This window comes from Thamnophis sirtalis, unplaced genomic scaffold, assembly GCF_051295495.1.
Source record: "Thamnophis sirtalis isolate CommonGarterSnake01/CBP01778 unplaced genomic scaffold, rThaSir2_p1.2 scaffold_2, whole genome shotgun sequence".
Lineage (NCBI taxonomy): Eukaryota > Metazoa > Chordata > Lepidosauria > Squamata > Natricidae > Thamnophis > Thamnophis sirtalis.
Window position 1 is genome coordinate 126,093,998 of NW_028261382.1, and position 72,089 is coordinate 126,166,086.

Here is a 72,089-nt window from a genome sequence, read left to right on the forward strand (position 1 = left end):
TTCAGGAGATCAGCAAAACTACCAGCTAAACTAACCAAGTTCCAGAATCTTTTGTTGACATATGAAGCAAAACAGAAATAACATCATACTTGTTTGATTGTAACCAGGGACACTATAGCTTTTCCCTTTTTCAAGTTTTTTTTCTGTTTAAATATACTAAATATTCAGTACCCTTGCACTCTCAGGTTCGTACCTTCCAATATTTTCTGCCAAAACACTCCAGTTATTTATTTAATTAATATCCCATTTAACATAGTAAAATCATAAAAAAGTTTATAGAAATTGACAAAATTACAGAAACATTAAAAATGGTATTTAAATACTTTACGTATTCTAAATCAACTACTTCATAAGTCTGTAAAATTATAAACCCATAAAGGTTATTTAAACCATATGCAAATATGTTCAGAATAACCACCATGGAGAAATATTTCAGTAACAAATCTGAGTTTGTATAAAATTACAAAATTAATGCATGAATTTTATTTTGGAATATCGACAATAGGATTTTATAGTATTTTATTGATGCTTTAGGGCATGGTATTCATTATGAACTACTACAAATACCAAAGTATTTAATTCATACAAAAATAGATTTTCCAGTATACCACATAAGAAAAGTAGGATACATTAATATTTAAATAATACTGCAAACAGATTCTTCTTTTGTGGAACATTTTTTCAGAGCAACATAGTGTTCAATAAAGTAGTTTTGTCCCCATTTATATCAGGAATCGTTCATCCACTAGTGTCTTAGATGCTAAATTCTTCTCCCCAACTGTATTACGAATGAACCTGAAAATCTTAAGAACAAAAATCAGATTCAGATGTTATGTTACAAATTGAACCAAATATTCTTTGTGTAGCAACAAATGTCCATGAGCTGTTCTGTTAACTTACATACTGTTCAATCTCATATAGATTATTGTCTTAGTTTGTGACAAATTGATATTGCACTGTGTGATAAAAAGAGGGACATCCACTAATGTGTATTCATACTACTTTGGAGTTCTAAGAAGTACATCAAAAGTAAAGCATTATGATCACTTTATAGGATATATCACCGATGGCAAACCTTTTTTGTCTTGTGTGCCAAAAGCGGGGGGAGTGCAGGGGGATCGTGCGCGGGCGTGCCACACCCATAATGCAATGCGTGACCCCCAATGCGCATGCGTGCATGACAAGCTCAATCCCCCATTTTTTGCTTTTTTCACCCTCCCCAAGTTCCAGAAGCTTTATAGGAGCCTGGGGAGGGCAAAAATAGGGGCATTTTTTTGTCCGTAGGGCCGTTTTTAGTCCTCCAGAGCCTTCAGGGACCTTCAGGAGGCTTCCCTGAAGGCTCCGGAGGGCTTAAACCGGCCATACGAGCAAACTGGAATTCTGTTCCCGAACTTCCAGTTTGCCCATAGGGCCGTTTTTTTGCGCTCTGGAGGCTTCAGGAAAGCTCCTAAAGCCTCCGGAGGGCCTCCGGGGAGGCTATTTACACCCTCCCCAGACTCTTATAAAGCCTCTGGAGCCTGGGGAGGGCGAAAATAGCCTCAAAAAACAAACAAACAAACAAACAAAAAAGGCTAAAGTCAGCTGTCAGGGCAACGCCTCACGTGCCCTGACAAATGGCTCCGTGTGCCCCCTGTGGCATGCCTGCCATAGGTTCGCCATCCCGGGGATATATCAATTTACAGTGACCAGTCTTAAATACGCTATTTCAGGCTTTCAGAGAGTAGCGAGTTATAATTTCTTTGGCAATTCTAGAGGTATTCTAACAACCAAACAAATGAAACCATGTCACTTTGCTGTTTGAACAGTCAGGTGTTATTAACAAATGGGAGATTACCAGAGGATTATGCACTGAATTCAGAGTATTTCCTGAAAATGCCACACGAGATTAAGTTTGCTTAATAGTAAACATAGTTATGAAATAACAATAGGTTATATATTGCCAGGTATAATTGCACAATGTTTCTCTGGGAGGATAAAAGAACCCACGAAAAAGTTTAAATATAAATCTTTAAAACATTATTTTTATGGGATCCCAATGAAACCAATGTTCAATATTCCCCTTTGGTCTCTGTTCCAGTGTGATTTGCCTTTTCCTTTAACTGGAAAAGATGGATTATTTTAATTTTTTATACACAGTATATAGCAATTTGTAGATATTAATAATTGTAATAATGTACATTTCCCACAGGATAACTATAAGATGTAAATAAATGACAGATTGGAACCTTGAAGCATTTTCCATGTTATTTGAATCGTGAGATTTACCTCTTGTTGTAAATATGTAAGAACAGCTGCTAAAACAAAATTCTGAGTAGCCATATCCACAATGGCAAAAAACAGCATGTCAAAGATGAGAAGGGTAGTTTCATTGCCATAATAAAGAATATCGCTGAAAGAATGACCTTCATCTGTGAAAATGAAAAATAAATAAAAGGTAAAAATTAAAAATAAATCTGCTTAATAACTTCCCTTTAAAAAAAAGTTTATTTTATAAAATTTAACTACTATTAGAATGTTTTTTTTTTCAAACTAAGTTCCATCTTTTATTATCCAAAGGAATGCTAAATGAAACACGAACTATCTGTACCGATTTGGGTGAAAAAAAAGGTATATAGATCTCTTCAATTAATACAACTCAAGTTATATTCGATTAATATAACTCAAGTTATATTTTGTTGCAAGCAATCTAATGTGTTTAATGTATCTTTTTTTTTTTTTTTTAGATTTTATTAACATTTATAGGCCGCCCTTTTCCCTGAGGGGACTCAGGGCGGCTTACATAAAATAGGGAGGGGGGGGTACAAAACAATAAACATAAAACAATACATGAGAGTAAAATAGTACACAACATTCATTCATCATCCGGGTGGGGACAGATTGTGGTCTTTATCCCCAGGCCTGACGGGATAGCCAGGTCTTAAGGGCTGTGCGGAAGGTCTGGACGGTGGTGAGGGTACGAATCTCCACGGGGAGATCGTTCCAAAGGGTCGGAGCTACTACTGAAAAGGCTCTCCTCCGTGTGGTTGCCAGTCGACACTGACTGGCAGATGGAACTCGGAGGAGGCCTAATCTATGCGATCTTATTGGTCGCAAGGAGGTAATTGGCAGGAGGCGGTCTCTTCAATTCTACCAGAGCATAATACAGTTTAAAAGCCCTTCTTAAAAGCAAAATACAATTGAAAATACAACTAGAAGCATTTGATTTCTGAAGTTTTAAAGATTATTGTCTAGAACTTGGATGGGAGACCATCAGGAAATATCAGAATTGCAAAATATATTGGGAGGTTGAAAAGAGAATCTGGAAGAAGACAATGCCAAACCATTTTCAGATTGTTGCCACAAAAATCACATGTTGCTAGGACATGTGATTGTCCTGATAGTCAAACTTGACCTGACTAGCCTTCTAGTAAAAAATTAAACTGCATTGAACAATAGGCTATTTGTGACCAAATTGCTAAAATTCCAAGACTCCTCAGAATGAAAAAGTGATCACACTTCTAATCTTCTGCCAGTATGAACAGAACGGAAAGCTGCTTGGTTTCTCTATAAAGCAAACTCCATTCTCAAAATTAGTGCTGAAGTTAAGCAAAGTGATAGATGAAGGATTCTTAATTTCAGTGGTGGAGATTAAGAGATGAACCGCTTAATTTCATCTCTGCCTTTTCTTTTGGTAAAGAGAGTATGTTTTTACCAGCATTAAAAAAAAACATTTATCTACCTGTTTGTAGAGATGGAGGATTATTACCCCAACAGGTTGTAACACATTTGCAAGTTAACATCTTTGGGACATAATTAGGCTAATTTATGACTTAGTTAGAAACTATGTTAGTTTTAGTTGCAGCAATTCTGTTAGGGATGTTGGTCTGATACATGCATTACATAACTAAAAACTCAAATTGATTAGTTTTGTCTGGACAAATACTACAGGATGGAACTGTTCCTCTTTAACTATTAAGAGTATTTTGTCTGACATCAGATTAAGAGAGAAAAAAGGGTGTGAAATGTGTGCCCATCTAAGGAACCTCTATTTAGAATTGCAAATTCTGTAAATTGTAAACAGAAGATGTAGCAGAGGCAACACTACTGAAAGGACCATATTTTTGGGAGTATAAGAGACACCTTTTCCCCTCAAAAAAGAGGGTGAACATCTGGGTGCATCTTATACACTGAATACAGTATTTTTGGCCTACTGAAACCCCGCCCCTTTGTAAAAATGAACATGCAGAGAGTTTGGGATGCTTGCAAAGTGCTCCTGACGGCTGAGGAGAGCAAAAAAGAGCTAAAAATAGGCCGTTTTTTGCCCACCCAGCACCGAGGAGCATTCTGCATGTCCCCCAAAACCTCTGCATTACCACCTTTTTTTTTTTCTTCAAAAAAGGGCCATTTTTGCAAAAAATGGGCCGGTTTTTGCTTGTTTTGGGTCTCCCCAGGCCCCAGGAGCACTCTTAAGAGCCCCCCCAAAGCTCTGCATGCCCCTCCCTTTTTGCAAAAAATGAGGCCTGCAGAGGGTTTGGGAGGCCTGCAAAATGCAAAACTTTTTTTAAAAAATTGCCTCTTCAAAATCATGGTGTGCCTTACACTCTGGTGCGTCTTATAGTTCGGAAAATACAGTATAAGTTTTGAGGAGCAATAAAGCAAGGAGAACTGCGACAGTAGAGCTTGGCTTATCCTAATATGCAAATATGGCCATTCACTTACAGCCTGATGTATTTAACTGCTGACAGATTTAATCGTCATAAATACATGCATATAGAAAGTAGAAACTATAAGCTATATGTTATATAGTTAAGTTTGGCATTTTTCTGAAACTCTAAATGCTGTGCAAGAAAAAAAAATGCATATTGAAATAAGTTGCTAGGTTTCCTTTGCCATCATAAATTAAATATCTGAGGCAATACCATTGTAAAAGATGCTCTTTTCTATTGGTTCCATAAATTCCATTCCAAGAATTTTTTCTAATAGTAATTTGTCCTTTATGATGTAGTCCATTTCCTTATGAACCTATTAAAAAAGGAAAATATAACAACTCAGAAGAAGTAAAAGAAACTCTTCATTATGAAATTCCTTTCAAACAAACAGTAACAGCAAAACTAAATAATGTGTTCATTGTAAGACGATGTTTGCAAACTAAGCATAACAGAATAAACAGTACAAAATAATTGTGTGAACGATGATGATTATACAGATGAACAACAACAAAAACAAAGATGAAGCCAAAAAACAAAAACACAACTAAAATAATAATAATGCCCCATCGGCTAGCAGAATATTGTTAGAGCTGATAACATGTTCTGGGTATTATAGCTAAAAATATTCACAAATTATATTAAAAAGCATGTTAGAAATTTCAATAATATTAAATGAACAACTACGAGCCATTTTTGGGACAAAACATATATTACAGCTAATCGAAAGACTTAGATGAAAGTAACACAAGCTAAAAAAGCTACCTCAGAATCACATGAAAACCAATATTTCACATGTTAAATCAATACATACATGATCAATAAATGAGCTTAGAAACTTATTCATAGTGTGGTATGCTTTTGTGCTTTGCTCAAATGTGGTTGCAGAAGAATTCAGAAGCCTAACAGGACCACGTTTCTGAAAGAAAAATGGGAGAATAAAAATTAATCTGAAGCATATATATTTGCAGGTCCATTTTGACCTTTGACTAGTCACTTTCTCTGAGCCCAGGAAGAAGGCAATTATTGCAATATTGTTTACTGCTTGGTTGTTTATCTGGTGTTTGTCCATAATTATCCGGATGTTGATTGCTGGTCAGGAGATGTTCTAGTCTTTCTGTTTCCTTTCTAACTTTTTTTATTGTCTCGAATGGTTTGTAAATGTTGTTTACCTTTTATGTGAATGTGATGGCTGATTTGTCTAAATGCCAAGCGTTCAGGAATTTCCTAGAATGTTTGGATTTAGTTTGGTCTAGGATCCTCACAGTTTCCCCAATTGACACTATGATTAAGTTGTCCATGTGTTATGAAATTAAGGAGTTTTCACTGTGTCTCCTGATTGTTAGTTGTGCTCTGCTACTGCTTTGCTAATCTTCTGCCGGTCTGTTCTGTATAGTGGCTGCTAAAGTCTTCATGCTGTATGTCAGGTCCTGCTGGTTCCTGCTATCAAAGGCTGAAGGGGTGTGGTGGTAGAGGACAAATGGACAATATGATTGTTTGTATGTGGTGGAGAATAGGGAAGAGGTAATGACAGGTGATGGAGACCAGAGAAGCCTGGAATCGGTTTGTACCAGAAGCACCAAGGCCATGGATCCTGAGAAAAGAATGTGAATTGCCCACAACATTTCAATGTTTTCATAACATCTTGGTGAATCCTGATTGGTGAGGGGGTCGCTGGGGTGATGGGAGAAGGAAACCTTTTCTGTATCTTTTTCGCATGGGAAAATCTTAGAACTATCCTGACTTTACTGCAACCAACGTCCTATAGTAAAAAAACCTTTTGCTTCAAGCTAATGGAGTTGAGGGTATTTCTTTTCTAAGGGATCAGTTTGGGGCAGCCTGACACTGTATGATGTAGATGACTCCTGTTTTTTTCTTCCCTTGGGCTACTGGATCTTTTAGTTTACTTAAGATCTTTTGGAGGGCTTTAATTGGTTTGTGGTCTATGGTGATAATTTAAAAAACTAAAAAAGAAACAAAAAGACTAGAAAAGTTCCTTGACAGCAGTCGACACTCAGGTAAGTAGGGATGAACATCAGACAATCAAGCAGTAAACATCTAGGAACTACCCAGAAGAAAACAACACTGCCACCAAATACTGACAAGCTACTTTATATAAGAAGTGCAAACGATCACTCCCTTTTAGCACTGAAGATGTTATCTAGTTGGGTAACAAAACGTCTACAACAAACAACCAAGCTTGGAGAGCACCAAGAATTTCACAGTACAACCTTGGCCTACATTTATTCTCTTCTAAGAGTATACAGTATTCTGCACTAACACTGCTATCTAAAAGAACCTCGTTAACCATTTAAACATACACATATAAAATAAGAAATTCCAGTCAAACTGTAGGAGTATGAATGTAGGGTAATGATCCACCTATATAGCACACAAATGAGAAATGAATCCTTAGCTATACAAAGATACACAAAAGTGAGAAAAGTAATCGTATCAAATACCATATTTTCACAGGAATTGGATCCCATATATTCCTGCAAAAACTATATTTGAAATATTTGATAGCAAATAATCTTAACAATAAAAAGATATATACCCTTGTCAATGATTCATGAATCTTGTTATATTGCTGCCTCATGTTGCTTGAAATGGAAATCTGAAACGTCTGGCCATCTGTATTTGGTAACAAGCCTCTTTGGCTACACAGATTTTCCTGAGGATTGATGAAATAACACGTACAAAGATTGAAACTTAACAATGTATTATGTAGGTTGGCGCTTTTCCACCTTGGCAATTTTTAAGATGTATGGACTTTAACACCACAAATTTTAGACAACAAAATCTGGAAGTTAAAGTACACACATTTTAAAGTTGTCAAGGTTTAGTAACACTAATGCAAGATGATCAGATAAGCTGCAAAAAAATCTGGATGAACATTGGATTGGAATACAAATTTTCTCTTTGCCACCATCTGGAATTTTCTAGCTAAGGTCTGGGAGCCCCATATTATCACAACAGAATGTGTACAATATGTGATTTAGAACTGTGAAGAATCTAAAATTTTGATATAAAATATAGTTCACAATGGTAAGAACAGTCACCACCAAAAAGTGGCGAAAGATAATATTGATATTCTAATAGTTCTGTTGAATAGTTTCTCTTCAGGGAGATCTATGGAGATCAGGGAAAAAAAGTCAAGATGGCAGCCACAACTTTACCTGTCTCTTTATGCACATTACAAAGCAGATTAAAAGGGGATGGGGCTTTGGTTGTGCCTTTCTGGTTGTCATCTTAACTTTTGGAATACTATTCTAGAGATGCCCTCTCTGTGACCAAAATTCATTAGGATACTCGTATAAGTTTTAATAATTTAATTATTACTTTTTTTCTGGATGTCTTAAAATTAAAACATGAACAATACAAAAAAGGTCAAAATAAATAAATAAAGCAACCATACAAATAATACAAACATTAAAAACTACTTTGGAATAGACAATGGATTGTTCTTTGTATTAGCAGAAATTCTGAACATCTTCCAATTAAATATTGTTCATTGCGGTGTTAAGTTCATGTGAAAGAATTTATTTGGACTTGTCTCTGGTAAATTTCATAAGCTGTGACAGAATTGGCATATTTTGAAATATCAAATAGCAATAGCAATAGCAGTGGACTTATATACCGCTTCATAGGCCTTTCAGGCCTCTCTAAGCGGTTTTACAGAGAGTCAGCATATTGCCCCCAACAATCTGGGTCCTCATTTCACCCACCTCGGAAGGATGGAAGGCTGAGTCAACCCTGAGCCGGTGAGATTTGAACCGCTGACCTGCTAATCTAGCAGTAGCCTGCAGTGCTGCATTTAACCACTGCGCCACCTTGGCTCTTATGCAGGGAAGGTAGAAGAGAATAAACTCTTAGCTCTGTATTAATGAATGAAATGAACTTAATTAAGGTGGTAGCAGGTTCCTTAAACAATTAAAATTGTTAGAATGAAACCATTTTAGATTTCCATTCTTCTGGTTTCTTCACTTACTGCTTCCCTTTTTAGGTTCATATTCATCTCTTCCATATTTGTATCTGAGTGGCCATGCACAGATCGCCCATGAATATAATATCCAAAACATCTCTCTGACAATAAGAAAACTGAAATCTGCAATATGAGAAAAGGAAAATGAAGAGTTTTAGTACACATTCAGATAACAAGAATAATTCTGCTGACCGCTGTATTTTCTAAATGCATTATGTCATCACTACAGAGCATAAGCAACTGTATATTTGGAAACCAAAATATGTTTAATTTTGAAGCATTTTGAAATTGTATGTGTGATCATGAGACCCTAACTTACATGAGGCTATCAGTAGGCACAAGTTCTTTATTGGACTGGAATGCAGCACAAATAGTTAGCAACAACTGGAAGTTTTGCTAAATATTTAAATGACATTACACTAGGGATTAAAATAAGAAAAGTGAAAATCAATCTTTTTGCCTGTGGCTCGCCTCTGAATTCATCACTTGAAAAATGGAATTCTGAATTTATCTCAGAATATCATCAGAAGCTTTCCTATGGATGGGACTTTTTAAAATGTTTACATCAGTAAAAGTATAAAGAAATGAAACCCATATGGGTTTTAGTAAAAAAAAAGTTTCAATAAAGTAATTTGGGATTTAAATTATTAGTATACTAACTGTAGATATATTGACAAAGCACATCATTTCAAATATAATTTTGAAATGTCTGAATATGAACAGCCTTTTTGAAGGAAGGCACTATTTGGAAGTATAAAATACTTACATTGCTCATGCAGCATAAATCAACAAACTGTCTGATCTTATCTTCAACAAATCTTTCATAAATGACAGAAAAATATACCACCTGTGAAAAATTAGATTTATTAATAAGTTTAAAAAAGGAAGTGTTTGTTTTTCTATTTTAGCCACTGATTAAGATGTCAGACCAGGCTGGGGCAACCAAGGTTCAAATTGAAAGCTCACTGGTGACTGGCCCAGCTACTTCCTCTCAATTCTATCTGCCCTACAGGTTTGTTATTTTGGAGGGGGAAAAAATGGAAATTAGAGTACTATATATTGTTTCACTTCCAGAAGGAAAGGCAAAACACAAATCTAACAACAATTAAATAGGCATTGCCATGCGACTGGTTTGCAGAACTGAAGATATTTTCAACTCTGCCAATTCCATAATAACCAACCAACAAAGCAAACAAAAACGTTCCAGAATGAAGGAGGAACCAGCATGGAATTTTCTGATTCCCAATGATTTTTGGTTGGAATGCCCAGGTAGATGCAGATTGTCTTCACTCCAGCCCAGTTTGGGTGAAATGAGCTACAAGCAAACAGTCAATATGAACATTTACAAATGTTGTCTTTCTCTCTCTGAGGCTTCTAGATAGGCCCTTTGACCTCCAGTGATGTTCCTTTCTGTATACAAAATATGATAGAATGAATGTCATAGACCTCAGCTTAAAACATATTAGAATTTTTCAATTTTATTTCCATAAAATTTCAATACCAGTAAATGTTTTATTTCCAATAAAATCAAGTAAGTTATATATAATACTTATTAATGACTTTTCCAAGAGGAGGCTCTTAATTCATGCATACTTGGGGGATGATCACAATATATTAAGAAAACCAGATTCTAGTACACAGGTGCAAATCCTCCTTAATTGTGAAAAGAGAAAGTAATTCTGTCATTATTCTCTCATTATTAGAGAAGTCAGCGTAATTATAACAATTTGCCTCATTATCGTTTGAGATATATTTTTAATTTTGTTCCTGAAAGTAATACGTCCATAAAGCCACTCCTGGAGAAAAAATTGAGAAACTGGGTTTTATCAATTTATTGTAGATACTGTATCTACAGTATGCTGATGACTCATGCATAATAAAATCATTTAATGAATGTGAATCATCTGATGTGAAGGTAGTCACAATGAAATGATTTTACAAAGTTTTACCTGAATTACAGCAATCAATAGCCAAAGTACGGTGGATATACCATATCTCAAAATGCGGCTCCAGGGTGCTATGTAACTTTCAGGGTTTCTAGTTAGACCAGAAGATGAATCCATTAAGGCTAAGTTTGAAAATCCTACAACCTGTAAAAGTAACAAACAAATTACAGTCATACCTCGGTATTCAACTGCTTCAAAATTTGTCAAATTTGGCACTCCATATATTTTGAAGCAAAAATCTTGTCCAGGTACTCAATCTTTCTCCTGGTACTCCACGCGCAAGATAGAACTTGCTGGTATTGGCTGCCTCATGACACACTATCCCTTCCAGTCAAAATAAAGGGTCATGTGGTAACTCACATTATTTGCTTGGTACCTGTTTTTAATATTTGTTATGCCCCTTGGAATGAAGCCCAGATGAGTACCGTGGTATCAATTTAAAAATATCAATTTACATTAGCAAAGATTTTCTAACGAATGAAAGCGATACAGTACATGTCTCAGGAGAATGTTGCAGGATCCAATCTGGAGCGAATTCATCACAGCTTTGGCTTTAGGGTACAGGAAGACTTGCAATAATAAAGTACCGTTAAATGGTACTTGATTGGAGTAGTAAAGTCAGAAGGTAATACTTATCAGTTGAAAAACCTATTCTTTAGCTTTGTTAAGCATTTGTTATAATTCCTGTCCGGACAGCTAATATTTATTTTTTATTTTTTTGCTATGTTGATACCTAGCAAAAATTGAAACCAACAAATAATATTAGACTTGGGATTTTATAATTCACATGAATAACTGCATTCTTCAGTTGTTTGTTTCACTTTCTGCTTTATATATTTGAGTTGGCAGCTTGAATTTAAATCTGCAGAAGGAGATGGCAACTTGAATGTAAATTAAAGTTCTTCATAATACTATTATGAAGTAATATACTCATCTTTCTCTTATCTTAGTTACATGAATAAAAAAAATGTTCTTATCTATGTCTTATATAAAAAGTTTGCATCAGCTAACTTTTATTCTGCTAGAAAATCTATTTATTGAACAGATTCAAGATCAGGAACACTAATATAAGGGTTTTGAATGAAAATAATATAAATTTTATGTCATTCTCCCAGATACTGGATTACCTGATTTGACTTCCCTTGCCTGATTTATTCCATATTTGACACTGGCAAACCATGAATAAAATTACACTAAAAGGCTCCAGAATGCCCTTCCAGTCTTTCAAATATCCTCTGAGCCACAGAATAGCTGTTGATTTTAGTAAAATAATGGAAGTAACAGAATGGAATTTGCATGTCTGACAAATAAGAACATTGGTTCTTTTGCTATATTTAAAAAAAATATGTCCAGAGAAAAAGCCATTAACCTGTCTGTCTTAGGAAATGAGGTAGTAATAAATCAATCATATTTCAATCCAAACAGCATCTGCTCCTATTCGATGGGAGATTGTTCTTGGCTGTAGCCTGACTTCATTTATTATATTTTATTGTATTGTGGCCATTCAATATGTGGCTATAAAAGTATACAAGAAGTTGATACAGCTTTTGTTTGCTGAATATTAGTGCACAATAAAGGGAACTGTCAGGAAGCTATCATCCATGTTGGATAGAATTAGACAGTAATTGAAAACAAAAGTTCAAACTTAGCAAAAGCATCAAAGAAGCTTTTCCATTATTAAGACTCAGCCAAGATGCACCCAAAGTATGTATGTCAGCTCTTGAAAGCTGCTCCTGATGAATTCTTCCAATGGTTCTTGAATTATGATTGTAAATCTATAAATGTGGCCTGGATGAGTATATGTAAATAGACACTCCCAATAACTTTTGATGTTGAATGTAAAAGAAAAAAATCCTAAATCTTAAATGACAGAATAATTGACAATTCCAGCGCTCACATTTATCATATTAGGCTGCTCTTGATCATTCAACATTGTCTTTTCTTTAGAATTATCACTGACAATATGGAGTTAGTCTATGGCAATCAAACTAAAAAAAATACGTGCTTATTAACAATCATTACACTAACAAGTAGGAAAGAAAATGAAAAAAAAAATCTCTTCTTTTGTATGATACTTTAGGAGCACTGGTGGCACGGTGGTTGAATGAAGTATTGCAGACAAACTACTGCCCACAGCCTGGAGTTTGATCCTTACAGGGCTCAAGACTCAGTCTTCCATCCTTCCCAGGTTGCTAAAATGAGGACCAGATTCTTGGAGGTAATACGCTGACATTGTAAACTACCCAGAGTGCTATAAAGTACTATGACGCAGTATATAAGTCTAAAGGGCTATTGCTATTTCTTAAATTATGATGTGAGATGGTGGTTTTGATTTCTTTAAATTTTCCAAAAAGGTATAAAAATGGCCCTCAAACAAAAGAACATAAACATGGGGATTCCTACTCTGGTAAGAAACTCTTCTGTATTTCTCTTTGTCTACTTCTCTTTATCCTAAAGGAGCTAAACCATCTTCCAGTGCACCAAGTGGACAAAAGCAACCAATTTGCACAAGAAGGAAACATTCTCCATCTGTGTCTCTTCTTCCTGAACCAGAAATCCTTTTTCTTCTTACAAATAAAGTTATCTTCATCCTATTTTCCTGAGTATCTGCAAATCTCTTTAATTTCTTTGCTGTAACAAGACACCTTCATTTTCATTTTTGCTGTATGCCCTTCCATTAATGTACCATTAATATGAACTTCTCAAAATCGTGTTTTCTGCTTCCTTTGACTTTACCCTTGTCTTTCTTTCATAAAACTGAGAATTACATTCCTGATAGACGGTCAGTGACTATTTGATTGTTTTGTATGCAAGTGGCTTCATATATATTTAGTGTTACTGCTTTGATTATTATGTATACAGTAATTTCATTGTTGGATGTCCAGTTTACATAATTCAGTTTAAGCATGTTCCAAACTGGTATTTTAGGAGGCCCAGTTTGTGACGACTACTGATTATAAATGTGATTTTTTTTCATTACTCAATTTTCATGACCCAATTATGTCTTGGAACATTGAAAAAAAAATTAAATGTCACCTCTAAAAAGAAGAGTACAGCAAGCACTTGAAAGAGAGGATTTATTTTCCTAATGGTCTGAATTTCATTCCACTCATTTGCTATGAAGTATGTTCTCCATATGCTGACTGGTGCAGAAACACTTCTTATGCCATTTTCTCCTATAGAGAAGAAACGTATGTTAAAGATTTTATTTTGGCCTCAATGACATATACACCACTAGTTTGATTACATTAGATTATGTAAATAGATTATATAAAATTAATAAAAAACATACCATAGATGTTTAATGAAATCAAATAACCTCATGCATTTTTGTTCCTCCCCAGTCTCTTTTATATAATCCAGTATGTAAATGTTAAAGATTTGGGTATGCACTCATTACTTATCCAAAAACTGTGTAATGGATTTTACATGTTAACCATATGGACAGTACCACAACATGAAAAGAATGTGTACAGTTACTTCATATATAATATGAGAATGAAGATATAGATGTTGTTACATATGTGTGTACAAAGTAAAGCTCTTCTATATATAAGCATAGAATGCTTAGGATGATATTTGCACCATTTCTGAAATCAGCAAGTTAATCAACCAACCAAAGGAAAAACATTTTATACCTTCTACTGCCTTAAGAACTTTTCCTTTTGGACGCTCCCAATCAATGAAAAAGATATCTGTAGTAAGTTGGGAAATAAGTAGATGCAAAAAGTGCAGCGCCTAAAAATCATTAAGATGAAATAAAAAAAACACCTAAAATTATTGTCTTGGAAAAGAAGACAATTCTAGAAAAGCAACCATAACACTACCACCCATCAAATAATAATAAGAGAAGTCAAGTCTAATACCTCTGCCTCCTATTGCCATCAACAGAAATTGCATGTTTTACATGATGGATGACTTGGAAATTCCCTATGCAATCCCAATCAGATCGGAGAATTACAAAATGCATGAATTAGAAGGGTCATCTTTTCCAAGCTTTCCAATAAATCATCCCTGATTGGCTAGTGATGCAGCTCCATTTGAAAGCTTCTAATAAACAGAAGTCCAGTACCGTTTTGGACAAACTGTTTCATTTAACAGCTTTTTCCAGTGGGAAATTCCCAGTAATAACACAATTCCTAGTGTATTTATTCAGGTGTAAGTTTCACTGAATTTAAACTGCAATTCTAAAGAATACAAATTTTAAATTCTTGTAAAAAGTTATCTGGGTTTCTTCCCTACCTATAAGTGCTGAATTATATACAGAATCTTTATGCTTCACTGTTGTATGCATATGTACTATACTTTCAAATACTTATAGATTGATTAAAAAAACCTAAGAGGTTTCAAACAGAAAAAGCTTATGCTTTTGTTTTTAAGGATATGGGGAGAAAGGCATGTTCTTTTTCAGTTACAACTATGATAGAATTCAGGCTTATTCTAAAGCTTTCTTCATGCATGTATTATGTCTGACATAGGGCAGACCCAAAAGCAATTTCATGTTCCCACTGAAAATTAGAAAGTCAACATGATTGACTTTTCAACTAGACTTCAAAAATACATTTAGCAAGAATTGTTGCATCAGCTATCAGGTCTTACTTTGAATTTTTATCTAGTGAACACTGATAAGAAAATAATATTCCCAAAAAGAAGCTACTATAAAGCTCCCCCACCCCCTTCAGACAATAAGGAATGCAGACTGTTTCCAAACTACACTGATAAATTGTAGCACTTTATATTTTTGGAAATCAAAAGGGCATATATTTACCTTCAGAACAAAAGCACATCCAACGTAAGAAATGAACTTATCTTCTTGGCTTGGCTGAGGTAGTAAAACAGAGACAAACTGCTGTGCCTGAAGAGCAACGAACAAGATATAATACAATTACACTTGTTTAATCATACTAGGTTTTATATTACTTACACAATAGCAAACTACTGCAAATAGCAAAACTTACAGAGTTTCAAAAGGTAATGAATTTGAAAGCAAAATAGGGTAGGTACCAACTAGATCTATTATTATTTTCAAGTGCACTTAGAGGGGAGAAACTAATGAAAAAGCATCAAAGCAAAAAAAAAGCATTTAACATGCAGAACTTGCCTGAATTGTCTGATTAGAAAAGGCAAAAGAGAAAGTAGAACATATATTCAGATGTCTTATAATTTTACAGAACTGTTTATTTGTTTACAAAAAAAGGGGGAAAACTTACTTTAAAAAATATAAGCCAATAAATCCCTGTTCCCACTGTGATGATGAAGAAAACATTTGCAAGGTCTCCGGCATAGAAAAGCAGAAACTTCATAACTGTCTTAAAATATAAAAATATGTTTTTGTAAGTTGCAGTGGAGTGACTTTTCACCCCCTAAGGAAATGATCAGAAAAGCGATTTCTAAACAGCTGCACTACTGTGTTTCCCCGAAAATACGACCTGTCCTCATAATACAGCCATGCCATATTTTTCTGGTGGGCAAAAATATAAGACCCCCGCATATAAGCCCCCTGGACAACCCCCCCCCTCCGGATAGGCAGAGCGCCGCTCAGCAACCTAGCAGTATCCTGAAGGTGCCAAGGTGCGGGAACCTGGGGGGAGGCAAAGGTGATTGCATTGCTTCGTGCCTTCGGGATACCGCTAGGTTGTGAGCAGCCCTGTGCCCAGCTGAAGAGCAGGGTTACCGGGCGGCTGCTCTTGCGAGCGGGTTCCCAAAGAGCCGGGCACAGCCTCAGGGTTGTGCAACACAACAGCCATGAAGCAACCACACTCACGAACAGCCATTCGCCCCTGAGGCTGTGCCTGGCTGTTTGGGAGCCCACTCGCAAGAGAGCAGCTGCCCAGCAACCCCAAAACAATAAACTCTTCCCCCATAATAAAGCCCAAGCCATATTTTGTAGGTAAAAAGAAAATAAGACCCTGTCATATTTTCGGGGAAACACTGCACATCTCAAGAGATTTGACATGCAGAGGCTTCACATGCAGGAAAAGTTCAGATTTTGCAGAAATGGATAAATTAATTTCTTTGATTAGAGAAAAGACATTATCTACTTTTATTACTGACTGGAAGCCTCTTATAAAATATTTGTATAATAATAAAAACTCATTTTCTGTCACTGATTGCATTCCCTATCATCAACTAAAGTGAACTGAAGAACTTTCTTGAATGAGAAGCGAAACTTCTTCAAAGAAAAACAAGACAGTCCAGTTGCCTCTTGAAAAAGCACCTTTGGGAAAACTATGACCTGGATGATGAGAATCTCCTTGAACAATAATAAAAACATGAACTTATGATTTATGGTTTTGATGACTAGATAGAATAGATTATAGAAAGTATTATGACGTAACTTTAGAGAGATGTCAAAATATATTTGTACTTAATTGCTATGCTATCAAAAGGATCAGATGCCACTTCTTCATATTGTTTTCTTTTCTATTTGTCTTTAACTTTTTCCTTTTCTTGCAACATTTTGCTTTCTCGTTTCTCCTTTTAGTGTCTATTAGTCTGCGTTAGCTTTTAGGTTTTTATTTAAAAGTTTTAATAAAATTTATCCTTGGACAAATATTTAGGGGCTTCACAGCTGATTTTTTGAAAGTATCTATAGGAGAGATAACAATCCAGCACCCAAATGTGGAAGTATATTTAGGAAATAGTTTTCCATATTTCTTAAATTCAAATAAGCCAACATAAGACATGGATATAATACTGTGCTGCTCTTACTGTATTACATACAACCATGTCATTAAAAGTGGGTTGAAAGAACGCAGGAATAAGGCAACACTGCCACAAAGCAATATTCTTTGCTAAAATGAAAATTAGAATGCCAGGTTATTTGGAAGTAATCCTTGTTATGAAGAACGTAGAGGGCTCTTTCCATTCAGAGATGAGTGATTCAAAGAATCCTGCTGTTTTTCATGAAATTTACTATTACACATACATGTTAGGATTGCAGTTTTGTATACAAACTATATTGACACTGGAGTTTCCAGTTTGATGCTGTTAATGCAGTCCTTACATTCCTTAAAGTTGTAATCCTGGCATAAATGTGCATTCTAAAATATAATTAAAGTGAATAGGATTTATTTTTATTAAATGTGACCCTAACATCAGTGTGATATAGTACTAAAGTGTTATGTTTAACCAGGTCAGCTTTATGTTGCAGGAAAACTAAATAATACTAGAGAAACTAAGACATCCAACTGTCCATACCTGTAAATCAATCATGGGGCTTCCTATACGCCTTTTCCAGCCAGCAGTCTTGAGAAGGGACCATAGAACTGCCAGGCCGCCAAGAACACCTAATGCTATCTGCAGGAACAAGTAAGCAAATCATATGGTTTTGCTTATGGAAAGGAGCAGACAAGTTTCAAAGAGATTAAAATTTGGTGGGAAGGGAATGCTTACATCAGTGTGAATGAGCGCCTCTGACTGGTTCATTTCGTAGTCGACTGAAAAGGAAACCTAAACAGTGAAATTGTTAGAATGTTAAGAGAATAATTTCACAAACTAAATCACTTGTACTTGATCACCAACAATATGTATACACACAAACAATACACACATACACACACACACACACACATATGGAAAATTGAGGCACAAAATATCACCACCACAGACTATTGGGCATGCTTTTCTTATATGTGACCCAGAGTCACATTTGTGAGATGGATGGCTAAATATTAAGCATAATTATGGGAGAAATAAGAGACTTTAATCAATGTTTAAATAAATCAGAATGGGTATTTTGTGAGAATGCATCAGTCTGTAATTATTCATTTTAATGGCCATTCAATAAACTGGATTAAACCGATAAGAACTTAATTCTCTATTCTAAGCTCTGACTTAAAAATATGTAAAATGCTTTTTTCAGTTAATTTTTAAACCTTTATAATGATCAGTTTCCAGTTTATTGAGTTAGTGGAATTATTTATTCAGTAGGCTCTATCTTGGTTATGCCTGGCTAAGTTACTGTTAAATTTAGGTGAGAGGCAGGGAAGAGCATTTTGTTGTTGCGAAGTCATGTCCGACCCATTGCGACCCCATGGACAATGTTCCTCCAGGCTTTCCTGTCCTCTACCATCCTCTGGAGTCCATTTAAACCCATGCCTACTGCTTTGGTGACTCCATCCAGCCACCTCATTCTCTGTCGTCTCCTTCTTCTTTTGCCCTCAATCTTTCCCAGCATTAGGCTCTTCTCCAGTGAGTCCTTCCTTCTCACTAGATGAGCAAAGTATTTGAGTTTCATCTTCAGGATCTGGCCTTCTAAAGAGCAGGGTTGATCTCCTCTAGGACTGACCGGTTTGATTGCCTTGCAGTCCAAAGGACTCACAGGAGTCTTCTCCAGCAGCATAGTTCAAAGGCCTCAATTCTTTCGCGCTCAGCCTTTCTTATGGTCCAACCTCCACAGCCATATATGGCAACTGGAAAAAACATAACCTTGACTATATACACTTTTGTTGGCAGGGCGATGTCTCTGCTTTTTAGTATGCTGTCTATATCTGCCATAGCTTTCCTCCTCAGAAGCAAGCGTCTTTTAATTTTTTGGCTGTAGTACCCATCTGCGGTGATCTTGGCACCCAGGAAAATAAAATCTGTCACTACCTCAATTTCTTCCCTATCTTTTTGCCAGGAATTGAGAAGGCCGGATGACATGATCTTAGTTTTCTTAATGTTGCGTTTCAAGCCAACTTTTTCACTCTCTCAAGATGATAAGGAAGAGCATTACTTTACCATTATATTTTCAGCATTAGGATTCTGTATGAGAACATCACTGTAGGCAATTGTTATCAGAGGTGGATAGATGGCTCCCCTTTGAGTGTTCCGCACTAGACGAATGCTGCAAAAAGGAATGCAATGGAGCGTTAGCTAGAAAATCGCAATTGGCACCATTGGAAGTAAGGTAACAACTGTGTAATGTGTAATCTCTTTACAGACTGTTTTGTTTTGTTTACACTTATTTTCTTTTTCACTATATGTAATGTGCCTAGCATCTCTTTTTTTAAACAATCTCATCATTATTTTTAACTCCCAGAACTTTTGTTACAGAACTATACTTAAATATTCTTATTCACTATAATAAAAGGTGTTATTATTATTATTACTGTTAATGGAAGGTAGGCAAAGGCAGAGACTGGGAAGAAAAGGTGACATGGGGTATACATCACAGAAGAAGGCAGAAGGAGGGAATGTGGTGCATTGGTGTGTTCTACAAATTTGGCAGAACCTTTCTAATTTTGTCTTGGATGAAATTCAGAAGAACTGAAATATTCTGTTTCTGGGTTAGCAAAACTGCAATCTACTTGGCCAAACTTCCTGGCCATGGTGTAAGAAACATATTTCTGTTTGTATACATTCTTCTACAAAGTACAGATTATAAAATTAAGACAATACATTGGTCCCATGTCTCATCAACAGCACTTACTTTTATCAATGATGGATGGCTATAGTGTAGCAAGTCAAATATGAAATTAGCTTTGCTTTGCAGTCCAAGTATGTATCATAGCATTTTTAAAGCTACTTACCATTTCACTGTTTAAGGTAGCAAGTTCCCTCTTCAAGAGTAAAATTTGCCATAATGATTTCCTGAAATTTTCATTTAGGCTTATATTGTACATATAGGCAAAATATTTGTTTGGACTGAGGATGTAATTGTCAGCATGTGATGGAACATTTTTAATCTATGACCACACTTTATGTAGAAAGAGCAGGATAAATTCCAATGAATTCAACAGAGCTCCCATTTGAACAGATATGTGGGGGTTTTGATGGTTGGAGGGCACTGGGCCATCTTATTTCCCCCCCCCCCCCCTCACAGCAAACTAGTATGTTGGATCAAAGAGAATTCAAAATTGAATTTGGAAATTTACAACTGGGCAGCAACCTATTCAAATTTTATATAACCTTACCTTATTGCTATTTTACTGGCAATTCGGATTACTTTTGGCTGGCTTTCTAAGTCATTTTCTCGGCCACTTAAGGTATCCACCAATAATATACGCCGTGTCAAAAACCAGTTATTCACATTACTGCCTTTGAAAAACATGCAAAATTACAACTTTAGACAAAAAAAACTTTTAGGTAATTACTGAAAGAGAAGGAAAAATAAGGAAACTTGCATTATTTATCACTAATATAGAACAATGATAACAATGATATAAATCATGTTGAGTAACTTTCAGTTGTTCCATATTATTAAATATATTTTAATATGTTTACTTTTAAAACTAAAATAACAACTGAAATTAGTTCAGGAGCACATGTGTACTACTTTTCCTTCTCCCCTAGCATAGCTGCCCTAAGTTTATGATTCTGGTTTTAATTAACTATAGTTAACTTTATGTCCAAACCCTGATAATCTGTGGCTGGCCTTATAGTTTACTGAAAACAACTTAATTTCAAACAGTCATTTACAAACTAGTTTTTTCAATAACTTTGTTAAATTAATCATGCGTAAGTATAAAGATTCAGTTAACTGAAACTGAATTAACACTTCTATCCTCCTATTGAGAGAGCTGCTTGAAAAGAGAAGGAATAGGGAGATTTAAGCCTCATTCTTGTGTTTTATTCAAATGAGGCCATTGTGTATGAATGAGGGTTAGAGTGCCGAGTTACTGATAAATAGTAGCAATAATTTTGAACAACAAGACAATGAAATCATACATTTATTACATCTACTTTTTATCTATAGAATCACTGTGATAAATCAACAGAATATTCTTACCTTGGTTCACAAATATTTCATTATATTTAAGATTCACATTTAATACTGGCACAGCCCAAAGATAATGCTGTCCATCTTCTTCATCATGATATTTGAGGAATATATCATAAAATACTGGTTCAGCATAATCCTTTAAAATTTTGGCAACTGAAATTGTACACTGTATCAAAAGAGTAAATGAATGTGTAATGTATTTTTTTTTACTAACATCCAAGACAACTCAAAAATGGAAAACATTTTAAAGGAAAAATCTTTCCCCTTAAAACATGTACCATATTATTTTGAAGCAAGCAGAATGACAAAACAAAGAGATAATACAAACGACTTCAAAAGTCTATATACAACTATAAAGTGCCCAGGCAGATTTTGCTGGGCACATTGAGTAGGACATGAGAGTAACAGCTTCCTTTTCACTATTTCCAGTACTTGGCAATTTAGAAGCATTCTATGTCCAAAAGTTATTGAGAACTTTATTCTCAATCAATTGGGCTTATTTTGATAAGGTGGACTCAATTACCAAGAGCCATCTTGCATTCCACAGCCTGATTCCCTGTAGAAAGAAGTCCCCTTTTCTGCCTATTTTGAATCTTCCTCTAATGACCTTAAATACATACCAATGTTATGAGAAAGAGAGAAAAGGCAGACTTTAAACTTAGAGTTCAGGGCCTTAATTATGTCCCTCATGTTTTTCCAGTAAATGAATAATGGCCAAGCTGTGTAACTTTTCTGTATGGGAAAATTCAGGGTGTACAATTTGCTAACAAGGCACTTTTCTGTCATAAACAGTGGATAGATGACAACAGCCTCACCCTCGTTACACTCACAATATTACCGTGTTTTCCCCAAAATAAGACACGGTCTTATTTTCTTTTCACACATAAAGCAATTAGCCTTATTTTCGGGGAGGTCATATTATTTTTGAGGTACAGGAGGCGGCAAGTGTGGTCACCTCATGGCTGCTGCTGTGTTGCAATATTTTTGGGAAGGGCTTATTTTCGGTGGAGGGCTTATTTTAGTGCATGCGCTCAATAGCCCGATTGGGCTTATTATCTGGGGAGGTCTTATTTTCGGGGAAACAGGGTACATTTTATCAAAGTATTATTTTTTTTGTATCATCAGAAGAATATTTATAGCTTGGGGTTGAAATGATGGTGTTCTCTGAGCTTGGTTATTTTCTTGCAGACATTTCATTATCATGCACTGAAGATGTTACCTAATCTGGGTAATGAAACACCTGAAAGAAAACAACCAAGCTCAGAGAGCACTAAGGACACCTTCTTTTTTGTAATCAAGGAACCCTTGATAATTTGCAAAACTTCAACAAAGGGGTTCCCCCAAGTCTCCTTCAATCTACTCTTGGGAAGATTTATCCATTGGGAAAGGTAGTCTTTGTTTCTGCACTGTTTCTAATGCTACAGTAATGCTACTGAGATACTGCAAATACAACTTTTCACAGCAATTCAGATATGATTTATATAATAGCATTATGATACATTTTTATGTTTAATGCCCATCTAATGAGCTGTAGAACAAAATCATTAACATTTTCACTGAGTTAAATATCTTAAATATTTCAAAATGTGATAGTTAAAAAAATTAGTAGGTTTAGAATAGTGATGTTCCTCTTTCAGTATGTTAAGCATTTCAGTATTTTATAGTTAAGTAAAAATATGAGGAAAAATAAAACAAAGAAAAAGAGAAAGGCATAGAATGATACAATTGCATACATAGCAGGGTAATGTTAACATGCCTATGTTAATACTTTTTTTAAAAAAAAGAATGTTGTTATTTGTGTTGGGTAAGTTTTACACTGACATGAGGATTATAGTAAAAATTCAAAATAAATTTAATATGATTGAAATAAATATAAAAAAATAATTTTAAAAATAGAAAAATTGTCTATAAGGAAAAGCATTCAAGCAGCTACCATCTTTTATTCTCCCACCTCTTTTTTCTCTAAGTATTACTTCAGTATTTTTATACTATGCCTTATACTTCCACAATCATTACTTATTTATGTTTAAGTTAATTTTAATTTTAAAAAAATCAATAGGACAACCCTCAAATTTAACACTGAATGAATTGCTGATGGTGTTTTTGAGTGCACTTTCAGGAAGTACTGATTTTTCATGCCTTGCTGATTCTAAAAAGCCCTTTTATTCTAATATATTTGGAATTCAGGCATGGCTTAAAAACCAATAATACCACCAAATTCTGAACTGCAAAATATGCAGTATATTACCACTTCTTAGTTAAAATTATGTGATCTCCAAATGTAAACTACCAGACTATTTTCAGTTGTGTTAATGGTGTGACAATCCAGAAAGATCTTATTTTTGTCAGTCCATGTGAGAGCATGCAATTTTACACAAGAACAGCAAAACAATTGGACATTATTTTCTTCTCTAGCCTTAATTAATGTGTATGTTATGAATCTTAAAAACAAAACAAAACTATGCTTACCTTTTGTTGGTAGGTTGTTCCAAACTTATAAGCAGCATTCAGCCTAATTAATGTGTCTGGACAAAGCTGTTTTTTAAAAAGAAAATATTTAGCATTCTTCATTATAATATGCTCAGGCTTTTAAACAAATTTTACATTTATTCCTTTTTTTTTTTTAAAGGTAGAGGAGTTATGCTTACATGAAGACAAAGTGCAGTCCTTATCACTTTGGATTTTTAATTGATATGAAGTACTACTGGTAATCTTTGACTTATGACCATAATTGAGCCTGTGACAAGTCATGACAGCCATCAAGAGGATCATAATGGGACTGCTCCCAATTTTATGACCTTTTTTTCCAATGGCCGTTAAACAGACACAGGATTGCAAAGCAAACAGATTATTTGCTATGGGGATTTTTTTGCTGGAAACTGGAAATAAAGAAGCAAACCTTAAATGTAGGCCGGTTGCCAAGCTCCCAAATGCAGTTACATAACTGAATGTGTGTGGCTGTCAGAACTGTGTGTTTGGGTCATAAGTACCTTTTGTGGGGTTCATCGTAAACTTGAATGGCCACTAAGCTTGTAAATTGAGCACTAATTGCACCAGGGATATCAAAGCTATCTTTATAGCTTTAAAATTTAACAGTTTGAAGGAATTTTTCTTTTCCTCTCCTTTTTACTCTCTGGAAACTTAGGAAGAGTCCCTTCTGAATTGCTTCCTATGCCCTGAACCTTCTGAATTCTGGGATAATTTTTACATGATGGTTCCCACTCTGCAGCTCTTCCTCTTGTCTCCCAAGGTCATTTCCACATACCATTATTGGTAATCCTCAACTTAAAACCATTTGTTTAATGACTGTTTAACCTTATGTGCTGAAAAAAAGTGACTTATGACCGGTTCTCACACCTTTTACCACAACAGCATTCCTGTAGTCATGCTGGAAAATTCGAGGAAACTCAAGGAAAATTCGAGTCAAAATTCAAGGATTGGCAACAGGTAATATATTTAGGATGGTTTTAGCACCCTGGGGTCACGGACCATTTGCAACCTTCTCAGGGGGCTGCTAACAAGCAAAGCCAATGGGGAAAGCCAAATTCACTTAACAATAATGTGTTTGGTTTAATGACCACAGCAAAAAAATCATAAAATCAGATGCAGCTTACGGTACTTAATGACAACTGAGTGACAGACGTTCTGGTCCCATTTGTAGTCATAGGTTGAGAACTACCTGTACAGTATCCTACCAATGATTTCAGAAAGCTACACAAAGCTAGGCCTCCACACACTTCATATTTTGAGTCTATGCTGATGGGACTCAAAATGCAAACATGTGGATTCATAATTAGAAATGTAGCAGTAATGTCACTGTCTCCATGGAACTACTTCTGGGACTAGAATAGACTAAAACCGATTCTTCCCCATCCTACTTCTTGGACATCCCTGTATCTGCTTGGCACGCATGATGATGGGAGAAGGAAAGCAAATGGAAGTTCACTTACATAACATTACATCTAGTCTTGTTTAAATTCATTCAAGGCCTTTTTTTTAACCATGACAAATTTGTTCTACTAGATTTCAATAGAAAAGTTTGACTAAATCTGATCCTATATTCCTAACTCAAATTAATACAAGGTGATGTGCTCTTCCCTTACCTGTAAAAGACCATCTTCTACATGTTGCCATTTCAGAAAATTTCCCATTGCATCGTATGAAGCTGCAATAAAATTTAATTTTACATCCTGTAAAAAAAAAGGTGCTTTCAAGATCTAGATTATTGCATTTTAGGCACATCTTTTACACAAGATCAAAAAGAAAATCAGAATGTTATTAATATTTCATGTTGTGATTTACAACTGTATAAGAAAAGCTATCATAAGAATTAAGTACTAATTATAAATCCCTACCACTCCACTTACTTACCATATGGAAACATTATCATGGAGAGGCAATCGTTACTCCCTTATTCTAAAAATATGAAAAGGAGTAATGGCCATAATTTTAATATAAAGAAGTGTTACAACTTACCAATGTAGACCTGCAACTATAAGATAGAACTCTCTCAGCAAAACAGATAACATGGGGATATATTAACTTTTAGATCTTAATTAAATGCATGATTATTCATATTGTATAATGTGCATATATATTATTATCAATTAATGTGTGCCTATCATAAGTACGCTTGAAAATTCTCCCTCTTGCCTAAAATGTTTCCAAGAAAAAAAGTCTAAATTCAACAATAAAACTTCAGAGATGTTTATGTGAAGTAAATAAAATTAGTATATGAAAAATTAAATCCTATTAAATAAGCTGTTTTGACCCAGCATGGGTGCTTATTTCTCCTTCAAATAATGAATACCTGAAAATAAAAACATCTTGGTCATTTCAACTTATACGAAAGAGGTCCAATATAACTGTAAAACAGATATTTTTAACGGTCTATTTTTAAGGTACACATTCAAAAGTAGTCTATACCAGCGGCCCCCAACCTTTTGGGCACCAGGGACTGGTTCCGTGGAGAGAGGTTTTCCCTTGGACTGGACGGGGGCATGGTTTTGTGTGTTGCCTGCATCCTGTGGATGGGATTCATTTGTTTGTGCAGCCTGATTTTTGGTATGCAGTAGACTGGTGCCAATCCACAGACCAGGGACTGGAAACCCCTGGTTTATACTACAATAAATGACAGATCCTCAAGAAATGAACTAATACATTAAAGTAGACCCCTGGATAAATTAAGCATTACAAAACCACATCAGGGACAAGTCTACATTGAGAAAAAAAGAGTTTTTACTGCAGGGAACCTACCTCTTTTTCTTTAAAAGTGAAGCTAGTAGGAAACTCTGTTCCATCAAGAACCTGGGATGCTAAGCCTGGTTGGTCACCATAGAATAGCCATGGAAGAGACTCTCTCCTGCAAACAATTATTCAGGGTTTACTGCAACCTACCTATGACAAAAGCATATAGCGTACAATTCAAAGAGATGACTGACAAAGACAACCTACCAAAATGATATTGAATGAACAGTACCAAGTCCAACCGTGTTTGCAAACACATATTGAAACAAACCACATGCATCAGGAGTGGCAGAGCTCAAACTGTTCATGTTCATAACACACATATTCCCCAAGGCTTGGCAAGATGTAAGATTGGAATATAACTGAAAGAAAATAAGCCAACAATTATGAATAGAGTGTAAATTATATAAAAGATTTAAAAAGAAATCAACGTGAATTCTGTGAATTAAAGAAAACAAATGGGTTGTTTTCTAACATTATGTGCCATACAGTTAGTCCCTGACTTACAATCCAACCGATAACAGAATTTCTGTCGCTAAGCAATGTGGCTGTAAAGCAATGTGACTGCATTGTTATTGAGGGCAATCCCTGTCATCCCAGTTGCTGCAATTGGCCATGTGACCCCAGGGTGCTGAAACCATCAACTGAATTCAATGGTTGTTAGGTGAGTTTGTCACAACCGTCAGTGGGGAAGCTAGCGGAAAGTTCCAGGTGGCTTGTAAGCAAGTTAGCAGGCAGGTAAGAGGTTGCTACAGGGTAGGGTGGGGTCGAAGGGGGTGCATGTCAATGGAAGAGAGATGTGAAGAGATTTGGAGAGGGTGCACGAGAGGTGTGACAAGGTTTGGGGGTGTGCATGAGGGTGCAAGGCAGGGATGGAGGGTACAGAGGATGTGTGAGTGGCCAGCACAATGTGAGCTCAAGGGCTCTGAGGGAGGGTGCGTGGGTGAAGATGACTTAGCTCAGCAACTTGTGCCCGTTCCTGCTGGCTTCCCCACTGACATTCTGGGGAAACTGGCATGGAAGGTTGAAAATGGCTATCATATGATTACAGGGCATTGGTCCTAAGTGTGAGCCTCTTGTCAAGGGCTAAGATTGTGATCACATGATCACAGGGATGCTGGGATGTGACATTACACTTAAGGACTGGTTGATTAGAGATGGAAATTCTGGTCTGAACTACTACTATAACTTAAGAACTGTATAAAGTATATATGGATTAGAAATACTTAGCAATAATTTTGATCAAAGAGAAAATTAATTTAATACATACCCAGCAAGCAGCTGCTGATGCTTGAAGATGTTTATAAAACCATTCTGATCTTAATGTGATGCCCTAGAAATGGAATGGTTCAAATTGTTACAAGTTTGTTGTTGTTTTAACTATTTAGTCATGTCCGACTCTTGGAGACTGTATAGGCCATTGCTCCCCCTGATGCCCTGTCAACAGCAGCTTCTTTCAGTTGTTGGCTGTTCATCTTTGTATCAGTTTTACATGCTGATCAAGTCAGCATATTCTTTGCATGCCCTTTCTTCTTGTTCCGCTAACCATTCCTAGCATCACTGACTTCTCGAATGAATTTGCATGCATGTTAAAGGTATCTTACTATAATTCTACAAACATCTGCTCATGAGTCAGTTCCAGATATAAGCAAAAGATTACACTCTCATGACTTTTTCCTTCAAAGAATCAGCAACATTTGATGGTAACCAAAATTAAATTTAATAGTGGTTTTCAAATACCTAAAAGCCTAACAAGACTTTGGATACAGATTTATAAAGACAACTTCTGAATGAACGTCATAGGAATTTACAGTATCGGGTTTCTTACATAAGAAAATTCATTAGTAAAATCAAATCTGTTGGTGGATTTTCATTCCCTAGATGCATTCAAATGGAGGTTGGAAAGATATGACACCGATGTTTTGACAACGATTTCTGCACTGTTGGATTACATGGTCAAGTAGCTTCTTTTGACTTTTGTGACTGTCGTTAATATTAAACTTAGCTTTTATGTTAATATACTGCGGGTAAAAATAATGTATTTATGTAATTGTAGGAGCTTAAAATCAACAATTCTTTTATGTCCCGACTCCAATGCTTTTATAAATTGTATAAAAATGTGACTATAACTTACTAGTTTTCCAAATCGAACAGTTGTAATTCCCTTTGGAGGGAAATTTCCAGTGCTTGTGAAACATAAACCTCCTGTCTGAAATTGAAAATAAATAAATCTTGTCATGAACATATATATTTTAAAGGTAGAGGTCTTATCCTAGAGAAGTCCTTCTAAAAATAAGAAAGTTTCTTTTATATTGAAGATCCAATAATAGATGCAGCTCAGACAGACAGCCACTTGAATTTCAGTAATTCACCATTTATGTGAGTGTCCTATCCTATCTCCCATTCAAAGCAGCATGAGGAAAGAGTTTTGGAGGATGTGTATGTCTCACTTTAGTGAACATTCCACTGATATCTAGATTTAGTACAGCAGCCCAATTCAGATTTAGGCATGCAAAACCTAACTCCCACCCCTTCCACCACAGTCCCATGTATGTCCTGCAAAAACTCCAACAAATGGAGAATGTTATATGGAATGGGTGGAAGCTGCAGTAGAGTTGCTGCACTACAAATGGACTGGACCTGAAAGATAAATGGTTCTTCCACATGATTCTAGAAGAAACGGTGAAAAATAAATGCAAGCAGCTTATGTGAACAGCCTCAATATTCAATACAAAGAACTATGATTACTTATTAAATGTATACCCCTCCTTGGTGCCCAAAGAACATTGAAAGCAGCTGTTTTTTATTATCTGTTGTTTGTTATACTTACTAAAATGTTTGGCTCAGAACAGCTACATGATTTGTTAACACTGATGAACGTTGGTTGACATCTTTTGCACCTACAAAAAATAAAATGAAATGTGGAGAATGTACATAGAGTTTAACATTACATAATCTTAAATAAAGGATATAATGGTTCTTAGGTTAATAAGCAACATGAATATACAGTATCTCCCAGTATCATGGCAAAGTTATGTACTGCACTAGACTTAAATCAATGTTGAAAAGTCAGCCTGCAAATAGGGTTGAATTTACATTTGGCAAACATCAGTTTTATTTCAATTTTGCAAATTTAATGAGAATAAATAAGAAAAGCCAATGTTGTTTCCTAATTTAATATACATCTTATGTAAATAATATACTTACATGTTATTTAATGTGTTTGCAATTGAAAACGACTCTTCCTTTCCATCACACTGAACACATAATGCAGCTTTCAGTAGTGAACCATTAATATTTCTTTCCACTTAAAAAAAGTACAAGAATATTAGTAATAATATTACTATAGATAGAATATTATACTTAAATATAATGGGTAATGTATGAATACAATGTATATTTAAAATGTATTTTTAAAAATAGCAAATCCAGAAAATTCAGTTGATATACGACTCCCAATTTGGAGATCTCAGTCATGATCTTTCCAGGAATTACCCTGAATAATGAAAAATTAACTGTGCAAATATGGAAGTGCTTTTCATTCATGTGTGATCACTTATTTCCACCAGGTATTTTATAGGAAAAATCAGCTTGCATGTTTTAAAAGTAAACTTTATATTTAATTATGTAACAACAAAACTATGTTGTAAGTCTCTCGCAACACTATTCTATGTTGCAACTTTCATCAAAGAGAAAAATGATATCATAATCTAACTTGCTGCAAGAGTATAAATTCAGAGGAAGAACATATTTTCAGAGAACAGATTTTATTTTCAATTTGGGAAAATAAAAGAGCTCAGGAAAAGATCCTGAAAACCATCCAATCAAAGACACTGACAGCTTGTGTAACACAGCAGGTTTGCTTTGCGTAAAACTATCAGTGATTTCCAAACGAGATGTTTTATTTTAGCAAAGAAGAAAATAGCCATTAAAATTACATTCAGTTATTATTTGGAATAGTGGATCTGAAAAAAAACATGCATGGTTTTATTTTTAAAATCTAAATTGGAAATATATAATTATATCCCTTTTTTTCTTGGAATAAATAAAACTTCACAATTTTTCATCTGTTCACTGAACTAAAATGTTAAAATGTACCTCACATATATCTTTCTACATAAATTTGCCTGGAAATATAAAAATATAATCATAAAATAATTTTCTAAAATTCTTACCTAGAATCTCATTATTAGCGCATATACATTTTCCTTCTATAGTTAAGCCACTAGGACAAATAATGCAGTCCCATCCATCTTGAGTAACTCCATTCTACATAAAAGATTAAACTTATTTAAAACTCACTTTAAAGCTTGTAATGTAAGACAAACAAAATTTTTCTACCTACTTTTTCTAACAGAAATATTTTAGGTTGATTTTACCATGGTTTCTGGACATTTTTCACACATAATAGATGTTCCATCTTTATCAAAAACTTTTTTGAATCCTGGAAGACAATCACACGATGTACCTGAAAAATACACAATATCTTGTTGTGTTAACTGCTTCAAATTAAAATATTTGGTTTAATAAAGATATGACTGAAAGAGATCTCTTAAATTTCTCTATGTTGCCTTCAAAAGTTTTTAAGGAACCTTACAACAATTACAGTGGGTTTTCTGGTTAACGATGTATTGTGGAAAAATATGAGGAAAAATCATAATGATAGCTTACTAGTATTCCAGGCCAATAAGATATATTCAATTATCAAGGTAGTTCTTGACTCACATTTAGTGACCATTTAAAGTTATAACAGCAATGAAAAAAGTGACTTATGACCATTTTTCACCTCTATGATCGTTGTAGTATCCCCCTGGTCATGTGATCAAAAATTGGATGCTTGGCAACTGGTTCATATTTATGATAAGCTTTTGCGATCCTTCTAACAAGTAAAGTCAATGCGGAAGCCACTTAACAACCGTGTTATCACTTAACAACTGCAATGATTCACTTAACAACTGACAAGAAATGTAAAATGGGACAAAACACATTTAACAAATGTCTTGCTAAGCAACTTAATTGTTTGGCTCAGTTGTGGTCATAGGTTGAGGACTATCTGCATTTGAAAGACTCTCTAAAAGTTCTCTGTCCAGTGCACTCTTTTTTATGTTTATTATTATTTCTGTTTTCATTGGTTTTAAATATTTTATGTTCATTGCCCAAAGAAGCAATTAAGACGTGGATGACTATATAAATTAAAGAAATAAACAGCAATCATTTTTCTAAAGTAATCTTCATTTTTCCTGATAGCATATTGGTTTGAGAGTAGGTATTCTATAGCAGGTTCCAACACAAGAGTCAAACCTGAAAAAAGAGGCAATCCCAAAAATTCAGAGAGAACTGATAGTGTCAGATTTTGAAATGTCCTTAACAAGGTGCCTTTAGTGGATTTCCACTGTCCTTCACTACTAGTAGGAATCCATTGATATTGAGATGAATCAATAGATGGAAAGGGGATTAAGTTTCTTCCCTTCTACCCAGGTGCCACATTTATTTCCCAAAGAACGAATCTACAGTTTAATAGCAATTAGGAGAAGTTGCTTTCCTTTTTCTTCCAAATATAATGCTCAAGATTAATGGAAGATAGGACTTAAATGTAAGAATGTGCCAATGTAAATATATACATGTAATGTTTCCACCCACCCATCTGCAATCTCCAGAGCTAAATAAAGTTACCTGGCCACCATCCAGAGAGAAAGTGAGTCAAGATGGTTCTACATAGATAATGAAACTTTCACTTAGTTCTCATTGTTCTTTGTGTATTACCACAATTTCAGCCTCTGAATGGCATAATAGTTGGCATTTGCCCAATAACCCCAGCATTTAGTATTTCTCTGTCTGGACAGAGAATGACTGTACAATCACAATCATTCCATGTACATATGGAAACGTATGACTAGTTTTTCTTCTTCTTCCCAATTACTTGTGTAAGAATTATTCTCTATATTATTCATGTTGTCTTGTATTTTCTGTTATGGATTGCACCAGAAGAGACTAAACCAATTTTGTTGTATATATGATGTACAATGACAATAAAGGTTGTTGTTGTTGTTATTATTATATAATTTATTCATTAAATATGAAACTCAGTCAACTGAACATTCAAAAAAGTATCACAAATACCATTGACTGGTGCTAATGGTTGATACAGGTTGCTGCCCCTGTCCTAGGTATCAACCAGGTACTTTCTTAAGATGAACGATGCTCCAAGTAGCAGAGTGTTTTGCAGTTCCACTGGAGTTATTGCAGGAAGCTGCAATTTCTTGATGTGTTTTATAAAATCCTTGGACATGGTACCAAGTGCCCCGATGACAATGGGTATCACTGTTTTATAAATAATAATAATAATAATAATAATAATAATAATAATAATCACAAAAGATCTTGCTCCAGTAAAATATATGGCACTTGTTGACTGCTTCTATTTATTCACACACCCTCAGCATGAAACAAGAAATGGAAAACATCAGGCTTGATGTTCCTATTATCCAGGGGGTTGTCCTTTTATTAACAAACAAATCATTTGCTTGTTAATATACACATTTTGAAGCAATTTCACCATTTTGCTTACTGGAGGTGATCCAATGACAAGGAGCAGACTCTTCCTGATCTGTCCATTAGTTACACAATGACCAAAAGATGCTAGGTGATCAAGCACCACTATTAGTCATCTGCTCTTTTGGGAAAATAAATGTACATGCAATTCTACATTCACTTGTGTTCAAGAAGGTCCACTGAATTCAGTGCAACTTCTGAACGGACCTTTTAAAAAACTCCACCCTCCATCAGGCTGAACCTTCAGGTAGTCTCACCCTGAGCGCTTTGCTTCTGGAACTCCCCACAAGGTCTGCAGTCTAAGCTGGCGATGTCGAAGTACTGAGCCCCAGTGCAGCTCTGTGGGTCGCGCAAGGGGAGAAAGAAGCCGCGTCCCGCGCTCAACGGGAGCATCACCAGCATCGCGGCCAGCCACCACCGCAGCGTCGCCATGGCTACTCAAGCTTCGAGCCCACCCAACCCATCGAGAACTCCCTGGTTGGAAAGGCGGGTTTGAACTACAACTACGGAGCGGCAAGAGGGTTAAAAACAAAGAATCGCAGGAGTACATTTTCTCAGTCTCTATTATCCCGTAAAAGTATCGAGAGGTCCTGCGGCTCATTCAACGAAAGGCGGATGAGGTTCAATTTTAGATGGAATCCTTGCAACTGAAGATTACATTTCAATCATTTGATAAGTGAATAGCAGCCCATGAAAGCAGTCATAATCTGCACTTCTTCCTCCATGTTATTATTTTTGTTGAATTAAAACAAAATACTGCATTAAAAAAAACACTATGAGAGTGGATATATTATTATTATTACATTATGGGATCTCAAATAAAAAAGACCCATTGTCAACATCACTTATACAGATGATGTATTAGGATATCATTGTTATGATTAAATGGATTTTATTAAATTTAGCTTTCATTTTCACAGCTTTTTTGGTGAAATAATTTTTGAACAGTAGTTTTAAATACTTCTATGTAAGGGATTATATGCACTTATTAAGTACTTTGCAGTGTTTTACAGTAACACATTTTGCAGGGAATGATTTTGAATCCATTTCTGCTGCAACCGGCAAAATCAACAAAATCGATTTGCATACTTTAAAAAATGTATTTTAAAAATTATAAAAGCGCTTACTGTAATATTATAAATAAATTTTAATATAAAATTATTTTCTAATAGCTGGAAAAATAACTGCACACTTGGACACTGAAACCTCCAGATGAGTTGAATTCCCTTATAACCATTCATTTCATAACCGTTCAAAGTTACAATGACACTGAAAAAAGTTACACTTGTATAAATAGCTTGTATAAATTAAAAAAAATCTTAGTTTGCACTTAAGAAAACTCTAGGAAACCAAATGGACTTAATATTATGCTAAATTTCCGAGTCCCGTGCAAAACGCTGTTCTACACGCCATCCGATTGTTAACAAAATTTGCAATCTTTCACTCTTCTCTCCTTTTGTCTTTTGTTTACAAAACTTTTTTTTTTAACACGTGAAAAAAATTTGCACTAGCGGCCATCGGAAGCGGTTAGACACGTCGCATGAACGACCAAACTTTGAGCTTCCGGGTCACGGCGCGTGCGATTTTTAAAGTACCGTTCTGAGGCTGCGCGCGGAAACTCGCGCTCAATGGCTTTGCTGAGGTGGGACGCGGGCAGCTAGAGCGGAAGCGCGGCTGCCATTTTGTATATTGCGGACAAGTCTTTTCTCGCTTCGGGAGGTCGAAGCGGGGGAAGGGTGCACCGTAGTTTTTGAGACTGCGAGACGCCCGCAGCCGCTTTCCTGACGGACGCCTGGAGAGATTGCCACCCCCTAGTGCAGAGGGGGAAGAGGCCGCGACGTTTTTGCCTCATAACTTGTTAAAAGGAAGCGCGGGCTTCTCTTTTTTTCCCCCCCCTCCGCGGGAAATTACGGAGCTGAGGCTCTTCCGAGGCCTCATTCGACTCCCAGGGGCCTGGTTAGTAAAAACGAAAGGCGGGCGGGGTCATTCTTAACGGGTGTCCGTATTGTGTGTGTATGTGTTTGAGGAGTTGCTGGCGTTCGACGGGAGCGTCTAAAGCCGCACTTTGCATCCCGTGTTCTCGTCGCGCTCTAAGCTGAGAGGCCGGGAAGTGGTAATGCGTAAATAAGCGTGGGTGAAAAAAGGTGGAAAAATGCGTTTGGGCTCTGCCGAGGCGTTTGCTGTTTGGTGTCTTTGATAAAATATGAGGCGTTTAAAACAATTCGCCGGAAGCGAAGGCTTTCCCTTGTTTAGGACGGGGATGGAAAGAAAGAATGACTGGTGTGCTTGGGAAATGGTCGCCCTGGTTCTGCGTCGGAAGGTGGTTTCAGGATGGAACACGTTACGGAAGGCCTCGTAGCTCTTGTGGTTTCGTTCTCTGGTTTAATGGCGCTTTCACGTGGGATCACTCCGAAAGTTTTCCCGAGGAAGGGCGTTGGATGATACTAGAAAACTGAATTTGTATAAAGACGCTGTACAAGATGAAAGTCCGGAGTCACAGCTTGTTCCACCGGCTGATTTCCATCACGATGTGCATTTCAGATTTCATCTTAGTCAACATATCCAACATATCTTGGAAAGGAATGGGTATTGATAATTGCTAGAGAGAAGACATGCTTTTTTCATCCCACCTGGTCTTTGTGCAATGTATTTTTCTACCAGGATTACAATCACGGGAGCCATGCCTCATAATCCAGAGCTCTGCTACATCTGCATTCTAAGAAGAAAAAAATCTTTGCAACTACCTTTCTGGGAAAAGAGTTCAAACAGGCACTACTCCAGCAGTAGTCATTGAATAGATAGGAATGAATGCTCCTGTTTTAAGAGGAATCAATGCTTGTTTGCTCAAATTCACATATGGATTACACAAGAATAAAATGCAGAGGGTATATTTTAACTGCAAAAACAAATAAACCATTTCTTCTGATATCCTCCTCCTGTATGGAATTGTATAATATTAACTGGTCCATAGAGGGCTGGAAGTAGTTTGAGGGTTTTTTTGGCATGTGGTTAGCTACCATAGTATTCAGTTGGCCTTTAGAAGGTGTTTTAAAGCTTACTAACAGGGTTCCATTGTATCTGCTCAGAAATTAGTGCTGAATTACTGAAGTCCTTGTTTGATATGTTTTTTTCTCCTCATTACTCCTTGTGTTTTGGTTTACTTGATAATCAGGAATTGAAATTTTAATAATTGTTAATTTTACTTCAGTTGGGATTTTTCATTGCTCAGTAGACCTTTTGGAAATAAAGGACAGGATATGCTATCAATCTTTCTTTGTTAGATTTAGTTTATTCATTTGTGTTCAAGGGAAACATTGAGCTGGCAATAATGTTAGTAACAGTTGTAGCTGGCTAGGTAACATTGCATGAAAGCTATTAATTGTTGATGTTAGCTTTTAGTTATTCATGTCACTAGATTAGTTGCCATTGTTTTCAGTGAAATTTAGAAACTTACTTATGGATTGGACTTTACAAATTATGTAAGGTCTTTAAAAGGAAAGATGGATGTGCCATAGTTTTGTAGGATGTGGAGAAAGTTTGGTTCTAAATTTAATGACAGATATGAATGCTTAGTATATGTTTACAGTCTTAAAACTTTGTACATCAGATATATGATTTGGGTTCTGGTATTAATATTCTATTAATAGAATATTAAATTGAACATATTTCCTTCCATATATTTGGTATTGTAATAGATCTTTGATACTGAAACTGCAGTACTGTGTACATTTGTAAATGAAGTTCGATAAGCTTAGTGGGACCTTACCTCTTTAAGGTTTTATAGGTTTGTACTGTACTTTTTGTTATTTCCTTTTTTTGGAACTTGTGAAATATGGATATTACAAGTGCTAAATAAATCTATTGCTGCATATAGTCATCACATGTGTACTTCTACCTTTGCAAGGTACTTATCAAAGTTATTCTAACATACTGGATTTCTCTGGATTCATATTGGCACGGCAACAATTATGGGGAAATTGGTATAACATCAATATGTTTTCCTGGAATTTCTGAAGTTGGAGTTTCATTAATTTGTTCATTTATTCAATTTTTGATGAACGTTCTGCTGTTTTTTTTAAAAAGAAAAAGCATGTTAGAAGAACTGGACACTTTTTATGTGGAACTTTCAAGGACTGAGGACATTGAGGAAAAGAATATTTTTTAATCAATTTTTTTACCTGTATCAAAATTTTGAAGATCAATCTCACATCACTGTTTCTGACATCAATTTAAGTAGAGAGCATAATGAACCTCTCTCAAAACATGTAAAAAACAAGATACACAATTGAAATTCACAAAACCTGGTTTTTTGATACGTCTCGGGAATAGGAAAGGAATGGAACAACTTGCTACTTTTTATTTCTTACTCGGTTGTTAATGTTCACCATGGTTCTGGATATCCCACTGAATGTGGCTTAAAATGTAAATCTGCTTCTTGGCCATTAATTTTGTTTCATTTTCTTTTCACAGTTGATTTCACAGCCTTTATCAGGCCTTCCAAGAAGAACCAGGTAAGCTTCTGAAAGCTTGATATTTGTATTGTCAGATTTGATGGCTTTTTTCCCAAGCTGATGACTGCAAAGGAAGATGTGCAGTTGGCTGTCTAATCATAGGAAAGAATAAACATGGAGAAAAAGTTACTGAATTTAATTCTTTATGAGATGAGCCAGAAAATGCTTAAATATTATTGCTTGGAAGTGATATGACATCTTTTTTATCAAAGTAATTCAGGATGTCAGATAACGGAAAACAAGGTGTTTTCTTTTACTGGATTTTATAAGATGCTGTGAAAGCTTTGATAGCTTTCATCATAGATTGACATTGGTGCTTTTATGATTGAGATTATTATGGGAACTACACTTATTTCAGACTGGCCAGTGTTATAACCATTCAGATTAAATTAGGTTGTATGATTTGAAATGTAGGCATTCTTTCAATAATGGCAGGATTTTTGTTTTGTTTTAAGTGGTGTAGCGTAGGCCTAGTATTCTTCCAGTATACTAAAGGCTTGTTACCATGTATGCCTTTTTGTCCACAGGTGATTATTGCTGTGGGTTGAGCTCAAAATGGCTGTAGTCATCCGTTTACAGGGACTTCCTCTTGTTGCGGGTTCTGCAGATATTCGTCGTTTCTGCTCAGGATTGAATATTCCTGATGGAGGTGTACATATTATTGGAGGAGAAAAGGGGGAAGCTTTTATTATATTTGCAACAGATGAAGATGCCAGACAAGCAATGAGCTATTCAGGAGGATTTATCAAGGATTCACGTATACAGTTCTTTCTTAGTAGCAAGACAGAAATGCAGAACATAATAGAAATTAACAGGAAAAGATTTGATCGTGGTGGAAGAGGAGGAGGAGGAGGACCTAGGCGGACAGGTCCTAATAATTCCGGAACTTCTGATGTTGGAAACCTTTCAAATATAGCTCAAGTCATTAAAAAGGGAATTGGTAAATCTAGCCATGATCCCAGAATTCCTTTTGAGGATGAGTTTCATTCTAGTGGCTCTCGAAACAGTAATATAAATATTTCAAAATCGAATTTTAACCAGCCTAAGACAGAAGAATCTAAAAATGATAGGTTATTTTTATTCATACGTGGTATGCCTTATTCTTCAACGGAAGACGATGTGTTCAATTTCTTCTCTGGATTACAAGTGGAGAAGGCAATTCTGTTAAAATCCAATGGTCGATTCAATGGAGATGGTTTGGTCAAATTTACAACATTAAGTGATGCCATGAAAGGACTGCAGCGGGATAGGAATTATATGGGTTCACGGTTTATAGAAGTACGTCCCTCCAGTGAAGGTACATGGCTTAGGCATGGTGGTAGGATAGAAGAGGAGACAGATAATTCTTTCCACTTTCAACATGATTTGAATAAAGGACAATATTTTTCAAACACAGAACATCCAAAAAATGAGCCAGGCTATTTGTCTTCAAGAAAACGTACCCGATCCAGAACTCCACCACGTAGAGTAGTATCACAGGTTAATTCAAGGTCTCCTTCATGGAGGATTACAGAAAGCAGCTATTCAAAATCTCCTTCACAAACGGTTACGACATATGCTTTTTCAAGATCTCCTCAGAGAGATATGGCACACACTGGTTCAAGGAGGGTCACAGCACGCAATGGTTCAAAGTCACCACCACGGAGGGTTGTGGAACCTATGCATTCACATTCTCCAAGGAGGATCACAGCAAGTACTCGTTCAAGGTCTCCAAGGAGGGTTAAAACCCACTCTGGTTCACCTTTCTCTACTCAAAGCCAGTCCCATTCATCCCAAAGCAAGGCACGTTACTTATATCTTAAAAATCTGTCGTCTGCTGTTGTAAAGAGGGACTTGCGGATGTTCTTTAAGGAGGTACCTTTAGTGAACAATGACATTACTTTTATAAAATCTGAGGATAATGAGGCAAGAAGCAAGGATGCAGTTATTATACTCCGATCAGAAGAAGCATATACAGCAGCTCTGAATTATCACAAGCTTGATCTTTTTGAACGACAAGTTTACATTTTCCCTATTTCCAAAACAAGAGTGCTAGAATTAATTGGATCTTCTGAAGTTAAAAGATTATCAGAAGGAAATCGCCATGTAAAGGATAAAAATAATCAAGATGGCTATCTTGGCTCAAAGACATGTGTGTATGTAAGAAATTTTCCATTTGATGTGACAAATGTTGAAGTACAAAAATTCTTTGCAGGATTTAACATTGATGACAATGACATTTATTTGCTTTATGATGACAAAGGAGTTGGACTGGGAGAAGCACTAGTTAAATTCAAGACAGAAAACCAGGCCCGAAGAGCTGAAAGCTTAAATCGACGATGCTTTTTGGGGACAGAGGTACTCTTAAGATGTATACCCGAGGAGCAAATGCAAGAGTTTGGTATAAATATTTCCTCAGCATCTAATGAAAAGATACAAGGGCATCACCATAGTCGCGAAAGAGATGAAAATTTTTACTCTGTTGATTCACAAAGACCTATGCAGGAAGGTGACTATAGAAGCCTGTCTGATGATTTTATCTGCTCATCTGATAGAGGTCCTTCCCAATTTGAAGAACTTGGTGATGGTATTCCTGAAAATTTTTCTGATAGGCACTTTGTGTCCGATTCTAACTTTGGTGGTGGCTCAGATCCTGTAACGCTGATCAAATTAAAAAATATCCCATTTCGGGCTTCTCCTAATGAAATTCTGGATTTTTTCCATGGCTATAAAATTATACCAGAATCTCTTTCTGTTCAGCACAATGAATATGGAATGTTTTCTGGTGAAGCAGTCATTGCTCTAATAAATTATAAAGAGGCAGAGGCTGCTATTAATGAACTGAATGATAGGCCAATTGGGCAGCGCAAAGTTAGATTAACCTTGGTATAGATGAAAATGTGGTAGAATAAATATACAGTATTATTTCATTATAATTCACAATTTTTTACTTGGAAAATGAAGAAACCCTCAAAGGTTAATCATTATAAAGCATTGTTAAATTTTTAAATTGCAGCATTTTAATTGATTTTTTTAAAAATAATGGCTCAACCTCAAAGTTCTGCCAAGTTATCTTTAAAATATGCATAGCTGAATTATGAAAGTTGACATGTATTTCATCCCTCTGCTACATGTATATTTGCAGTTTATCTAAATATGGTTTGATGTAAAACATTGTATTTTCAGAGTTGTTCAAAAGCATAGGTTGTGTCATCTTTGTATATATTAAATCCATAGGATTCTTGTCCATTGTTAATTCTCAGTGATAGCTTGAATGGTTTGTTATCGTCAGCCCAGCCTTTCTTTTAAAATAAAAGTACATGCACTGAAATATGTGGATGGGTCATTGATGCTTTGCTTATTCATAGCAGTAATATCTTGCAATTCTAATAAAAATAAGTTTTATATTTGGCATATGTGAACATAGATAATTTTATAAATTAAGTTTTATAGGAACAGGCACAATTTTAAAATATTGCATACCATAGCCTAAGGAATGCAACTTGTTGTGTTATCTGTATACCCCTACAATTTTGTTTCATGTCTAGATTTTGTATTAATTTGGCAATAGTATTATCCTTGGGTAGCATACTATACTATATAGCAGTGATGGGGAACCTATGGCAGGTGTGCCACAGGTGGCACACACAGCCATTTGTCTGGGCATGTGAGGCACTGCCCTGTCAGCTGGCCAACGCGCATACACGTGCTGGCCAGCTGAGTTTACCTTTTTAAAGCCATTTTTCACCCTCCCTAGGCTCCAGAGGCTTTATAGGAGCCTGGGGAGGGCGAAAAAAGCCTCCCCCGCCCCTCTGGAGGCTTCATGAGCTCCCCTGAAGCCTCCGGAGCGCAAAAAACCTGGCCCTACGGCAAACTGGAAGTTCAGGAACGGACTTCTGGTTTGCTCGGAGGGTCATCTTGACTGCTTCAGAGAGCTCATGAAGCCTCCAGAGGGTGGGGGAGGCTTTTTTCACCCTCCCCAGGCCTCCTATAAAGCCTCAGCCTTCCATCCTTCCGAGGTGGGTAAAATGAGGACCCGGATTGTTGTTGGGGGCAATATGCTGACTCTAAACCACTTAGAGGGGGCTGAAAGCCCTATGAAGCGGTATATAAGTATAACTGCTATTGCTATTGAGGAAGCCTGAAGCCTCAGAAGGGCTGTGTGTTTGGGGGGGGGAGGCTGTTTTCGCCCTCCCCAGGCTTCTATAAAGCCTCTGGAGCCTGGGGAGGGCAAAAAAAGCATGCAAAAAAGGGGGAGCGCCTGTAGTGTGCGCATGCGCACTGGGGGGGGGGGATTGCATTATGGGTGTGGCACGCCCGCACCTGACTCCCCTGCGCTCCCCCCACTTATGGCATGCGAGCCAAAAAAGGTTCGTCATAGCTGCTATATAGTATATAGAATACTATATACTTAACACATTCTTTTAAGTATCGTGGTAGGGAGAAAAAATGACAGCTGAAAAGTATCCAGCATTTAAAGCAAACATTTTCAAGTTGTTCTATGTGCATTGTAAGGGCATTTTTACTTATCTTGGGTACTTGCAGCTGCAGCATCATTTTAACATTACTTTGGCTTTGTATGCATTAGGCAAGTCTTTCCCAACTGTCTGTCTTCCAGATACATTAAACTATAATTCTCATCAAATCTACTTTGCTTGGGAATTAAACATAATCTGGAGGGTATTAATCAGATTGTGAAAGGTGATGTTGAATACTTATATACAGGATATCAGGATGATAATCAACAAATCTTATTTCATATACCACATCTCTTCTGAGTAATTGTTTTTCTCTTAAATGTAGTGTTTGACATGGATTAAAGGGGGTCATATCTTTGCAGCATTTATTACTCTAATTAGCTGAGCCAGGAAAATGTTTTTCAAGTATTATTAATAAAGAAAACTGCTTTTTTCAGTATTTTGCAGTTTGTCATATATTGATTTGCAAGTTCAATTATTGTATTCAAGGATAATATTCTTGGCACTATTGTACAGTGTAAATTGATCTTTAGTTACTGAGGTAAAGAGATTATAGTTCAGTTTTAGGTTTTTGCACATCTGCATTTTAATTACCATTGATGGAAGTTTAAATGCTTATTTTCTTTAGTTTCAAACTTAGTGTTTTGTACAGTTTAAAAACATGCTATCGGCTTCAGTTTCAGAATCACTAAGACAGGATATAAATACTTAGTTTTTAAAGCATTTTTTATTTTTAAAATATGATAACCTACAATTAAATAGAATGGATTAGAATATTGCTAATACATAATTAATGAATTAATTCTAATTATAAAATGAAAAAAAATTAAATCCCATTTTTCTTCTAAATATGTGAATTTTGACTGAAAACTGAAAGCTATACTATAAAATGCTGAAAGGTAAACCATTTAATACTGACTCGCAAATCAAATATGATTATTCAGTTAAACACCAAAGAATCTGGCTGAGGATGGGCTGAGAATATTCAAGCTTCAGTGACAGTTCTCCAATAAATGGCATGCTGGAAGATAGGGCTGGAAATAATTAACGATCAAGATCTTTCTGATACAACTTGTTTTCAACTTACAACTATTTGCTTAGTGACTGTTCAAGGTTATACTGGCATTGAAAAGTGACCTGAGATAATGTGATCATCATTTATAACCTTTCCTACCAACTCCCCAACAAAGCCAATGGAGGAAGCCAAATTCGCTTAATGACTGCATGCTTAACTGCAGTGATTCACTTAACAACTGTGGGGGGAAATAAAATGAGACAGAACTCAATAATTCTCTTCTCAACAGAATTATGGGCTCAATCGTAGTTGTAAGTCAATGTTGTGGTCCACTGGTGGTCCGCGGAGCTGGCAGCAGAGTCGGACAGCAAGGAGGTTGGGGATGAACATGGGCCAGTCCTGGAATTTGGGGAAAGCTCCGACAAGGGCTCTGCATCAGGGGTGAGGGCCATCTGGGAGTTATGTGTTGCCTCCCGAGCCGGACAGCAGCGAGGCAGAGGAACAGCTTCCCCTGTTCCCAGTGCACACATGCACAGAGCTGCCAGAAGGCAAGAACAGTCAAGACAGAAGGACAACTCGGGAATAAGGCTTGGAGGTGATTGGCCCCTCTCATAGGACATAAAGGAGCAAAAGCATGTGAGCCTTTGCAGGAAGGAACTTGGTTCATGCTGGTCAGTTTACTTTCTGAAGCTCCGTTTTGACACACTGCTCGGTGTGGCCTTGCCAAGCTAATTGCCAGTTAAGTCTTTGGCAGTGTTACAAGGAAGATAAAGGTGGGTGCTTATCAGCCTTATTCCAAAGGACTTTGGCAGTCTACTGTAGGATTCTTTACTATTTGGGACTCATTACAGTCTGTGAATGAACATAATTCACAGCCTTTGAAATAAAGAAGGTTTTTGGGATTAAGCATTTGCTTTTTACTATATCAGGAAGCCTAGGTCAGAACAGTCAAGCTACTTGTACTTTTTTAGAATTATAGCAGTGTACAGACCAAAGCAAATTTAGATGTTTTGACAGTGGATGGATTCTATAATACATCAAAGGAATTTATGAAGGTCATTTTATTTGGTTACAAGGGAATAAGGGCATATTGTTTAATAAATATGAGCATATACCTCATTTCCTTGTGTTAGTAGATAATCAATGGGAATATCTCTTTTGAAAACTTGGTTTCAAGTGATTGTCATAATTGACACAACTTTTTAAAAATATCTCAATTTTTGCAACTTTTGTACACAAACTATTAAGAGATCATAAGGTGGTCAAAATAATGCATATTTTGCAGTAATTTTAATGGCTGCCCTTATGATATCTTAGCATGAAATGTAAATACAATTAGTATTTTTAATTTGAGGAATGTTTTGTTGTGGCAAAAGCTATCTTTCTTCCTTAGTGGTTTCTAATTCTTCATCTTCCTCCTCTTCCTCTTCCTCCTCTTCTGCTTCATCTTCCTTAAGGTGATTCCTAGCAATCTGCTACCAAAGAACATAAGCTGTTTGAGAACAAACTGAAAAGCATTCATTGGAGACAGAAAAACATTTTTGTAAAGTATTTTTTGTATGTAAGATTCATTGTTGGCAAACTATCCTACACATCAACTATCTTTCTGAATTATATTTAATGGCTTACAAATGGAAGTATTTTCAGCCAGATTTTCCGAAATGAACAAATACATATAAGATGAAAAAATAAATTGACACATAGGTTTTTAAATTTAAAAATTTGCTTTTAGTCCAAAACATACTATATTTTACACAGATGTATTACAAATGCTAGTCTCAATATTTTAAAATGGTACTAAAAAAGCCCCTTAAAACAAGTTCCACTATTATCCCTAATGATGTTTTCATAAAAGATTTACACATCTGAGTATAAATTCATTTTTAACTTTACTGAAGTGGCAAGTAAAGTGGGCATTCAAACCATTTGATATCTAATAGATTTCTAGTTAGAGATAATAATTATTTGGAAAGACTATATTAAAACATTTTTAGCACTTGGTAACAAAAAAATTCAAAATCTTTTTTTTACCTGAACTATTCCAGTACAAGTTCTGGAAGAACCAGTTCTCTGAAGGGGAGATTTAGAATTTGCACGAACAATATCCAAACGGGTTTGATGTTCTGGTGGATAAAGTGAACTCCGAAATACCTGTTAATAAAACTTAAATGTTGATAGTGAGATTTGGAATGCATGCAGCAATTCTGAGGCACACACTTTCTCAGGAAGTTATGATTAACTAAGTACTATGCTGATTTAAGTGATATAAACATCACTAAAACATTTCTTGGAATACTCCCAGTAGACCACATTTTAATCTGAACAGACTGGTGTAAATCAAAGTAGTAAGACTTCTAGGATGTATTGTAAAAGGCTGCAAAGAGGAAGTTGAATAATATCGGCTCTTCATTTCTTCTGAAAATATAAATGTTACCAGAGATGAACATCAGTCCAAAATCTGGATATTGGTTAATATGTGCAGGTCAACCAGGAGAGAGCATCTATAATTGAAGTTTCCTTTATCTCTTCAGTACTGAAGAGAAAAGCTAGAAATCTATTTTTTGAAAGTCATTCAGTTTTAAATTATTAAAAGCAATTAAATAAGTTTTGGCTGAATTTATGTTGCCTATGCTTGGCTTTTTACATCCCAACTTCTAGAAGCGGAAGAATTCCTGCAAATTAGGTTAAAAGGCTTATTTACTTGCCTTCCATGTTGCAAAAAAAATATTTTGAACTGCTAGCAGCTCTTAAATCAGCAAAAATTATTTCAACACATTCCTTCTTATAAAAATTAGGGAGGCACATTACACTTTTAAAAAGTTAAAATAAGGAAGACAGAGTAAATATAAATCTTACTGTCATCCATTGCTTCCTATCCCCAAATCTACTTTGATAAGAGATTTAATAAATTGCATCTCTATTTATGGACAGAATGAGCATACTGTTACTTATTCAATCTAATTTTTGGTCTGCTTTAAAATATAAAGACTATATTCCTTGAGATTTTTGTTTATGTTGAATAGAATCATGCATTTTAAAATATATTCAATTATCCAATAAAATATTATTTAAACATTAAATTATTTTGCAACAGCTAACTTTTAACACTAATACGCTACAAAACCATCTCACTACAACTTTACCAAATATGCATTTGGTCTCTTACCTCTAAATCTTCATTCTCATCAATATTTTGTATATTTTGGAATGCAGCAGTATAAATTTCTAAGGCTTTCCCATGAAATAACATTTCAATTGTAATGAATTCTGAAAGTATGTTCTAAAAATAAAGGGTAGAATATTATATATACATATATATTTATCTACCTCTTGATTTATGACAGTTGTGGCAATAATTGAGCCATGACTATCAAAACTAGAAAAATTCACCATGCTTGTATATACATATATATTTATCTACCTCTTGATTTATGACAGTTGTGGCAATAATTGAGCCATGACTATCAAAACTAGAAAAATTCACCATGCTTGAAAAAAAATATGTTCAATTTACAGTTTGTAACAGCCTTTTGTACAGGATGACTAGTATCTGCCTAAAAGAGATCAGTGCAGCCACAACTTATTCTTGAACAGTTGAGTAGAATACTTGGTTCTTTCCTGACTTCAACTGGGAAAAGTTTTTCTACACTTTTTTGTTTGAAGATTTCTTATGTGAAATGTAACAGCATGGACCATCTGAGCATTATTTTTTCCACTCATCCTAGTATCTGGCTCAGTGTTAAGTACTAAGTTCAGATTTCATTTATTTACTAAAAAAACTGCCTATTCCTTAGAATTAATACATTTTAATGTTAATTTATTTAAATATTAATTGTACTACAATTCTGTAATTTTAGTATGATCAAATTCTGTAATCTGAGCAGTGTTCTTTCACTGTAAATATTTTAACAGAAGCAGCCATTTACTGTGGCTAAATTGTATCTCGGACATGCACTATGAGTGTTTAAAAACTGCCAGTTTTAATTATTTATTGAACGTAATTTGAATTCTGTCACTAAACTTGAATATGCCAATTTAAAAAAATAAAATCAGAAATTCTATTCTTTCTAGGGTCCTCATATGGAGGCTAACCAACTTGGCTCACTCATTTGCAAGTTCATTAGATGTGTGGAGAGGTTTGTTCCCATTTCAGAAACAGTCTGTTAATCCCACTATCTGTATTGCCTTGTTGCTTTGTACCAAAATTACATACTTACCTTAATATCTTTTATTTTTTGTTTTTCAAAATTGTCAATCGTTTCTTCCAACTGTCGACTTGTTCTAGTTGCATCCAGAGAGGCTCTCTGTAATTCACTTTCAGCCTTAAAAATAAAGTGATTTTTTCCCCTACAACATACGTTTTCCAATGTTCTATTTAAAAATTATTAGATAAACCGCCTGAGAAAGCATACTGCTGTATGTATAGCCCCTAGATAAAGATACTCTAAATCAATTATGTATTTCTCATAATTTGAAAAGTACTACAAACCTTATAGAAAATACAATTCTAAAAATGTTTCATTGCTGTTTTAGATAACTATGTTAAGTGTGAAAGATTCTGTGGACGGCAGTGATTGCAAAAATGTATCTAGTTTACCTACACTACTGTTTCCCCGAAAATACAACCTGTCCTGAAACTAACACCTTGCGACATTTTTTGCGTAGGCAAAAATATAAGCCCACCCCCGAAAATAAGCCCCCTGGACAACCCCCCCTCCGGCCAGGCAGAGCACTGCTCCACCGACATAGCGGTATCCCAAAGGCACTGAGCTGGGGCTTGCTGCATTCAGGATACCGCTAGGTTGGGGAGTGGCATTCTGCCTGGCCGGAGGGGGGAGTTGCCGGGTGGCTGCTCCCTTGCAAACTGGCTCCTGAAGAGCCGGGCACAGCCTCGGGCGAAGCAGCCATGAGGTGACTATGCTCACGAGCAGCCGCCTAGCAAACTCTCTTCTCCAGCCGGGCAGGGCGCCATTCACTGACCTAGGACGTATCCCTAAGGCACCAAGGCACGTGGCGCTCTGCCCCGCTCCCCAGCTCCTGTGGATTCGCACATTCGGGATACCCCCTAGGTCAGTGCATGGAGCTCTGCCTGGCTGGAGAAGGGGGTTGCGCGAGCTTCTGTTCCGCCCCTGCTGCGCTCCGAGCATAACTTCTCCGGCTCCCAAACTCCAAAACTCGGCTGCCGAGTCTTCCAGCAGCCGCCACTCTAAGAGTGTGCTCTATGGTTGTGGCCCTATTAGGATCCTTGGGAAAATGTTTCTAAAGATTTCTAAGATATAGATGAGAAAATGTTTCTATTTTTCTCACCTGGAAACATTATTTGCAATAGATGTGCTGATAAAGCACTATTCTTTCAATCTTTGATTCCTAAGACTTAATTCAAAGGTTTTATGGACGTTAAGCTGATTTGCTGCTGTAGTAGTTTTTAACTTTAGGAATAATATTTTTCTTAGTATTTTGACTTTATTTAATGTTTAATTATCTTTATTTATTCTACAGATACCCCACTCTTTATATCCTTAGGAAATAAAACAATAAAAAATAAAAGTTAAAATACCATAAGAACATTCCATTCCATGAGCTGTTCACTCCTAACCCTGGTCATTCTAATCAGTTTTATTTACAAATATTACGTTAGGACTTAAATGATTATATTTCTTTACATGTAGCCAAATTCTGTAGTGTAATATGAAGATGGACAGCAGTTTGGTTCTCTTGTACACCTAATTAAATTAGCTATGCAATGTTTTATGCCAATACTAGTCATTGACTTTAATAAAAAAAAAATCAATTTAGCTAGCTAACTTACAAATTTTAATAATGTATATTAGTCAGAAGATATGGTACCAAACTCTTCTTTGCCTTCTAAAGTAAGGGATCTTTACAGAAAATCTTTTTACTGATCTTAGTATATGTAGGTATATATAACTTATTTTTATCTTATTGGTGGAATAATTATAAATACAAAAAAGCATAATTATTAAAAGATCTTATGCTATTGTTTCAAATGGATGACTTACCTGTGACTGAAGGTGTTAACAGTAAAGGAATATGTTCTAAGTTATAGAAAATACTACAGTATGTCTGATATTTAAACAATTCTTTCAGTATAAAAATTCATCAAGCTTCTAGTTTATCAGACAGAAATTATTGATAACTTCTGGTTTTTAGTATAAATCTTGAAACTATAACAAATTGGGGAGCAAAGAAAGACTCCCATAAGCAGGTAATTACTTTTAATTGCTGGATAATCAATTGTCAACTAAGGAATTTTAGGAAAACAGAATGTAAAAGAAATTGTACTTGATTTTTTACATGTACCAATCTTTTTCAACAGTTTAACTATGTTTTAAATAAGAATGTGCGCAAAGGATACAATAATATGCCGATCAGATGGATTTCGTTGACGGGTCCTCTCCAGTTGAGATAATTGTTTTGCTTCTCTGTTCTTTGCTGTTAAAGTTGCTTTGAGATCCTCCTGCAAACATATTGTAGGCATTTCAAAAACTACATTTTAAAAAAAAGTTTTTAATTATTTAAATTTTTGTGGAGTACTTAAGCATTTGCTTAGGCTATTGATTAAATAATAACAAGAGAGGTTTAGGTTATTCCTTTTCAATAAAGTATTTCCCCCAATTTTTTAGAATTGCTGTAGGATGAACTACTAGGTAACTTTTGTTTTTCCAGCATCCTGTTTTCCAAAGTCTTGGGCATCAGATGAGGAAAACAGCCATTTATCATAACTGGATCTTCAGCTATTGGTATCTAGAGCAGGGTTGAGCAAGGGACCACTTTTCTCAAGGGGCCACATAAGAAACTGGAGACACTGTTAATGGAGGGCCACCCCTACCTCCCATGTTGCCCTACTGATGCCGCTACCAGTGCCAAAACCTTGCCTCCCTGCCGCTGCTGGCCAGACAATGGACAACTAAAGGGCCAGATGTAGTCTATGGGCCATAAAATGGCTAGTCTGATCTACAGGAAGGTTTGAAGGTTTATTTTATTTATATGCCGCCCTATTCTCTGAGGGACTCAGGGTGGCTAACAAACCCAAAGGGGGGGGGAGGTAAACACGAAGAAACTATAACAAAAAAGGTACAAGGGAATTTAAAAGACAATCAACAGTCACACGATTCGAGAGGGGAAGGGAACTCATCAACCCCAGGCCTGACGACACAGCCAGGTTTTAACGGCTTTACGGAAAGCCTGGAGAGAGGTGAGGGTCCGAATCTCTGCTGGGAGTTCGTTCCAAAGGGCCGGAGCAGCCACAGAGAAGGCCCTCCCCCGGGTAGTAGCCAGATGACATTGGCCAGTAGATGGAACCTGGAGGCCTAATCTGTGACTATTGCTTCTGATATGAAAGTACACATAAACTTCATGGGAGTTTATCCCACTTTAAAGCAACTGAAATTGAATAGCTACTGCAATTTGTAGGAACAATTTTTTGTAAGAAAACACTGCATTCCATCTTAGGTCTTGATTTAATAAGACAAAATATGAATAAGCCTTATTACTCATTAATGCAGACCCAATCCCCCCTTTATTATGCAAACAAAACTAGCAGGTTTGTTATCTATTTTTCCAAGATCTCCATACAACAGTATATAACAGAAAATACTGAAATATTAAACCTTTTTTGATTTAATAATCAGTGTATTTATATATAGGTTTGAATGAACAAATGAAATTATGATATATATATATATATATATATATATATATATATATATATATATATATATATATATATATATATATATATATATATGCTTCCTGTGTTAAATGTATTTTTGTGTAAATATATGCTTTTGAATTTCAAAGTTTTCTTGGATATTGCCAGTTTTCAATAGCCAAACATACAGAATTTTAATTACATGGCCCGTTATAGATTTTAGGACTTGATTATTTGAATTAAGAAAGACTAGAAACACCAGGTTCTTAGAGAAGAAGTACAGATAGTCCTCAATTTACATCTGTTCATTAGTGACCGATCAAAGTTACAATTACACTGAAAAAAGTGTCTTATGATTATTTTTCACACTTATGACCATTAAAGCACCCCCATGGTCAGGTGATCAAAATTCCGACACTTGGCAACTGACTTATATTTGTGATAGTTGCAGTGTCCCATAATCATGTTATCACTTTTTGTGACCTTTTAGCAAGCAAAGTCAATGGGGGAAAGCCAAACAACCATGTCACTAATTTAACAACAGTGACTCACTTAACAACTGTGGTAAGAAAGGTTGTAAAATGGAACAAAATTCACTTAAGGAAAGTCTCAACAGAAATTTTGGGCTCTATTGTGGTCGTAAATTGAGGGTAACTACCTTAAAACATGAAAAGAGGAAACAAAGTCTGTTACATACTCTCTTAAGTTTTATGATGGTCCCATAACATTTCAGAGGTTCAACAACTTTAGCTTCAAGTCTTTCTACCTATAAAAAGAGGTCATGATGAATCATTCTAGAATTTTTCATTGCATAAATTCCCATTACTTTCAGTGAATCTGAAATATAGAAAATAATCAAGAAGGAAATTGCAGCAGAAAAAACTTGTTCTGAAATAAATCTAATGACATGTTTATTAGCATACTCATCATTTAGTTTAAAATACAATTATTAATTTGCTAGTTTAAAGTGAAAGATTACATTCAAATCCATCTTAAACACACAACCCCTTGTTAGGGTATCTTAATATACTGAAAAAGGGGTTTAATTCTTTGAAAATTTATTCTGGAACAAATCAGAGGGACAACATTAGAAATGTATCAAAAGATTGAAAGTTCTATTTATGGGTAAGTTACACTATAGTATTAGATTCCAATAGCTCTAATTCTAATTCATTTATTATCATGGTCATAACATGCAAACCACTCAAAATTTGAGTACTGCCATAAGAAAATGCATGAATGTAAATTTATACCTCAGCTTGGCGATAATCTTGAAGCTTGGAAAACTCATCTGCAAAATTTTTCAATCCAAACTTTAAATTTGGTGTTTCTGTAGCGGCATAAGCATGTATCTCATTTACTAAAAGGTCTGCTTTGTCTCGTAGCCTGGCAGTTTTTCGTACGTATGCTGCAAATATTTGGCATAATTCACCAAAATGTTTTTCCACATTTGAAACAGCTTCCCGTATTTGCCTGGTCTGGTTATCCCTATTTAAAAGAGAAGAGTTATGTTAATAAAGGCAAAAGGTAGTGTTGAGAATTATAAACACACCCAACAATACCAGCTAACTTTCAACAGACTAATGGGGGAAGCAACATTTGTTAGATATGAGTGTCCATTAAATCTGAATAGAAAATGGAACCTATACAGATAAATCTTGATTTATGATCATCTTGGGTGATTGGATGGGAAATAAGACTCGGCCTACAGACTGCAACTGCCCTCTGTGTGCCAGTTGCTTCTGCTGACCTGCTTCCTCTGTCCCTTGATTCCCCAGGTCTCAACTGGCTGCTAACCTGGCTATTCAGCAGGCAAGGGAGCTTAAAGCTGGTCAGCATAGTAGTATTTCTTGTAAAACTGGAGGGGGGGCTGTCTTTTTTTAATGCGGTTCTGTTTGTGGAGCTTCCTTAAAAACAACCACCTACAGTTTTGCTAGAAACACTATTTGCTAGAATAGCATAGGCTATCAAACTATACTGCTTTTCCTAATCTTCCCCAAAGCATTTAAAACAGGATTTGGTATTAGACCTGGGGTTTATGCAGGCCCTGTTTTAGTTTATTGTTTTAATCTGGACTGTGAGATTGCATGTTTTAAACTGTTTTTATTGTTTTGTATCTCTACGTGGCCCTAAGTGGAGGGGAATTGCTGGATATAATACATGTAAATAAGTAAGAAGTTATACCTACATGAAAGTAACTGCTTTTAGGAAAAGCAAATCATTAGTCGAACATGTCATACATAGAGAATGATACTTTCCTGCAGTAGTGGCTTGCAAAAGGCAAGGGACATATAAAGATGGATGGATATGAAGTTATACTTACATGAAAGCAACTGTTTTTAGGAAAAGCAACTCATTAGTTGAACACATCATAGAGAATAAATACTTCCCTGCAGTAGGCAAGTATGTATAAAAGGTAAGGGACAAAATCCCCTTTGCTTATCACATTGTTTTGCTAAGGAAAATCTAACATGACCATACATGACCAGTTTATTGAAGTCCTGTCCTAAAGGCAATGGCTCCTCTCGCTCGCCCCTTTTAATATATGAGAGGGACACGGCAAGGCGGCTTTTAGTTCATTGGTGAAAAATCGATCCCAATGGCTTTTGTGTCCAGGGAAAGAAGCCGGAGGAGCTTCTCTCAGCGGGCGAGGCCCCGAGCACGCTGCCACGCCGGTGATGGACCTCGGGGCTGGGAAAGGAGGAGCGAGCGCTACTTCTGAGGGCCTCGCGCGCCTCATTCAGGATCAGGGCGAGGATGCCGAGACAGTCTCCAGCGTTTCCCGCCAAAATACTAAAGCCGGGATAGGGAGCTTTGGCCCTTTTATGACTTGTGGACTTCAACTCCCAAAAGTCTTGTGTCAGCAATCCTGGCTCAGGAATTCTGGGAGTTGAAATTCACAAGCCATAAAAGGGCCATAGCTCCCCATCCCTGCCCTAAAGCTTACGCTGGACTACTATTCCCACATGCCCTGATCGAGATGAGGAAGGATGATTTTAAGTTGACAAACACAAACCCCTTCTTCAATAGCAGGGCGGGTGGGCCGTCGCCATACCCGGACAACGCTACCGTCCATTCCTGGATGAGCACACACCCCACGCCAGGAGTGTGCCACCCGAGCGGGCTCCTCCAGACCGAAAGCCTCCCTTACCCTCCGCGACCCGTTACCTGGCATCCAGCCCCCTGCCCAGCATCAACATGGCGATCGCCACCGGCCGCGGGTGCCGCAGACGGTTGGGAGGAAAGTGGGTGGTGTGCGCATGCGTTTCGCTTCTCTCCGGTTGCCCTGGAAGCCAAGCACCGCCCACCCGGCGGTTGATGCGATGCTGCTCTTTGCTTTTCAAAAAAATGGCCGATTGGAGGCGTTCGAGTCATCCTTGTTGCTATTTTTTTTCTCCCTTCCACAATCTTTGGCAGAGTCGGGGATGATACTTTACGTTCTCTCCTTGATGTAACGTTATTTGCATTTCTGGATAATCCATCTCCGATGCATTAAATCAGCGGTTCCCTAGGTGGCAGTAAAATGATAGGAAAACTCTTTACTACCCTCTGATCTGTTTTTTTTTTTTGCAGCTTAGATATGGCAGCCTTATATTTTGGGATTTTCCCAGGGAGATCTAATGGGAACTCCAGTCTCATTTTCCTTGTCGATTCAAACATCTGTTTTTTTTTCCCCTTGGGAGTTCAAGAGTGTTGGCTGAATAAAGGCTGAATAAATCTATCTCCCTCCCACTGTGGGAAAGTGGAGAAAGAAATGCCATTTATTTTCAACTTCTGCAGGAATGGCTATTGCTCATGTGAAGGAATGTGTGAATGTGAAGGAATGGCAAAGGAGACCATGATAAGGGTAGCCAAGGTTTTTGCTATGTATGAATTAAGTGTTTTCTAGTTGAAAGCTGCAAAAGCAAATGGAGAAGATACTTTAGAGAAGTTTTCGTAGTCCTCAGTAATTCCTTGGAGATGTTACTCCTCACTTCACCATTACACACTAAAAGAGAAGTTAAGTGAGTGAATGGCAGAGAATCCTATCTTTATTATTCATAACAAAAATTGAATGATACCATTCAAAAATTAGCACAGAAGGAGGTGATTGGCTTCATGCTCCAACCAGAGAATCATCTATTATGTTCTAGTACAGATAGTCTGTAATTTATGACCAGTCATTTAACTATTCGCAGTCACAGCGACCTTAGAATTAGTGCTTTACAAACACTTCCAGCCATTGTAAAATATTGCGCAACCTTGGTCGTATGCTGTATTTCTGGCACTTTGCAACCCATTGGAAGTTAGAACCCTTTGCAAAGTGTCCTACGAGCATGTGGTTTCAATTCCCAAGCTTCTTTGCTGGCTTCCTCAGAAAATCAGTTCAGCGGGGAAGATTGTGAGAGGAGGGGAAGTTGGATTTGAAGGGCTGTTTTCCTACCATGCTGAGGGGTTTCCCCTCCTCTCCATTCAGAGAAGGAAATTCTGTGAAAAGAGCTGCCATGGTACAGTGGTTACAATGCAGTATTTCAGGCTAATTCTGCCAACTGCCAGCAGTTCATTTCTCACCGGCTCAAGGTTGACTCAGCCTTTCATCCTTCCATGGTGGGAAAAATGAGGATCCAGAATGTTGGGATCAATATGTTGACTCTGTAAAGCACTGTGAAGTGGTATATAAGTCTAAGTGCTGTAGCTATTGCTATGAACTGGAGGAATGAACCTCAAATCTGGCACAGATGCTAGGGAACGCAAGCATTCTGAACTAGTGTTTTCCTTTCCTCTCCAGAAGGCTCAGAAAGACTGAAAAAGAGGACAAATTGGTAGTGAATGCCAATTTTCTGAGCCTTTCTGATCGTTTTGAGTCTTTTTCTGGAAGGGAAGAGAAAAATCCCTCAGTGTACTGGAAGAACAAACCTCAAAACTGGAAAAAGTGCTAGCAAATGTCAGCATTCTCATGATTGTTCTCTCTAGTGGGCTTGATGACCATAACTGGGAGAGCCAGGACTGCAGTTGTTGAGCAAAGTGTTATGTGAGATCTTGCTTAATGACCACTTTTCTCAAAAAGCAAGATTCTGGCCCCAATTGTGGTTGTAAGTGGAGGATTACATGCAGTGGCGGGATTCAATTTTTTTTCCCTACCAGTTCTGTGGGCATGGTTTTGTGGGCGTGGTATGTAGTGGGCGTGGTATGGCTTAGGCGTGGTGTGGCTTGGAAGGCATGGCAGGGGAAGGATACTGCAAAATCCCTTCCCTTCCCACTCCTGGGGAAGGATACTGCAAAATCCCCATTCCCACTGCACTCCAGGGGAAGGATATTGCAAAATCCCCATTCCCATTCTCTGAACTACTCAAAATTTCCGCTACTGGTTCACTAGAGCCTGTCAGAACTGGTTGAATACCACTTCTGATTACATGTATTAGAAACAAGATGTGGAACTAGAATAACATCCTACTGTTTTTACCAGTCTCTTGGGACCCTATGGAGGCATGAATTCCAAACTGAGATACAAACAGCTCTTCAACATAGCTGGCTGAAGGTTTGAGGGAGATGGGTGGTTCAGAAATGTGAAATATAAATTAAACAAACATGAATGGGATGGTAGTACAACATTTTGTGGACCACAGAGTACCATTTCTGAGACCATTGTAATTCTAGACATCTGTTAAACAAACAGTTGTAAGTCAAGGAGTACCTATAATGGTAAAGGCACCAGGCTAGAAAGAAGGAGATTGAGTTCTACTCCAGCTTTAGGCATGAACTTAGGTAGGTGCTCTTGGACAAACTATTCTTGCTCATCCCTAGGAAGGAGGCAATCATCTCTGTAATCTTGCCAGGAAAACTGCAGAAACTAATCTGGGCATTTGCCTGAAGTCAATACTTATGAAGCCCTTCATGGTATTGGACCTGGGTACTTGAGAGACTGCCTGCTGCCAATTACCTCCAACAGACCGATTAGATCCCACAGATTAGGCCTCCTCCAAATTCCATCCACTGGCCAATGCCGACTGGCGACCACCCGGAGGAGGGCCTTCTCTGTGGCTGCTCCGGCCCTTTGGAACGAGCTCCCCGTGGAGATTCGGACCCTCACCACCCCCCAGGCTTTCCGCAAAGCCCTTAAAACCTGGCTGTTCCGACAGGCTGGGGCTAATGAGTTCTTGTCCCCGCTCGAATGGTATGGTTGTTGAGTGTTTTAAATTGTGGTATTGCTTTGTCCATGTTCTTTTCCCCCCTATTTGTATCCCCCCCCCTTGACTTGGTTGTGAGCCGCCCTGAGTCCCTTCTGGGAATAGGGCGGCATAGAAATATAATAAATTCAATTCAATTCAATACTGACTTGAAGACAACCCCCTCCCCCCCGGCAAAAAACCCTTAAAGCCCACTATGAGTGGCATACAATTAAAACCAGTACAATACCTAAAAATGACCATCTCAAAGAACATCACCTAACAAGTGAAACACCTAGCAAATCAAACCAACAGATGAGCATACAGTACCACCAGCTTATTCGAAGAGCTTGGGTAAAACTCCAGATTTTTAAAAAATGTCTAAAGGCTTGCAAAGGAAGTCCAAGCTTTCTAAGAGGATGCTATTCCAGGATCAGGTTTCTGCACTGTACTTGCTGTCATCTGCATTGATAGAGAATTTCCATATATGTATATAAGGCCAACCTATACCATTTATCATTCTTGGAATTTCTGATATTTCTGTTAAAAGATTTTCTATAGAACATATAGCTTTGACCTCAACATGCTTAAAGTAAGACACTAAATATAAGACACATTGGACTTTCAGGTGGTGCAGATGCGGCACCAAATCAGCTCAAATTCTGAAATGACTGAAAATGCCCATTTTTGGTCAAATGCCAAAACTTCATAGCCAAATCACCATGCCCAGGCTCTGTTTTCTGCTGCTACAGACTTCCAGTGCTTATGTGAATATATGTCTTGGAAATTATGCGACAGTACAACTCTTTTCCTCTGGCAACCTGCCAGACAATACACTTGATTATTTTCCTAAAGTTCTGCAAAGACATTTTGCTTGAATTTGTTTTCTCTGTTTAGTGGTAAGCAAACAGTAGGTGGCATTCACTTAGTATAATTTGAATTTTTATAGTATGGTTTTCTTGGCTGCTGTTTATGGCTAATTTTAATTTGTTTTATAATATTTTTATTCATCCCCATTGCTCAGGGTTGGGTGAGTGAAAAAAAATTAAATATATGGAGAGAATAAATGAGCAGTATGTGGATAAGAAAAAGAAAAACCTTTTCTTAACTTTGTTGAAAATAGACCCCTGGAGTTCCCCATTCTGAATCCCCAGCCCAGATGGCACATCACTTGCCCACAGATTCCTGAAATATTAGTTTTAATTTACTGATGGTACAGCCCAGCAGGTTGCAGTAAAATGGGAGGAGTGGGGGAAATGGCACAAGTATAGAAGTTTGGTATTAAGGAAATATCTTGTGTATTAGGAAGCTGGAGCCCTGGACTTGCAATTACCAGGATGTAAGAAAGAGCTCATGAGTGTAAAAATAAATGGTAAAAATTGTAAAGTAATTTGATCATAGGGAGAAACAAGGGGCTTCTTAGCAGAAAAAGGGCAGCTTGTAAGAAACCTGGAACTAGTGAGAGAAATGAACAAAGCCTAATTTGGAGAAGATACAAAAGGTGTGTTGTCAGTTGCACAGAACAGATGTAGAGGCAAGTGCAAATCTAGGGAGTCCACTGAGGAAAATAGACCCAGAGAAACCAAGGTGGGAGGAAACGGCTAGGAAAAAGTCAAGGAAGTGACTAGCTTAGTTCAATGTTTCGCAACCTCAGCAACTTTGAGATGTGTGGACTTCAACTCCCAGAATTCCCCCAACAGGGAAATGCAGTCACTAGAGGCAGGGGAGGCATGGCCTCACCAGTCATGAGGAAAAGGAAAGAATTTTAAAGAATTTTTTAAAAATAATTAAAGCCAAGGTAGTTGCTACCAGATTCCAAGTCACAGTGACTTGGAACAGTGCTTAGTGTTAACTATAGGAGGAGGCCAGAGAACTAGGGGCCTCCTGTGCATAAGCAATTTTTCGCCTTTTAAGAGTTAAGCAAGGGTTAAAAAGCAAAAAATTTCGTATGCAAAGGAGGCACGTGTTCTCTCGCCTCCTGTAGAGGGCATTTTTAGAGGCTTTTTAGAGTTCTCTGGGAGCAACTAGCTCAGTCTGACTCAGAGCTCTGGCTTTTCATGAGGGCAGAGTTGAAATCCTCTCTGAAACAGCTGGAAAAGGTGCGTGTGTGGGGAGGGGGGAGGAATTCAAAAGTTTTGATTGCATGCAGAACCACGTTGCCTTTTCAAACACACACACACACACACACACACACACACACACAGCTGGATAAAAGTATATAAGCCCAGCTTCACTGAAAAGGCAACGTGATTCACCTGCAATCAAAGGCTCCGATCGGAAGGCAGCAGGGGAAGGGGGGGTATGGCAGAGGAGCTGCTTTCAAGCCTTTGGAAAATATATCCAATCCAACTTCTGTGTTTGTGTTTGTTTGAGAGTGAGTGAGTGAGAGAGGGATCCAAGTTCTGTGTGTGTGTGTGTGTCTGTTTGAGAGAGAGGGGAGGGAGGGAGAGAGAGAGGAAGGAGGGGGAGAGAGAAGAAAAAGAATGGCAAAACTTATTTTGCAAGGGGGAAAAATGCTGTCGCTTTAAATCAGAACTGAGCATGCCTGGCTGTGGAATTCTGGGATTTGAAGTCCACAAGTCTAAAAAGCTGCCTTACCAGCCATAAAACTCACCGCACGTCACTGTCACCCAGCCAGCACGATCCACTTTTTTATGATTTTTAGGATATACAGCCATGATGGGCAAGCTCCATTTATGGTTGTATGTTGAGGACTATTGTACTACATTTTGCCAGCCTTTTGTAAGATGGAAAATGCTCCTTCAATATGTAACTGATATTTATGCTTAAAAATAATAGGATTCATGGATTCTTATAAGAAAAAAAGCTTAAATTAACAGAATATGCTTAATAGAAAACAGTGGACACAACAGTGGTGGGATTCAATTTTTTTACTACCAGTTCTGTGGGCGTGGCATGGCTTGGTGGATGTGGCTTGGTGAGCGTGGCAGGGGAAGGATACTGTAAAATCTCCATTCCCTCCTCATTCCAGGGGAAGCATACTGCAAACTCCCCATTCCCTCCCAATCAGCTGGACTCAGGAGGCAGAGAATAGATGGGGTGGAGCCAGTCAGAGGTGGTATTTACTGGTTCTCCGAACTACTCAAAATTTCCACTATCAGTTCTCCAGAACTGGTCAAAACCTGCTGAATACCACTTCTGGTACATAATCTGAAAGATTTGAGAGATCAACAGTAAGAGTGCATTTTTTCCATAAATATGTTAGGCTATTGCACCATCTTACTATTTAGAATATGGGTGGACAGCTATGTCAACTTTACCACCTGTGGACTTTATGAAAATCTCGGAGTTAAAGTCCACAAGTCAGAAAGTCCATAGGCCATGGTTGCCCATCACTGACTTAGACTCATTATGATTGAAGTGCATTAGACACATTTGTAATAAATAACTAATTAAGTAACTGAACAAACAAACTCTTTCTGAAATTTTCAGTCTTAATTAACATATATGCTTTGATTATATCCCATCTTGACTGCTTCAGTATGCTTTATGTGGAGACTCCTAGGTAAAAGGCTTGGAAATTACCATTGGTACAAGCCATGATGATTAAGTAGTTAAGGAGTGCAAAAACATGATGTCTCTCTTTCTAGTTCCTTTCTGGATTCATTTTTTACTGCTGTTTTTGATATTTAAAAATGTAAAGTGCTTAGGGATTGCTTGTGAGGGGCTGCTACTCCTGCCTTGAACTTGACTTGCTATTTGCATCAGCAAGAGAGGGTTGTCCAAGAGAGTTTACTCTTGGATGCTTCTGAAGTTATGGAAATTCTCATCCCGAGGAGAAAGAAATTATACACACACACACACACATATACACACACACATACATACACATACATACATACATACATATATATACACATATACATATATACACACACACATACATACATACCTATATATAAAATACATACATACATACATACATACATACATACATACATACATACATACATATATATATCTGTAGATCTTTCATGAAAAGTAGAATATAAATATCATTACTAATAAAAATAAAATGTAAACAAAAAACATTGAATAAAGATACTTTTCAGTTGTGTGATTAATATTCGGGCTGGGCAAAACAGTCAGAAGGATGTTTCACCAAGTATGTTGATGTCAACAAAGCATCCTTCCTCAAGGCACTTAGGTCGACAAGTCCTCTTGAAGGCTGAAAGTGCCTGTTTCCAAACTGAGTTTGTAGATACAAACCACACTTCTTCTGGGACCAACAATGAAATGGCAATGGACTGTTTGGGCACAGCATGTGTGAAACATGCGGACAACATTCCCGGAAAGTGCATCTTCCTCAACACTTTAAGGATGTTTAATACGTCTTTGTTCTTTTCATCCATGCTGAGCAGCCTCCAAAACTAGAATTCATCTCTTTGGTCAATGCATTTTATAGGTTGGCAAGGAACTTCACTATCCAAGAATTTTGGGTGTTATTAGTCCCACCACAGTCAAAGGAGTTCCACTTGGGAAGGTTGACACATCTGTTCACAGTCATCATGCGACTGATCAAAATGTTCCTCTCTACTAAAAAATGACTACAGGTAGTTCTCAACGTATGAGCACAATTGGGACCTTTTTGCCACTGTTATGAAGTGAATAGCAATAGCACTTAGACTTATATACCACTTCACAGTGCTTTACAGCCCTCTCTAAGTGGATTACAGAGTCACCTTATTGCTCCCAACAATCTGGATCCTCATTTTACCCACCTCGGAAGGATGGAAGGCTGAGTCAACCTTGAGCCAGTGAGACCCAAACTGCCAAACTGCTGGCAGCCAGAAATAAACAGAAGTAGCCTGCCATACTGCATTCTAACCACTGCATCACCAGGCTCTTGAATCACTGCAGTTGTTAAGTGAAACGTGGTCATTAAAGCAAACCCAGCTTCCCACATTGCTTGTAGGAAGCTGTGTGGGAAGGTTACAAAAGGTGCTCACATGACCTTGGATTCTGTAACCATCTGGTTGCGAAGCACCTGAATTTTGATCATGTGACCAGTTGTAAATGTGTTATAACTTCAAATGTGTTATAACTTCAAATAGTTGTAAGTCAAGAATGACCCGTAGACTCCATTGGAGGAAGAACGCGAGGACAGACAGAACTAGATTGTCTGTGTAAAAATAATTCAGAATGAAGCTTAAATTGCTCTAAACATTCTCCTATATCGAACATGTACATTTTGGGCACAATTAATATGAAAGAGGAAAATGTGGGGAAAATGTATCTGTAATCAAAATGAATTGTCTGGGCTATTCAAGCTTTGTTTTCATATTACAAAAGAAGGGATAACCATTTAGAAAGATAATGTTGAGTCTTTGGTTGACATGGCTGATGTGTCCCGTGTCAGGGTTCCAAGTAACACCCCAACAAAAGAAGACTCCAAAGCTTGAGTTTCCTCAAAATTCCATTTTATTAGAGATGTCATATTGGCACATCTGAGAAAACCCATATCTGAACATTTGCAGTTTTTCCCCACCCAAATGAAAGTTCAAGACCCTGCCCAGCACCCACATGTCCATCACATGATCCAATCAGACACCATCCAAAACTGGAGATGCCTCCCAATCACACCATCGGCAGCTGCAGGGCAAGGTGTCCTTGACTCTCTGAGAAAGAAATGTTATTTTGACTATATATCACCCATATGCCATATAACCCCCCCCCTCCTGTTTTCTCACAACCCAATGTAAAAGATGGCTTCCAGGTCTGACACCCTGATTTATGGAGACATAAAATGCTGAATTTGGCTACAGGATTGAGGGATTGGCAACAGACTGGTCTCTGGGCAGTGTAAGCAGAGAATCACCCATGTTATACAACAACCAGGAGTGTGGTTAATTTCCAAGTCAGTGCATTGGATTACTGTATGGTATACAGGGATAAGTTTCTGCAATTTAACAAGGTGCAGTAAGTGGGGATTTTCTGTAGGCAAACTTGGAAAAGACATGCACAAAACCTATTTTAGAAGGCTTAATATCATAGCAACAGTCAGCAGATGGTGGTGTTGCATTACATTTCCTGATGTCTCTCAGTTGGGCATTTAAAATTCTTTCATTCAGAGTCTAAGGAATAACAAGAGAACTTTCATTAGCTCTTGCTCAGACTAAATTTGAAGTAATACGTCCAGCATTACTGCCGGGCTGAGGTGTTGTTTTTTTTGAAAGAAAAGAGGATATGTGTTCTTAGTTTTGTTTCTTTGGTCCAACTGCCAAATCTCATATACAGTGCCTGTTTAAGTAATGTTGGTTATATTTATATCCAATCATGAAACATAGCCATATCGTTTCTGAAGGAAAAGAGCTAAAGGATTTAAAATACTTGCTATTCCCTAACATGAAAATGTACTCATCCCGGCCATAGACATCATTGTAATCATGGATGACACTTTAAAAAAAAATTTTTTTTTTTGGTTGTAAAAATAAATTATCAGGAAGAACTGATCCTGAGACAATAAGCCAGCTGTGCAACACTCTTATTTTTAGTGCATGATTCTACCTTCTGTAACATAACTAGTGATATAGTAAGACAAGAAAGTCTGCGCAAATAAGTTAGCACAATCTTGCTCTCTAAATTGTGCTGGCTTATTTCTTATTTTAGATTGTGGAGAAACTCAGTCATGATGCATTTATATTTGTATAATTTATATCTTTTTTCCCTCCTTACATTCTACTATACTATACTATAATATTATTTTTATTGCCCCCCCCCCCCAAAAAGCTTCAAGAGTTTTAAAGCTTCAGGAATGTGTATGTGTTCTAGATTTGACTTGGGAAACGATGTTGCCTCAAATCTCTGTGTGCAAGACTTCTTTTGTACAATTTTTTTTAAAACCAGAGTTCAAATGTGCCTGCTAAGACTTGACTGCACCGAAGAGAGTATAATGCAAATAATAGGTTTTAATTTTTTGAATTTGTGATGAAAATAATTTTACTACTTGTAAAATTTAGAGCAGCCGACTTAATGGTTTCAAGCAGTGGTGGGATTCAAATTTTTTTACTACCAGTTCTATGGGTGTGGCTTTGTGGATGTGGCATTGCTTTGTGGGCGTGGCTTTGTAGGCATGGCAGGGGAAGGATACTGCAAAATCCACATTCCCTCCCCACCTGACTAACCTGCTTTCCAGCTCCATTCTCCTGTTCAGGGCAACAAAAGATCAGCTGGGAGGCTGAGAGGCAGTGGGGGCAGGGCCAGCCTATTTGCCGGTTCTCCAAACTACTCAAAATTTCTGCTACCAATTCTCCAGAACCTGTCAGAACTGGCTGGATATCACCTCTGGTTCCAAGACTGCACAGAGAAAAAACATATGTATTAGAGTTTTTCTATATGAAAATATTTCCTATATCTCCAGCAAGAAAATCTTTGGAATTCGAACATATGAAACTGACCTGCTCATTTCCAGAATTGAATTCTACTGTGCTACTCCTGTGAAAACAAAAGCAGACTTCTCTCCCTTACATAATTTCATTCTCTGGAAGCATGTTGGCACATAGGATGCTCAGGAAGTCATCATAAAATTGGTTATCCACTTAATAATTTTCTTGGGACCTCCAATTTAAACAATCTTAACTTTAATCATTTCATAAAACTGAGACTCAGAGATGATGTCCTCCGATCTCATTTAGTTTACCATATGCAAATTGAAATGCTTATTTCAGATGTCAGATTGCATTTTGAAGCAACATGGATAATGAAGACAGCTCAACAAAACTTCATTCTAATCTTTTAATATTACAAACTTCTCCATGCTTTAAAAAAAATTTCTGATGATATTATGCTCTTTACCGCTGCCCGAACTGAAAATGATTTTTTTTTTCAAATGGAAATTCACAGAACTCTCTCTAGCAAGAGTTATTTAAAATGAAAACATAGTGGTGTAAAAATTATAATAAATAACTACTTTTTAGTTTAGAACAAATACATATCTTGGGGTCATTAAGGCAGGCTCTTAAGTCTTTTATGGACAGCATTCTGGTTTACCAGACAGAAGGCAGCTGTCTTCATTGACAATAAGCAGGTCTTCAACTGACTCTCTGAGAACCAACTCTTGCGAGCAGTGGTGGGATGCAACCGGCTTAACAACTGGTTCAGTGAGTGCGCGCTTCGCAGGATTTAACAACCAGTTCGCTTCGGGTGCACATGCAGCATTAAAAAAATGACCTTTTAAAACTTCAAAACTTACCTTCTATGTTAGCACCTATGAATAAAATAGCTGATGCATGGCAGTCCACTGTGCCACACAAATCAGCTGAGCTAAAAAAACAGGGCAATATAGACCAGAAAAGCACAGGGATGGGTGGGCGGGGTCAAATGCTCACCAAAACTACCGATTTGCCCCAACCGGTCCGAACTGGCTGAATCCCACCCCTGCTTGCAAGCAACATTTAGAAATTGGGCTGCTATTTATATTTTGCTCAAAGTACCCCAAAAGATGATTATACTTATAAATAATTGCTGAAAAGTGAAAAGTACCCAGTGTACATTATTGGAAGGTCTGAAAGCTACTAAAATCATATTCAGAAGCATTAGCTATTTCTTGAAATTTACAGTTTTGTGGAAGTTTGAAGGAGCATCTTAAGGCTACATGATCACCTTTTCCAGATTGAATCTGCTCTCATCTGAAAGGTAATAGCAATAGCAATAGCAATAGCAGTAGACTTATATACCGCTTCATAGGCCTTTCAGGCCTCTCTAAGCGGTTTACAGAGAGTCAGCATATTGCCCCCAACAATCTGGGACCTCATTTTACCCACCTCGGAAGGATGGAAGGCTGAGTCAACCCTGAGCCGGTGAGATTTGAACCGCTGACCTGCTGATCTAGCAGTAGCCTGCAGTGCTGCATTTAACCACTGCGCCACCTTGGCTCCTAGGTAGCAAGGTAACATTCAAGAGAGGAAGCTTATTCAAAGACCTTACCTCAGGAGAATGTCATGTACAGCTGTGGTGGCACAGTGGTTAAGAATGCAGTATAGCAGGCTAATTCAGCTCACTGTCAGAAATTCCATCCTAACCAACTCAAGGTTGACTCAGCCTTCCATCCTTCCGAGGTCAGTAAAATGAAGATCCAGATTGTTGGGGGCAATATGTGTACTCTGTAAACCGCTTAGAAAGTGCTGTAAAGCACTATGAAGTGGTATATAAGTCTATGTGTTATTGCTATCTATAGACCTCCTGAAGACTGGCTTTCTCAGGTGATGCTCCTCTTCTATAGAACGAAGCACTGTAGGTAGCAGGACCTCCTCAACATTTTTGGTCTGTGGATGGTCTCTCATATAGGAGATTAGTGTATCCCTACACTAATGATGTATTACTTAGGTGTATTCTATATGATTGGAGATATTTAGATGTTTTGGTGTTCATAAACCACTCAAAAACTATGAGAACTGAGCAGCATACAAGCCTAAACAAGCAAGTAAGCAAGCAAAGAAAGGAAGAAAAAAAATAGAGGGCCAATTATCCTTGATGGATGCATCTGTGTTTTCATCAAAAGCTAAAATATGAAATGATGCCAATGCTACTTCATAAAATTCTGCACAATGCTGCTAATAATTTCAAGAAATTCAAAATAACAATTCTTTTCCAATTCTCTGATATATACATCTACTTTTCTATGTGCTTATTAATATCTTGAATAGAAAGCATTAAGCTGTTCATTTTTGTAGCCAACAAAAACATTGTCAATAAGAACATTTATTTCTTCGAGATTTCATCTTGTCTTCCAGATTAATTTTATCTTTTCTATGTTTTTGGAGGGATTTTCAAGCAGTATGCCAAGCAACCCTCCATTAAAAAGTGGGTGTTTAGTTTTATTTAATAGAAGAGAGTAGCAGAGTCTATATGAGGTTTATTTCATAGATGGTGCTTTGCCTTAAGAAATCCAGTTTCTAAACTTCCTCCCAGGACTGTTGGCATCTTGACAATGCAAGCAAATAAGCAAGCATCATTATCCTCACAGGTGAATGTTTCATGAAGCTTGAATATGTGTCAAGCCATGGGATTTTGATGTATCCATTTCTATAGATTCATTAAGCTATTTGAGACTGCCATCTAAATGAGACTGCCATTCATCTGTGCTTCAGGCTTTTAGACAATGAAATTTGGCAATTTTTTTTTAAAAAAAAGTTCTTTAAAATTATGTTTTGACAGTTACTTATATTGTATTAAGGTAATCTCAGTGGCTAGTTTGTGCTTAACCAAGATGACCAGTCCTCCTGTCTCTCCCACCAGGTAAATAAAAGTAGGGTTCCAAGTAGGGTGAATAATTGTTGTTGTTGTTGTAATTACACAGTGAGTCAGATGCTCACACTGGGTTTGGCATTTTTGTCTACTTATGGAGTCCTTATCAAGGACTTGGGATAGGCAAATTTGAATGTTTGATGGTGTTACAAATATCGTCGCAAGATGGAAGCAGTTCCAAGTAAAGCTGCCTCCTGCAATTGACTGATGGTAAAATTGTCAATGCCTATGGTGTTCAAGAGGTGCTCCAGTTGTTTTGGGACTGCACCCAAGGTGCCTATTACTATTGGTACTACCCTTGCTTGCCTTTGCCATAGTCATTCTATTTCTATTTGTAGGTCTTTGTATTTTGTATTATTATTTCTTAGCAATACTTCATTCTTTCATCTTGTGCTTTGCCATGTACGTTCGATTCATCCAATGATCACCTAGAACACGGGTGTCAAACTTGCGGCATTACATTGCTGTCACATGATGTTTCATGATGTTTTCCCCATTTGTTGAGCTGGGCTGGGCATGACCTGTGCATGACGCATCTGTCCCGCAGGCCGCCAGTTTGACACCCCTGCAGCATAGAAGGAGTAGAGCTGGCAGTTTTAAATGTGTTTTTTTCTCATTTTGGGCCAGATTTTTAAGGATGAGAATGGTTGCAGCCTCTACAGAGGGCATAGTGTCATCAGCCATACCACTACATGGACGATTATAGAAGGAGAGCAGTGTTAGTCTAAGGGAGCAAAGTAGAGGTGGTATTCAGCAGGTTCTGACCAGTTCCGGAGAACCAGTAACATATATTTTGAATAGCTTGGAGAACCAGTAAATACCATCTCTGACTGGCCATGCCATCTATTCTCTGCCTCCCGAGTCTCAGCTGATCAGGAGGGAATGGAGATTTTACAGTATTGTTCCCCTGGAGTGGGGTGGGAATGGAAATTTTACAGTATCCTTCCCCTGCCATGCCCACCAAGCCACACCCACCCACCAAGCCATGCCATACCCACCAAGCCACACCCACAGAACTGGTAGTAAAAAAAATTTAATCGCATCACTGGAGCAAAGTATCAGGAATCTAGCATCGAATGAAGTGAGCTGCAGCACATAAGAATGTATGCCTGTCAATAAAATTGAATTCTTGTTTTTTTTAACTGAGAAATTGCAGTCAGAAAAAGTTGTCTTCTTTTTTTTCAGCTATTAATCTTGTTCCCCCTCCCCACCCCACCCCGCCCACCCATCCTGTGTCCACCAGAGGTTATTGTAACCTTAGCTCAACATAGTAGTCTTTATTGTCATTGTACAAAATAAATTCAACGAAACTGGTTTTAGTCTCACTGGTGCAAAATAATAGCGGAAATGAAAAAAGAAAGAAAAAGAAAAAACTAGTCATACGTTTCCACGTGTGCGTGAACTGATTGTGGTTGTGTTTAAAAGCTGGACAGCCCAAGGATAGAAACTATTTAAAACCTATTTGTTTGGCTGGGTATACTTTTATGTCTTCTGCCCGATGGTCTGAGTATCTTCCTTACTCTGCTGAAGCAGTGAGACCTGGTGATGTCATCCAGTGGTGTTCGAGGGCAACCAATGGTTTCTTGTGCCAAATTGATCACTCTCTGTAGTGCCTTCCTGTGTGCAGCTGTTAAACCAGCATACCATATTGTAATGCAATATGTAAGGATACTTTCTATGGTGAGCCACTAGAAAGAGGTCATCAGCTGTTGTTCCACCTGATTTTTTTCACAGGACTCTAAGGAAATGAAGTCTCTGTTGGGCCTTTCCAATCACCAGAGACGTGTTGTTTTTCCAGGTGAGATCTTGACTAATAAGCACTCCCAAGAATTTAAAAGAGGAAACCCACTCCACACAGCCCCCCTCGATATACAGTGGAGCAGGTTTCTCTCTGTGCTTCCAGAAATCTAGCACCATCTCCTTTGTCTTACTAGTATTTAGCTGTAAGTTGTTTCTTGAGCACCATGCGGATACCTTCTGGACTTCTTCCCTGTATGCTGATTCATCCCCTCTAGTTATGAGACCCAGCACCGTTGTATCATCTGCAAACCTTATTATGATGTTGGATGGATCAGAGGATATGCGGTCATATTTCTCAGACTTGGCAACATTTAAGAATATAAGAATAGAATTATGAAACAATTCATTAAAAAAACCACATCCCTGACTGACTGATGATATGGCTTGATAGCCATTTACAAATACCCATTTACAAAAAATTATACATTAAAAATATTGGAAATCTATGGAAATTTGATGTATGTCCATATGTGTAGAACTACATCTTTTAAGGTAAAGATGTTGAATCTATGATTCTACAGATATTTGTTGGCTATAATTCCCAGCGATTCCAACCAGCATGGTCAAGAATATGGGTTACTGAGAGTTATAGTTCAGCAACAAAAAAGGGATCTAGGTGTGCTTAATTTTCTACCTAAGACCTACATATTTTGTTAGGATACTTCATTAGACCAAAACATGTTCATGAATTTCCTTCTAGAGGGCAGCAAAATACTACATTTGAACAATACAGATATTGGTTATGTGTTGCTTTAGGCCCTATCTTGCCCTTTTGAATTAGAGTGATCCTATGTATAACATTCATTCTCATCCCATTTTTTCCCCAAAATGACCAAGTGGTAAGAGCAGAATAAATTGGATTTTTTAAAAATCAAACTCCCTTTTAAAAATGGAATGAATACAGAACTCATTCTTCTGATTACTATGTGAAAGTAAATTGTATTGGTAAGAAAATAGCTACAAAATATTAAAGTCTTTTCTCATGTGACATGTAATATAAACCCAGTAACTTTGATCTAGAAAGTGCATTTAAACATCAGTTTAATTGGAGTAAAACATGATTTCTTAGATTTCTATTTTGAATCTATCATTCCCTTTGGGAAGAAATTCAAGTTTGAAACAGAAGATATTTTTATTAATATTTCTTACTGCGTAGCTTATGGCTTCCCAAATCTGTTCCATTTCTTGAGCCATAACTGGTGATACAGTCAAATGCCAAAGTAAATATACACCAGTGTCTATTTTTACCCCTAAAAAAAGGAAAATTAAATTTCAATGAATTGCTGAAGTAATAATCTTCAGTTCAATTCTGAGGATAAATTTTTTTATCACACTAACACCTGCACAAACTACACTTCAGTAGTGATTTAGTATTAATTATGTGAATGCAATTAATTCATACAGACTTGCAGAATAGCACTTGGTAGAGCAGCTATGAAAACCTTAGAAGTGATATTCAAATGTGACAATATATTTATACATATAAAGCTCAGAAATGTGCAAACAATTGGTATTTTGTGATACTATATGGAAGGAAAAGTTGAACTTCGAAGACCCAAGATAGAAAGAGTGTTGATATTTTTGAACATTGCTGTTTGGAGAAAATCCTCGAGAATACCATGGATAAGCAAGAAACCAAACAAATGGATCATTGAACCAATCTAGAGTTCTCACATAAATGACAGACTCAAGGTATCCTACTTATCCTAATCTTGCAGAAATGGTGGAGGTCTACTTCAAATTCATAAGTGTTGAAGAAGAAAAGTATGGATTGGCTGATTATATAAAAGGCAGACAAGAGTAAGCACTGATGTAAGTTAAACATTGGAACTTACTGACTGAATAGGAAGCAAAACATAAATATCGAACAGAATGCTGGTAAGAAAAAAGCATTACATGGTCAATTTCTACAAAAGATCAAGGAGCAAGTGGATAAAGATAAACCCTGGAAAAGGTACAATTGAAACCTTTAAAAAAAGAAATTGAAGGCTTGATTTTGGCTACTCACCAGGAAGCTATTCAAAATAATGCAATCAAGGCCACAATTGAAAGGTTGACAAATGATTCAAAGTGCCGATTGTATAAAGAAGCAGAAGAAACAGTACATCATATACTCAGTTCATGCCAGGAAATTACAGAAACTGATGATAAACAACAACATAACACAGTGGCCAAAATTATTCACTGGAACATCTGTAAAAATTATCATGTGCCAATAATATGGGAACATATATTTGAAAAGGTAGTAAAAAATGAATAGGTTAAAATATTGTGGGATTTCCAAATACAAATTGATTAAGCCTTGTTCATAACACACTAGTTTTAATTATGGATTAAAAAGTATGGATAATTGATCTGGCAATACGGAAGGATAGTGGAATAAGAAAACAAAGAATTGGAAAATAACACAAACGTATCAATCAAAGTTGAAATTTTGTAATGGATATCTTCATATGAAGTTTTTTTAAAAAAAATCTGTCAGAATCATAAGAATCTGCTAATAGATTGTACTTCCTCCTATTCTTCAGGTTCTTAATTGAGAGAGGTCTTTGCATATTCTTGCCAGCATTAAAACATGGTAACATTTTAAAGCAAAATTTACATTGGTGACCATTCAGTCGTGCAACCTCTCAATATTATTTACAGAATCTCAGGAAAAATATAGCAACCTTCACTCATTAACTGGAATAGAAGAGGAAATTATAGGACTACATGCATTTCATAGATTTCTGGGGATGATCCGCATCAGAGAATCCACCAAAATGAAGCTTAGCTTGGGTCAAAAAAGAGTGAAAAAGGAAAGCTATGCATGCAAAATCAGGGAAACGAAGTGCCTTAGAATAGCAATCATAGTATAATGCACAAATGTGGTGCTGATACATACTATAGTAAATTGCACAAGCATGAAAGTGAATTAAATCATTTTTTCTTTATCCTCTTTTTTAAAATTTCTGCTTCTGTAGCTGCCTTTTTCCAGTTGGTAATTCCTGTGCAAATTATATCTGCATTCCCCGAGAAGCGAGAATGAAGTAACAGCTTTGCTGTTTCTAAATATTAAGAACCAAGCTGCCCTGCTTTGTGGCTCCTTCTTGGCTGTTA

At 36.9% G+C, this 72,089-nt stretch overlaps 3 protein-coding genes across 4 annotated transcripts; 1 reads left to right on the forward strand and 2 right to left on the reverse strand.

Annotated features, from left to right (window-relative positions):
* Positions 1-502: 502 nt before the first annotated feature.
* On the reverse strand, positions 503-33,651 carry TMEM67 (transmembrane protein 67). The gene is made up of 28 exons (XM_014059103.2): positions 33,381-33,651; positions 30,951-31,039; positions 30,747-30,840; positions 29,779-29,878; positions 29,402-29,471; positions 28,706-28,780; positions 27,842-27,904; positions 26,779-26,933; positions 26,581-26,686; positions 25,428-25,514; positions 23,794-23,859; positions 21,331-21,490; positions 20,516-20,639; positions 19,341-19,446; positions 18,012-18,068; positions 17,817-17,915; positions 15,827-15,925; positions 15,385-15,471; positions 14,255-14,354; positions 13,653-13,792; positions 10,620-10,760; positions 9,437-9,517; positions 8,677-8,793; positions 7,243-7,359; positions 5,500-5,604; positions 4,899-5,001; positions 2,266-2,408; positions 503-803 (listed from the first exon to the last, which is right to left on the reverse strand). The coding sequence occupies exons 1-28, from the start codon at positions 33,553-33,555 to the stop codon at positions 723-725; spliced, it is 2,940 nt and encodes a 979-aa protein (XP_013914578.2). The 5' UTR covers positions 33,556-33,651; the 3' UTR covers positions 503-722.
* A 1,118-nt stretch (positions 33,652-34,769) lies between these two features.
* RBM12B (RNA binding motif protein 12B) lies at positions 34,770-40,944 on the forward strand. 2 transcript variants are annotated; one of them, XM_014059074.2, is made up of 3 exons: positions 34,770-35,079; positions 37,594-37,634; positions 38,162-40,944. In XM_014059074.2, the coding sequence occupies exon 3, from the start codon at positions 38,190-38,192 to the stop codon at positions 40,503-40,505; it is 2,316 nt and encodes a 771-aa protein (XP_013914549.2). In that variant the 5' UTR covers positions 34,770-35,079; positions 37,594-37,634; positions 38,162-38,189; the 3' UTR covers positions 40,506-40,944. The 2 variants fall into 2 exon arrangements, with proteins under 2 accessions (XP_013914549.2, XP_087562986.1); XM_087706860.1 differs by having other exon boundaries at positions 37,594-40,944.
* A 1,855-nt stretch (positions 40,945-42,799) lies between these two features.
* CIBAR1 (CBY1 interacting BAR domain containing 1) lies at positions 42,800-54,036 on the reverse strand. The gene is made up of 8 exons (XM_087706861.1): positions 53,947-54,036; positions 52,032-52,266; positions 51,476-51,544; positions 49,483-49,584; positions 47,324-47,428; positions 46,273-46,386; positions 45,138-45,257; positions 42,800-44,581 (listed from the first exon to the last, which is right to left on the reverse strand). Exons 1-8 carry the CDS (start codon positions 53,976-53,978, stop codon positions 44,483-44,485), a joined length of 876 nt encoding a protein of 291 aa, XP_087562987.1. The 5' UTR covers positions 53,979-54,036; the 3' UTR covers positions 42,800-44,482.
* Positions 54,037-72,089: the final 18,053 nt, after the last annotated feature.

Excerpts from the sequence above, each read along its gene's own strand:
- TMEM67 (XM_014059103.2), bottom strand. The coding sequence starts at position 33,555 with ATGGCGACGCTGCGGTGGTGGCTGGCCGCGATGCTGGTGATGCTCCCG. Across the intron at positions 25,515-26,580 it reads TCACTTTTAAAGAAAAAGAG|GATGTAAAATTAAATTTTAT; the intron begins GTAGGTTCCCTG and ends TTTTTTTTACAG. Across the intron at positions 14,355-15,384 it reads GATGTGCTTTTGTTCTGAAG|GCGCTGCACTTTTTGCATCT; the intron begins GTAAATATATGC and ends AATGATTTTTAG.
- RBM12B (XM_087706860.1), top strand. The coding sequence starts at position 38,190 with ATGGCTGTAGTCATCCGTTTACAGGGACTTCCTCTTGTTGCGGGTTCT.
- CIBAR1 (XM_087706861.1), bottom strand. The coding sequence starts at position 53,978 with ATGTTGATGCTGGGCAGGGGGCTGGATGCCAG. Across the intron at positions 49,585-51,475 it reads CCATCATAAAACTTAAGAGA|GAGGATCTCAAAGCAACTTT; the intron begins GTATGTAACAGA and ends ATATGTTTGCAG. Across the intron at positions 44,582-45,137 it reads CTTGTACTGGAATAGTTCAG|CAGATTGCTAGGAATCACCT; the intron begins GTAAAAAAAAGA and ends GTTCTTTGGTAG.